This window comes from Sceloporus occidentalis, unplaced genomic scaffold (assembly GCF_023333645.1).
Source record: "Sceloporus occidentalis isolate IW3139 unplaced genomic scaffold, rSceOcc1.0.p SCAF_82, whole genome shotgun sequence".
Taxonomy (NCBI): Eukaryota; Metazoa; Chordata; class Lepidosauria; order Squamata; family Phrynosomatidae; genus Sceloporus; species Sceloporus occidentalis.
Window position 1 is genome coordinate 2,522,518 of NW_028317062.1, and position 72,089 is coordinate 2,594,606.

At 37.6% G+C, this 72,089-nt stretch overlaps 1 protein-coding gene across 17 annotated transcripts; it reads right to left on the reverse strand.

The window, feature by feature from the left end:
• Nucleotides 1–13,301: 13,301 nt before the first annotated feature.
• Nucleotides 13,302–58,854, reverse strand: LOC149285256 (sodium channel protein type 8 subunit alpha-like). 17 transcript variants are annotated; one of them, XM_089495567.1, is made up of 26 exons: nt 58,579–58,854; nt 52,404–52,522; nt 51,736–51,825; nt 50,815–50,943; nt 47,044–47,135; nt 42,277–42,465; nt 40,481–40,568; nt 39,902–40,043; nt 38,554–38,760; nt 37,916–38,185; nt 37,340–37,693; nt 34,930–35,065; nt 32,590–32,828; nt 31,730–31,903; nt 30,262–30,618; nt 29,218–29,682; nt 28,186–28,303; nt 27,770–27,924; nt 27,245–27,418; nt 25,119–25,241; nt 20,231–20,515; nt 18,824–18,877; nt 18,092–18,229; nt 16,718–16,822; nt 14,528–14,798; nt 13,302–14,449 (listed from the first exon to the last, which is right to left on the reverse strand). In XM_089495567.1, the coding sequence occupies exons 1-26, from the start codon at nt 58,852–58,854 to the stop codon at nt 13,302–13,304; spliced, it is 5,898 nt and encodes a 1,965-aa protein (XP_089351693.1). The 17 variants fall into 17 exon arrangements, with proteins under 17 accessions (XP_089351693.1, XP_089351690.1, XP_089351697.1 ...); XM_089495564.1 differs by having other exon boundaries at nt 37,916–38,179; nt 40,481–40,544; nt 42,244–42,465; XM_089495571.1 differs by having other exon boundaries at nt 34,930–35,055; nt 37,480–37,693; nt 40,481–40,544; nt 42,244–42,465.
• Between the last annotated feature and the right edge of the window lie 13,235 nt (nt 58,855–72,089).

Consider the following 72,089-nt stretch of genomic DNA (forward strand, 5'->3'; position numbering starts at 1 on the left):
CGGTACGTGTTAACCCCGTATTAACCCCTTAACCGGAAAAAACGAAGAAAAAACAAATATTCGCCCGAAGAGAAGACAGGAACGGGCGAATATTCGCGGAATACGAAGATTTTTTTTTTGACGAAGACGAGCATGAAGACGAACACGAAGAGCCCCCTGGTGCCCAAGTCTACTGACAACAATGGCGGCCTCCAGATCTGCAGATGAAGGAAGTTCAAGCTAAACCTACATCACTTTATACAGTGAAACATATTCTCCATGTAACTTTACTTATTCTGTTTGCTGATTGTTGTTGATTGATTTAGTCAGCCTTTGTAGGGATGCTTGAGGAAAAGGGAGGTAAATTCAGGTCCTACTGAAAGCTGTGACAATTTCCCGTAGGTTAGTGAAAACAAAAGGAAGCCAGACAATGACAAGAACCAAGAAGCTAAAGAGAGCCACCCAGGGGATTCACTGAGATGTGCAGGTCTGGTCATCAGAATCCAGAGCAAATCCACCATATGGGCTTCTTGAAACCAAAGCAAAGAGTACAATTTGTTTGCAATGTAAAATAAATATTAGTTTTAAGTTATCAGGAGATTTAAAAAAACAAACCAAAAAAACTCCTGCAATCATGACTCTGATCAAAGTAGGATCAAGAGCAGAGCCTTCTCCAACCCAGCTAGAGAAGAGGTCTCCCCCACTGCTCTTTCAATATTTTCTTGTTACCTATCCACTTCTTACACCCCTATGCACTATTTATTAAAGGAGTCATAGATTGCCATGTTAAACAAAGTAAACCTTGACACGTTCACAATAGCATTTCACTGCTTAATGTTATAATGTCTTAATAAAAAAAATAATTGTATCATGTATTTACATGGTAGGATTGTAGGGATTGTATTTAGATCTAATTGCTCATCATTAATCCACGGTGTTGCTTGGATGGTAACATCTGCTCTGCAATGCATTAGGCTGTGTATCATGTTCCTTCTACACTTGTTATAGGTCTCCAGATGCTTTCAAAACATGTCTGCTACAAACCTTGTCTTTCCCGGAATCGCTGTTGTCTACAGCCCAATCCACTGTCACCTTAAGGAAATGCTAACAACTAGAGGACACTTGATTCCCATCTTAATTGATTAGGAGGACAGATGGTATACAATGTATAATCAATCAAAACATATTAAGACTAGACCGGTAATGTGATAGTTCTTTTTAGCCTTTTGTATGTGGCCTCTTTCTTCAAGTCACAGTTTCATACATGTTGAGAAAGCATCTATAGTAGTAGTTAAAATGTATAGGTTTAATTGTTTACTTTTCAATGCTGTGTAAGGTCATAACACAAGTTTAGTACGCTTAATTGTAGTGCTTAATTCCGACTTCCCTAACTCCATGAAGACAAGTCAAAGAGGATTTCTTCCCCCTGAGCTTCAGCCTTTGTACAACCCATTGAACCACATAGCGAGCAGGTAATTTGCCATCCATCTGTTCATATGTTCATATACTGGCCTTCCTCTGGAGCAGAAAAGGTCTGGAAATTGATAACATGGAAGAAGGCCTTGCCAATGGGTCCCATAATACTTTCCAGTTCTGCCCAAAGCCCATTGAATCCCATTAAGAACACAAAAAGGATCAAGTCAAGATAGACATACTCCCTAAATCTATGTTACTCTGGAAACAACAAAAAAGCCTTGGGTAGTGCCACGAAAATATTTCAAATAAGATCATATATTCTATATAGATAATGTGTAAATATGCACCTTTAAACATACCCCCAAAATTTGAGAGACATTTTTCATTTTAGTTGAAAGCATACCAAGGGCAGGGCATTACCTGGACTTATTAATAGGACACAAAGCCACTTAACATTTATTCATGTAATAAAGATGTTTACAGTTAGAATAATTATTTATTATTGTTTAACATATAAGCAATAAGCCCTTTTTATACACGTTATGGGGACTTTTCTGGCTGTAGAATACATCAAGCATTCTGATCAGGAAAGAGGGACATCACAAGAGGAAAGAAGGGCAAAGGTGTTGGGAGGTATGACTATATATCCTTTGTGAACCAGGGAACTACTACATTTTCTAATATGAAGATATTTCTGCAACACCATGATAATGTTACTAGGACTCCATGTGCAGCTTATTAACCTGTCCTCCCCTGCCAACCAGTTTCCAATAGAGTGTCCCCATGCTCTGGAATAAGCGGACCAGTACTATATCCTGTGCAATCCTTTTCCAGCAATGCCGCAAAATATTGCAGGCTGTATGCCAATATTTTTTTGATTTTTGCTTTACTTTTTACATATATTAATGCATGTGAATTTAGATTTGGTAAAATTTGATATAATTAACTGTCTGTCACTCGATTTTTAGCTCTAACATGAAAGATCTAAATAAAATCTGTTACAAAAGTCTATTTCTGGAGAGTTGAAAACTCATAAGTGTAACATTGCCACCTGCTGTTAAGGAGTAGTATTGCATGTAAATTATAATAATAATAATAAGGAATACTGTATATAACCTTATTGGATCAAAGTCACACCTGATACCTTCTATCGGGCCGGGCCAACATAGAAAAAGTGTAAGGTCATATACGCTTTCTGGACCTCAGCAGTCTCTGATTCCACCTAAAGAAGATCTCTAGGGTCAGTCTGTATAGCTTTTTACAGAGATTGATTCCACATAGAATATATTATAATTAGGAGGTGTCTAGGTAAAGGCGGGTTCTCCAGGGCATGCGGTCTAGATTGTAAGCTCTTTGAGCAGGGCCCTCCTCACCTTTTTGTTCTATAATTCAAATTGTTATGTTATACACTAATTGGTATGTCATGTCTACCCACATTGTATAGTGCTGCAGAATATGATGAATATAATTGCATTATATAAAACAAAAAATAATAATAAAACAAGCTGAGGTTGTATATAAATGGAGTAGGGAAAGTGCTGTGTACCAAATGAACAACTAAAAACAGACATCTCGACGCCCCCCAAATAACCTCAGATAGCATATGGATTAAAAACAGGCTACAGCATTTTAGGTGGTTTTCGTCATGTCACCCTCAAACAAAACCACCAAACATAGAAATGGCCAATGAGCCACACCTGGAGGGTGGACCGGACCTGAAAAGAACTAAAACCAATAAAACATAGGACAAAAAACATCCACCGATATGGCACACTACTGCATCTGAAAACCCCAATCTAGCCACTCCGATCCGAAATGAATGACCCCCATACTGAAACATAAAACAGGTAAAGCCAGCACATGGCCCGAAGAACACGAAGTTGGATAAGCAGACCATAGCAAGGGCCAAAAACAAGCTCACTAGCATAGAGGCCGACACCAGTCTCCTCCAGTCACAAGAGCAAGTACCCCTTCTAAAACCCTTTAAACCCAAACCAGAAACTCCTTGGTACAGTCTGGAAGACCAGAAAGCTTAAACAAAAAGCTGAGACCCGACAGCCCGGCTGAAACAGTTGAGACAACCCAGAAGCCTCCCATCTTCAGATCAGCGTCAGCACCCCATGGGTTTAGACCCACATGACTCCTAGAATGCCCACTTACCATAACGGCCACAGATCACCTTGGATAACAAGACCTGATTCTACGTCTTCCAGTTCAAGCGCCCATAGCTCCACCAAACATAGCATCCTCTCCTGATCCACATGCAGAAACACTTTCCACTGAAGCCAGGGAGAGCATCAGCCATCACATTATAGGCGCCCTGGAAATGATCTGCCCTGCATGACACATTTAGGCAAAGGCAATGAAGGACCAGGCACTTAAGCAGCTGAACAACAGGGGGAGATGAGGCAGATATCCCCTAGGTTGTCACAATGAAAAACAACCGCCCAGTCGGGAATGCAAGCCCCGCAAAGAACTACCGCCACCACTAAAACCACCAGGTTCCTCGTCAGGCTGGCCTTATGCCACAAGTCTGGTCAGCTATCCAATGCGCACCCAATATGGCACTGAAGCTAGCAGACCCGGCAGCATCTGTATATAGGTGTAGCTGAGGGTTAGATACCTCTGGGGGCCTGCCAATATAAGTCCAAAAAAGTGCCCAATACCGCTAACTCTGCTCCAAGGGGAGGGCTCAGCTGTATGAAATGCCCAGGTCGTGTCACCTCTGATTTGGCTGCTGTCATGCACCTGCTAAAAACCTTTCCCATCATCATTCCTAGACATGCAAAGTTCAACTTGCCGAGCAACTTACCCTCAAACCTTGACGGGTACCACAGGGACCCATAGCAAATGCAACTGGCCATCTAAATCCATGTGTTGCCCCAGCTGTGACTCACTCTACTATCTACCCTTTAATCCAGACAAGAAGTCCCCCATGGAGGAACCCAATTACTGACCTAATCCGCCACTCACATCTGAGGGGCCTAGAGGAAAGGATGCATACCCACTGTGAAGCAGACTGAAACACTGATTATGTTGTAGAATGTAAATAACAGGATGTTATTTCAGTCTCTTTTATGGAAATTCTGTCTGGCCAGGCATAGATAACTCTGAAGTTGCAAATAGGCATACCAAGTAGAGGTAGGAGGCAGGTTTGGGTTTTTTTCTTGCATTTCTGTAATGTTAGGAGTGTGGTGGCTTGCCTGTCTACAAACCCCACCACTGCATCAAGCCCCCAACTCTTCATGTAATAATTGGCACCCTGCCTGAAACTCTGGGTTATCTAGCATTGGCAAACATAGTGTGTGCTTCCATTGGAGCTTATGCCTGAGCCAACCAACCAATCCTTTATTCTAGAATATAATATGAGGTTATCCCTCACAGGTAGGCATATGGGGTATTGAGTAAGTAGGGCAAGGACATTGTCAGGGACATTTGCAAATTTGGCATTATTGCCAATCAAGAAAGGAGTCGGGCAACTACAGGCCAGTAAGTCTTACATCTGTAGTGGGGAAATTAATGGAAACTATGTTAAAGGACAGGATTGTTGAACATCTGAAGTCACATGGGTTTCAAGATCAAAAATATTATGGTTTTACCTCAGGAAGGTCATACCAAATGAATCTTATGGAGTTTTTTGATTGGGTGACTAATTAATCAAGGTGGTGCAGTAGACATTTTGCCTATCTGGATTTCAGTAAGGCCTTTGACACTGTCCCACCTAGAAGATTTATCAATGAACTGCAATCTCTGGGTTTAGATCCCAATGGTGTTGAATGGATTAAGCAGCGGTTGTAGTCAATGGAGTATTTTCGGAGCAAGGTCTTGTTACCAGTGGGGTACCTGAGGGATCTGTACTTTGACCCATTTGCTTTAATATTTTTATTAGCGATATTGCAGAAGGTCTTGACAGAAAGGTATGTCTTTTTGCTGACAACACAAAAATTTAGAACAGGGTTGATGTTCCTGGAGGGATATGCCAAATGGCAAATTATTTAGGTAAACTGGAAAAATGGTCGGTGAAAACATTTAAGCAAGCATGGGATAGGCATAAGGCTAAGCTAGATATAGGATAAGGCCAGATACTAAGGAAAGTACTCAGAGGTTGGGCAGACTGGATGGGCCTAATGGTTCTTATCTGCCCTCACTTTCTATGCAAGGCCATCGCATAATGCAATCAAGGCTGCAAGATTGTTTTCCAATGGTTCAGGCACATTGACCCCAATTGGTGTTTGGGCTGCTGCAGTTGGTACAATATGGGCCTTTTTCCATTTCTGAAGGGCACAGAATATGTTGGCCTCAAAACAAAGGGCAAGGTTTGTAGATTGGGGGAAGCAAATCATATTAATTAGGTGTGCCCTGCCAGTGAAGGTCAGATGTAGAGCATCCCATGTCTTACACCATTAACATTTCTTGCAATTTTGGTGTGATATTTAATTCGTAGCGAACCTGATGTTTTGGGGTAATTTGATACCCAGGTAATTAATATATATTGGGGCCTACCACAGCCCAAAAGAGGTGCTCGCATCTGTTAAAAACCATTATGAGGTTTGCCACAGTTCTGTTAAACTTGGGCTAGCAAATTAAGCAGGAGGGACCTGGGTTGCGCTATTAGGCGAGCAATTTGTTTTACTTGCAATTCCACATCGCATGGTATTAGGCAGTAGTTATATGATGACTGGATTCTTTTGTAGTAAATGTATTTTGGACATACCTAGAATATGCACATTCACCATGGTGTCTGACAATGCATCTTGAGCATTTAATTTATCTATGGAAAAAATAAGTTTCAACTTATTCTTACAGTCCAATATTTCTTACCTGTAAATGTATCGAAAAATTTAATTTCTAACTCTGATTACTTTGAATAGAAGGATATATAGTACAGCAGATCTGCATTTAGTTGCCTTGGAAGAAAGAAATATTAAAATACAATACAATGAAGTGTTATTCATCGTTACACTATAAACCCATTAAATACTGCACAAGGGGGTTAGTGGCTGCGCTCTCACGGATGTGTATGAGATATATAAAAGAAAAAAAAACAAAAAAAAAACAACACAATAGTGCAATATGTCTCAAAGCTTATTTTTGTTTGAAATAAAGGCCAAAAAGGGCTACTCACATTTGGTAGGGGCTTCTTCAGTTAGCCCCAAAGTATACGCTTGGGCGATATAATCCTCGCCTTAAAGATTTCTTTGGCAGCACTAGGTAATATGGGCTTCTTCAGTTAGCCCCAAGATGTGCATTTAGGTGATATAATCCTTGCCTTGGAATTTCTTTAGCCTCAGCCTTTGAAGCAGTCTGGAGTGTCCACAGTTCCTTTTTGGTGAGCAATGATAGAGTTGCTCACTCCTCAGCGCATAGGTGGTAAAATCCCCACCAAGGATATAGTTGTGGATTTGGTAGGGGCTTCTTCAGTTAGCCCCAAAGTATACGCTTGGGCGATATAATCCTCGCCTTAAAGATTTCTTTGGCAGCACTATGTAATATGGGCTTCTTCAGTTAGCCCCAAGATGTGCATTTAGGTGGTATAATCCTTGCCTTGGAATTTCTTTAGCCTCAGCCTTTGAAGCAGTCTGGAGTGTCCACAGTTCCTTTTTGGTGAGCAATGATAGAGTTGCTCACTCCTCAGCGCATAGGTGGTAAAATCCCCACCAAGGATATAGTTGTGGCTGACAAGATATTTTGTTTTATAAATTAAAAAAGGTCCAGGAGCAAGATAAAAAAGTTTTTAAAAAAACTTATTTATTTTAAACTTTTGGTAATAAAAAACAATAAGAACCAACAAAGGGTTAATATAAAATAATACACAAACTCGTTTCGCCTAGCACAGGCTTCCTCAGAGTGTATAGAAAAGCTCCTGATACATTGAATGTTTTTATGCAGTTTGAAATGTCTAAAATGGCGCCAAATGACGTCATCAACAGGGGGTGTGGCTTATCACAATTTTTTTTTTTTTTTTAATAAAACAAGCATAATTGGAACATTACAGAAAGAGGTGCATATCAAAATCTATATTTAACCCTTCAGGGGTTAGGGTTTTTAAACAATATATCCAATACAATTCAGTCTTTCCTAAAATCTTCACAATATCCCCTCCTCTCCAGGGTACCCTCTCCAGGGTATGGATATTTTTTTTATAGCAGCAAAGAAAACAAATAATGTTTAAATCAAATATCACAAATAAAGAATATAAAATACAAGAATGCATTACCTGTAATTCTAAAAATGTAATCTATCTACTAGAATGCCCTTGTGGCTTACAGTATGTAGGTATGACGACAAGATGTTTAAAAGTTAGAATATCAGAACATTGTCGCAATATTAGAAATGGAATTGTCACCCATAGCGTCTCTAAACATTTTTTAAATCATAATAAAGATCCAAAGTTACTAAAATTTACTGCTATAAAAAAAATATCCATACCCTGGAGAGGAGGGGATATTGTGAAGATTTTAGGAAAGACTGAATTGTATTGGATATATTGTTTAAAAACCCTAACCCCTGAAGGGTTAAATATAGATTTTGATATGCACCTCTTTCTGTAATGTTCCAATTATGCTTGTTTTATTAAAAAAAAAAAAAAAAAAAAAATTGTGATAAGCCACACGTTGATGACGTCATTTGGCGCCATTTTAGACATTTCAAACTGCATAAAAACATTCAATGTATCAGGAGCTTTTCTATACACTCTGAGGAAGCCTGTGCTAGGCGAAACGAGTTTGTGTATTATTTTATATTAACCCTTTGTTGGTTCTTATTGTTTTTTATTACCAAAAGTTTAAAATAAATAAGTTTTTTTAAAAACTTTTTTATCTTGCTCCTGGACCTTTTTTAATTTATAAGACAAAATATCTTGTCAGCCACAACTATATCCTTGGTGGGGATTTTACCACCTATGCGCTGAGGAGTGAGCAACTCTATCATTGCTCACCAAAAAGGAACTGTGGACACTCCAGACTGCTTCAAAGGCTGAGGCTAAAGAAATTCCAAGGCAAGGATTATATCACCTAAATGCACATCTTGGGGCTAACTGAAGAAGCCCATATTACCTAGTGCTGCCAAAGAAATCTTTAAGGCGAGGATTATATCGCCCAAGCGTATACTTTGGGGCTAACTGAAGAAGCCCCTACCAAATGTGAGTAGCCCTTTTTGGCCTTTATTTCAAACAAAAATAAGCTTTGAGACATATTGCACTATTGTGTTGTTTTTTTTTTGTTGTTGTTGTTGTTGTTGCTTTTAGCGCTTTTATCCTACCCCTTTTAAGTTTACCATTAAATACTGCACCTTTGAATACTGTTTAGTATAATTATTGCTTAGTTTACCTGTTCCATGTACATATAACTTTACATGTGTTTTAAGTGAAACTATTGTTTTGGGGGCGAGTCAGATATAATGGTCTTTTATCTATGTAGACGTAAAGCATATAACTAGAGAGCTCACTATTAAAAAAAGGTTACAGTACAAGTAAACAACAGCAGACAACCATTTATTTTACAATAAAAAAGGCTTACGTTTATTTAATTTTGATTTTGCCTTGTTGTACTAAGGTCATGAATTTTTTTTTAGTTTAGTTTTGGAATGGCCAGCATCAGCCACCATGCATCTTGCTAATACACAATCTTCACTAGATTTACTAGTCTTCTGTAACCCAGACTAAACACTTCATATGAAAGGAGTGTGAATTTAAGGAAAGAAGCAAGAGCAGCCAAAAAAAAAAAAGTGAACAGAAAAAAAGTAGAGATAAACCAAAAAATATATAAATGCCTTAACAGAAAAAATGCTTGGCTGAGTTGATAAAGATAAAAAACTAATGCTATTTTCAACATGTTTGAAAACCATTTATTATTTCAGTTTGGTATGATATGCATAAATCAAAAGAAACAAACAGAAACTAAACAAAACATTTTACTAAGTTCCTATTCAAAGTTATTTGATTCCTTTCAATAGACCAATGCCTATATAGTAAGATGTAGTAGACCAAAGGCTCATAAATACCTGCTTCAACTGAAATTGGAAGGAGTTATCATTATATCTGAAGATAGGATTTCTAAACTCCTAAATGTTTATGAGACTAAGCATTGTGCTGTTTAACATCTTCATTACCCTATTGACAGCTTGGACTCCACCGTCAGCAGAAACAAGCATCGCTCGCTTCCTTCCGACCAATCGTGTGTAACGGCACTCAGCACCGTTACATAACGAATTGCCTATCGGGCCTTCCTCTCCTGTAGGCACCCACTGGATGAAAAGAGAATCTCAGCAAGTCTGTCTAGACCCTGCAGGGATCCCCCTGCTGGCTGATTGCAAGTAATGCAATCAGCAGTGCAAGTCTATGCAGCCCTGCTTGCAGTGCGATCAGTGCAGGGGAGATCGAAGAGAAAAAAAAACAAAAAAAAAACCGCAATGTTTCTCCCTCTTCCCACAAAGGTGAAAAATAAAGAAAGAAAGAAAGAAAAAAGCATATTTTTTAATGACGTATTAGTAAAAATTTAAAATAAAATAGTGAGCTCATTGTGATATCATTGGCATACATAAGATGTACACAAGCTCCCTAAACACGATTTACAGATAACAGTGTAAAAAGTAAATAATAAAAAAGCCCTTATATTCCATTGCCATAGCACTTCATGTAAAAATTATAACACCCCCCCCATGCCATGTTCTCTGAATCCCTTAAGCGACAAGTATTAAAAATACTACCCTATGATGTACTGTGTGATGGTGTGGCCCTATAAACATGTACATGGGGTATGTCTAATCAGATGAACAACATAAATTGGGTCATTTTTAATCAATGGCACAATTATTACTTTTGCATGTTTCTATGGTTTCAAATGAAAGCCCTATTTTTCTGGGGAAAAAAACATTGTTTAATTTGTGTGGGTACATCAAACATGACAAGGGGAATCTTGATTAAACCCACATATGGTGAGGGGAAAAAAAAACATACGGAACAACTGGTACCAAAAAGCCTTGGTGAGGAAAGGGTTAACCACTAGTGCACCAGAAGGAAATGCAGATGTCTTAAGTTCACGTTTTTGGGGGAACAATATGTCATAATCATGCTGGTAATATAAGAGGTAGAGAGATTTTTTTTCATTATTTTTTAACTTGCTCCCTCCATGATAAACCTTTTCCAGGTTGCAGTAAGCACTTTTATGCTTGCACAGTACATTTGAGAGAAGCACTGAAGTGCATTGGAGCTTGTTTTTATTAAGCAAAGCTTATTTTTTCATCAACCCTTCCCTTAAACCAAATAAAGAAGTACAAAAATGTAAGTTATTCATTTCTGAGAACTGGTTTACTTCAGTTATCCTGCTGATGATGTCACTATTTTTTTAAAAGTAAGAATTATTGGGATAAACCACGCATGGACTGATTATGGAAGGATTAAAAGAAATATCAGATTCATATACTTGGAATTGCCATAACAAGTAGTTTGCAATATCACCAGCCTCATCAAATAGGCATTCATCATGTGGATCAACGTCTTAGTTTCAGAAAACACAATTAATATGCATATAATAGTTAGGCAAATGTTGCATAGAAGTGGTTAGAATTTATTGCACACTGGAGCAAGAATTTGTTTCGGGGCTGAACATTTGCTCCAAACCATGTTGCCTTTTAAAAAGTAAAAAAAAAATAAAACATAAAAAGATGAAAATGGCATACGCCAGAAGCCATTCTATTTAATTTGTAATTTTTTTGTATTTACAAAAAAAGTCAATAAAATAAAATATATTACAGCATTTATAATATCCTTTTAAAAAGTTGAACCACACTTTTCAGCTTTTGTGCTGTTTACAACAGAGCCTGTACATACGCATGGAATTTAATATAATACAACCTACCTTAGCATTAAATGAAAAGAAAAAAAACAAAACCTAAATTGTTAGAAACTGCTCCTCAGGCATGAATGTTTCAGCATCGCTGATGTCACTGCAATTGTCTTATAATAGTCTACGTTGTTCCACTTGGCACAGAGGTATGATTTTTAAGTGATGTACAGTCAAACCCAACATCCATCGTGTAGGACCACCAATGATAATACTCCACATCAAGCCATTGTATGCATTCTTGGTGTTGATTAAATATCAGGCAATACTTTGGTCCACACAAAAAACATCTTTCTTCTTACACCACACGAACGCCAAATGATTCCTTAACAATTTAGCAGCATCAACTATTAAAACGGAGAATACGGCATGCTTTTTTTTTGCATGAAATTGTTTGCAGCACCAACAAGATGTTCTCATCAAACCTTTCAAATAAGTCTATATTTTTAATGTAAAGACAGATGCAAAACCTAAACTCTTTGTTCATACTTTTGAGATGTTGAGCTTCTAAAGATTCATGTTAAATAACCAAAAAAAAAAAGGCTCAACGCTTACAATGAGATTAAGAAGCAGTTGTCGATTGGTTAAAGAATATGCAATCATTATTATTTTAATTAACCTGTGGTACAATTCCTTATGCATTGTGATGATCGCTAAAGGCTGTGAGAATAAACCAAAAGAAGTAAAAAATGAAGGCTACGGCTTGGAAAAAAGAACATGGAGGTAAAAGAAGAAAAAAAAATAAAAAATGTGTGTATTAAAGTGCCAAGTTGCTAATTTCCACGGGGGGGGGGGGGTTGGGGGGTGCTTCTCAGAATGCCCCTTCAGGATCCAAAAACTGCCTACACAAAGTGACTCCCATGCCCGCAGACAACCAAATGCAGCGCCAATGAAAAACTTTTTTTCCTTTTTTAGATTAGTTCAGCTTTTTAAGTTTTCAGCTAAATATATTCACTCTGTCAAATGCAGACTAAAAATATTGCAAAATACAAAAGCAGAATTTAATAAGCCCTAAGATTTGGTTTACAGTGACATAGTATCAGAAGCGATTTCATTAATATTTTTTGTATTCCATAAAAGGAAACTCAGCAGCGATTAGTCTTTTTTTTTTTTTTTTTACCATTTGTTATATGTGCAACAGTGACTGTATTTAAATGACTTTATTAAATGTACACACATCTTTCTGCCTGCATTAATCCCTAAACATGATGTGTAAAAGTTTGAAGATTTGGTAAATACTGTGAAGGGTATATATTAAAATTTCTCCAAATACAGTGTTCAGTATTCAGTGGGTTGCCTCAGACTTACGGCTTTCCCACCACAGTAGACAGAGCACTGGTGTTATGCATTTTATGAGTCTTCATGCATGATTCCTGATCAGAGCATGCTATCATGCAAGTCATTTCTATGCATTGAACAAGCACAATTTATTTAGATTTTTTTTTTCTTTTTTTTTTTTTGGAGCCGGCCTGAGAATTTGCCTCTCAGTCGAATTATAACCTGGCCTCCCATCTCCCAAACCACATGATGCCCATATAGTAAAAATATGCAGATATATCAAAGTAAGTGTGACAAATATATGACATGGGCTAAATGTTTGCCTTTTGTTTGCTTGATTGTTGATTTGTTTTTGTTTTTTTAATTTTTTGCCACATTTTTTCTATTTATTCTTGTGTAACTGCTTAAATAATGTAACATTGCAAAGAGTGTTTTTCATGGACAAACCAACCCCTAAATGGTGCTCTTTTGATTTTAGTTATTTGAGAAAAATAAACTCCATTTGGCTGCTCTCAAATAGTACTAATCGTGGCAGCTCTGGTTATGTATCCTATGTTGCACTGACTGATGTGAAACATGCAGTATCCACCTGTTACAATATAAAATCCTTGTAGAAGGGTCTCATTATAGTCCACTAGGTGGTAGATTACTGCCTTGGACGTCACAACGTCATTGTAAGCAGACTGTTTGGTACTTGACTTCAGGTACGTGTTTCCATAGCTGATCTGCATTTATACTAAATTTGTAAACAATCTTTTGCTTGCAAATATGAAATGTGTACTTTTTTCAACACTTAGATTCCCTGACAGATTTTTGTTTTTTCACCCGCTCTCTAATTGCTTCCTGCATTCTTTCCTGTTTTTCCTTCTCGGGTTTAGTTACACTGTCATACGATGGAAGAGATGCAGTAGATGGTGTGCCTTCTTTCTTGTCCATATTTGTTCCTCCGTTTTCCATTTTCACTGAAGAAGGCTTTCTACAAACAAATCCACGTTTTAGTAAGTGGCGTCTGTACGCTTGCTGGATTACAACAGCTGATACACCCTCTTGCTTGTGCCTGAGCGTGGTAGTAATTGGCTCATAAGACACTTTAGAAGGGTTAGAGGCCACAAATCTTTCTTCCATTTGCTGTCGCAACATATCGAGCTCTCCACTTTCTCCAAGTACACGCTTGGTAAAAGCGAAGAGTATATCGAGACAGTGAATTCTGTCACCACTCACCATAGGCAAATCCATGGCAATTAGTTCAATAGTGTTGGGCTTGGAAACACGCAAAGGATGCTCCAAGGCATCTGCAAAATCTGGCAGTTTGCTAAACTGGATAAACTGAGTGGCATCGGGATCAAATTTCTCCCATATTTCATAAAATGTTTCGAAATCATCCTCACTTAAAGGATCAGCGCTCTCTTCGGTTGCAACACTAAAGTTTTCCAGAATGATAGCAATGTACATATTCACAACAATCAGGAAAGAAATGATGATGTAGCTAACAAAGAAAAAAATCCCAACCGAAGGGTTTCCACAGTCCCCTTTCACCTGACTACCCGGATTTTCTTTATGAGGGTCACAATCCGGTGGTCTGTTTAAAATTGGTAACAAGAGTCCATCCCAACCTGCAGAAGTAGTGACCTGAAATAGGCAGATCATACTATTGCCAAAGGTTTCAAAGTTGAACATGTCATCAATACCTCCTTCCTTCTTGACATAAGCAAAATTAGACATCCCAAATATAGAGAAAATAAACATAACCAGAAACAGTAGAAGGCCGATATTAAACAAGGCAGGCAATGACATCATTAAGGCAAAAAGCAGGGTTCTTATTCCTTTGGCTCCTTTAATTAATCGGAGTATACGGCCAATACGGGCCAAACGAATTACTCTGAAGAGAGTGGGTGACACAAAGTACTTTGTAATCAAATCTGCCAAGAACATACCTGAGAAAAAATAATAAAAAGTGTAAGTACTCTTCAAATAGGTAATACATGACTAGCTAAAATTCTAATTGCACTTACCCACAATAGAAAGTATAACAACAACAAAGTCGAATATATTCCATCCGATGGTAAAGTAGTAATGTCTCAATGCACACAATTTCAAGATGCACTCCGTGGTAAAAGAGACAATAAAAACCAAATTAACCCAGTAGAGAACATTCTCAGCGTAATCACTCTGATCGTCTGTTTCTACCATCATGGTTACCATGTTGAGACAAATAAGAATCATAATGATTATATCGAATGCTTGTTGTGTGATGATATCAAAGATGGCTCCCTGGAATTTATTCTAAAAAACAAACAAAAAACACATTGTTAAGCTTTGTGGAGAGATGAGAAAGAGGGGAAGGGGTGACAGAAACATTTACCTACATATTATTTTAAAAGAGGCAAAATGTTAGAACATGACAGTCTAAAACTAGAAAGGAGGCCGAATTAAATTCTTTCTTTTGATCAAATAATGTAATCGCACATCAGCACACGATAGTTAATGTAATATACAGTGTAAGGGTCTAACCAGTAATGTTTTAGGTAGGCACTATAGGGTTAACCGGAACATCTCTTATACTATAGTTTAGAGACTGTTAGATGACTCTATTCCAAGACTGTTTACCCGCTGCTGGATTTTTAATGAAGTTTTGCTTTTGATGGTTACGACAGATTGTACATCCAGTTTTAAATATATGAAAAGTTTTATAATTATATTTATTTTTGCTTAGTTATCAAAAAGTAGAGAGCCAGATGCCCAAATAGAACTAAGTTTTAATTTGCTGAGATGGTGGTTTATACATGGAATAACCTACAAAGAGAAAAGGTAGCTGATAATACAGTAAGGGAATTTAAACGTATATTCGATAGGCATAAAGCCATCCTGAATCGAAGATGAAACCAATGACCAAGTTCTTTTACAGCTTGAACACACAGGCAGACTGGTTGGGCCGAGTCATTCTTATGTCCTGTATAATTCTATGCTTCTAGGCAAGAGTATGTTTTTAGTTCTTTATGTAAAATTTATGTTTTTCTCACATATTCTTTCATTTTCTAGATTAAACTATTTTTATTGTCACTACTTCATAAGATGCCAGCAGGCTCGGACAGGCCAAGGGCAAATGTCTGGTGGGTTGATGCCCAGCTCTGATACCCATTCATTTCCCTGCATGCATATCCAGGAGGCATCCAATTCATTTATCGGCCACTTGCATTAAAGAGCCAGGACCAATTTTGCCTTATTTATTGCCAGTGTTTCATAGTTCTCATTTGTAAATCAAGGTGATTCGCGCATACAGCTTTTCACTTTAGCTGGTTACTAGAAAAACAACAGGCAGGCCCTTTTTACTGCATCTATGTAAACATCAGAATGATGGTGCATAAAACAATTAGGGGAATAAGTTAATTTAACTTAAAATGTTCTGCAAACAACCAGCATGAGCATTTTTACAGCGGAGGTTGGCCTAATATATCACATCATCTCATACAATGATGAATTACAGATATGTTTAACGCAACAATAACAAAGAACACAATGTATTTCTTCAATGTTACATTACCATATAGAAATACAATGTAATGTTTTACGGGACCCATCAAGGGACTTCTGTTCTAGCAGAGGCCGATTACACACTAATCTACAGACCACCCAGGAATCCTAAAATTGTAGTGTTACCGCCTCTGTAAGGGATTCTGGGTAGGCATATGCAAATAAGGTTAACAGCAATTTTCCTCTACATACACTTTATATATGCACTCTTTGAAGAAAACGTTCGCTGTACTAGACCGCCTTTAAACAAATCCCAGGACAGAGGTGTGGAAGCCAGATCACCGTTTCGTTCCGTGTGTTTAATAATGCCTCTGCTACCCTATTCATTTTAAGTAGAGGGGTTTTCCGTCACCTTTACCCTCACAACTTATACCGCGCGTGGTGTTAGTAGATGAACACACTGATGTGCGAGGTTTCAGATATAGGATCTACACTAGGCCAAATGAGTCTGCAAACTAAAGTCAGTGAGGCAGCACAATAATTTGCACTTGTTCGGCACTAATTAAAGTTCCTGGATTTAAACCTCAAAGATGTGTTTTCTCCTTATTTTAATTAGCATCCATAGGCAAATTCTCTATAGACAGCAAGGCAGACCCATCTAAGCTACAGTATATTTTGAAAGAATAAGAAGATTTAGTTCAAAGAGATAGCATTTTTAACACATTACTTACCAAAGGCCTGGGGATAGGTTTTTGTGGTTTCTTTGATCCTAATTTCTTCATGGCATTATAGTATTTTTTTTGTTCCTCTGTCATGAAGATGTCTTGTCCTCCAAAGTATAGGGGGGGAAAAAAAAAATTAATATTACAATCAGTCCCCAAAAGACACATTTTATATTAATATATTATTCCACAGTGCTCCCCTTCCTGTGCCTTATTTTGGGAAGGCGGGTGAGTCTTGACAGGGGCAGGTCGGACCCCCAACCAGTCTCAAGAAGCAGGGAGTGGGTGGCATCAAACACCAAACCCAGAACTCACAGGATGTTCTAGAAGCTCTTATTCCCAAGGCCTAGAGCAGTTCTCCTCAACCCTCTCCTCAAAGCACAGTCCAGGATTAAGGTATTACTCAGGTGTGTCGAAGGTGTTGCATAATTAACAAACAAAAACAACTTAAACACACCTGAGTAATACCTAAATCTTGGACTGTTGGGTGTGCCTTAAAGAGAGGGTTGAGGATCACTGGGCTAGAGGACAAGCCCTGTGATTAACTGAGGCAGGTTATCAATGAGGCAAATGGGAAGTTTGGCGAAGGGCCCTTGGTGGCAAAGGTCTCATACTCAGATGGGGTGTATGGGGTCCCTCTGATGAGCAGGTTATTTGCAGAGACACAGACTCCATTCCTGGAGTATAATCTGTGATGCCAGTGGTAACTTCTAATTTTCTATCATGTGACAAGATCAGTCAGAAAGAAGCTCCTTTATAGTCGCTAAAGTGGAGTGGAAGCTCCATGGCTCTCTGTTTGTAAGGGAAATTCAAGGCTCAGAGTTACTGTGACAGGATCTCCCATTCAGAAACCAGCACTCAAATGAGCAGAGATGATCTGTGCTGGCAGGTGTAGAAATCAATATATGCGTGTGTGCGTTAGTGTATGATGTCTCTGAATACATGTTTGCGTCTGTCACTCTCATGTGGCTGCACTTCTGTAAATGTCTGTCCATTAATAAATGACCACGACATTGTCTAAAGCAGTCCTCCTCCAACCCTCTCCTCAAGGCACACCTAACAGTCCAGGATTTAGGTATTACTCAGGTGTGCCTAAGGTGTTTTTGTTTGTTAATTATGCACCTTTTTCTATTGATGGCGTATATCAAAAACTGCTCAGTGTGGTTTGCAGAATTTAACACACACCTACATGTCTCATTAATTAAAACTGTTCACTTTTGTTTCCCCAACAATATTTAGCAACTTAATTCTCCATACATTATGTACCAACATCGCACCTAACCACCTCTTCTAGGTTGGCTACACATATCTCTATCAATGTAAGTTAATAAAAGATATGCACTGAAAGACACATACAGTGTATACATATACACATATACTTATCTTTTTCTTTTGTTGATTGAAATTATCAATGATGACGCCAATAAACAGGTTGAGAGTGAAGAAAGAGCCAAATATGATGAAAATTACAAAATAAATGTACATATAGATGTTGTCTTCATATTTTGGCTGCTTGTCGACCTGTAGTTTTGAAATTCAAGGTTAATAATATATATCTTAAGAATTACTAAATCATATGCAAAGTGCAGCCTGACAAATATTGTTTGTATATTAGGATATGCATTATGTGTTGCAGTAGTATGCCACACAAATGGACTATAAAAACTAAATGCGTCTGGGGTAGCCGTTAAGCCCTTTGGATTTATTCTTCAAAACCCAAGCCATGCAATGCTACCATGTACATAAATTGTGTATCCTTGACAAAGCTATGTTATGAACTAGAAGAGGCTTTTGCCAAGAGGACATGCAGACTGAATAAAATGGTACAACAGTACCCCATGTTTATCGTTGGAATCAATACCTATGTACAGTATGTTTCTGTACCATACTATAAAACATTCAATGGAGATATAGCATTGGAAAAAGCTGCAAGATTCAATTTTCAGCAAAATGCAGTTGGACACCATATACAGTGTTGACACTGATAAATCAAGCAATATGATGAACTTTATATGTTATCCATCTCTAAATTTCACACAATTGATGTTCTAGGGTGCCTGTATACCTAGGCCTATACAAGCTGCTGTTGTGTATGGTATACAACTTTTACTTCACCTTTCTGGAATCCACTGCTGCATACATGATATCCATCCAGCCCTTAAATGTAGCCTAAAATATACCACAGCAGATATAAAACAAAAATGTTAAAAACAAAATAAAACATCTCCTAGAGGGAGAAAACGGTGAATGATTTGCAGGATAAAAATTACCACGAAAGAGAATTCAGTATGTATTTCTTGAAGAAAAGAAGAGAAAGAGGAGATGTGATAAAACATTTAAATATGTGAAGGAGGGAAGAGAAATGTATAGTGCCATTATGTTCCACAGTGCTGTACAATCGGTAAACAGGACATGACAAGTAAAGCATTACATAATGATTTGAACTTCCAAAAACTAAAAGTGGTGAGGGTCCTGCTCAAACAAGCTTAGATCTACTTTCTGGAATTTTTGCATTACTTCCTTCCTCTCCTATATCACTTGCGTCTGCGGGTGTCAGGATGAACTCTAGTCCATTTTGGTTCATGTGCTAGCTTCATTACCTTTGGCTCTCAGCCTGGTTGAGCCTTTCCTGCACTATTAGAGTTCAGGCTTCTTTGCTGGACTAAAAAAGCTGGCAGCCATAATCCTGTGAGTCATCTTGTGATCCCTCTTTCGTAATTTATGTGCCCCTTAGGTATCCATGTCCTTCCTGGTATGCTAAGCTTCTGTGTGCCTGAGTTTCTGCACCAACTATCCAGTTTCTGACTTTGGCCTTCTGGCTAAATTTGAATCCTGGATGGTTCCCAATACTTGGGAGTCCTGGGTCCTGGTTAGTCTGACTCCATGTTCTCCCTACCCAACTAGTATTCTGATCCTTGGCTGTGAAGCAGGCACCAGCTGTCTCCAAAGTCCTAAAAATCCCACACTAGTAATTTGCCTGGTGTCTTCATGATCCCAATTTATGACAGAGGGTCGTGTATAAAAAGTGACTGTGGTACAAACTTTTGAAAGTTGCCCAATCACCATCTAAGATGTCCTTCTGTTTCCTCGCAGTTGCTGCTATTTTTACTATCGCACGCGGCTTCAGGGCTGACTGCCAGCATGCTTTACAAAGAAACAGAGGTCTGTAGGAACCGACCTCGCACTTCCTTTATTTTTGGACAGATTTAAAAAATAAAAAAGGTCAGTCAGCAAACTGGCCGTGTGTCACAACAGAGGCCTTGGTATTTCATACAACTACATAATGGAAGTATATTTAAAAAAAAAGGAGAACTGTTTGGACTATAGGTCATAGTCTAAAACTAGAATGTAAATATGCATGGGAAAGGCATAGGACAAGAGACAAATAAGGTTTGAGGTTTTTACAGCATGATATAATGTGCTAAATGGTTCTTGTCATCAAACTCTGTTTCTACCACTTAAAGAGGGACACATTATAAAAACGCAAACATACTAATAAGGGTATATATATAAATATCTTACAATTTGAAGCAGTGCAAGATATCCAGCTCCAACATTGTCAAAGTTGATTTTCACATTTTTCCATCTGACCTCGGTGAAGTTTTGGTTAATCAGTTTGAAGCACATGGTCATATTGTCCACGTCCTCTGTTAGAAATCTCTCTTCAGCCGTTTCATTAAAGCAATAGTAGTATTTGCCAGCAAACAGATTGACACCCATGATGCTGAAAATCAGCCAAAATATAAGGCAGACCAGCAACACATTCATAATGGATGGGATTGCACCAACCAGAGCATTGACTACAACCTGCATGAAGGAGAAAACACACAGTAAACTCGTAAATCTAGACAGCACAGAGGGAATGATTAAAGCTAAAGGCCACTAACAGGTATGCAATGGTCAATAAAAAATAATACGTGAACTGCAGAATACCATAGAGATCTCTCAGTACTTAATCCATAAGGATTTAATACTAAATTAATGTAAAAATATTTTTCTTTTCCCAATTTTATTTTTCTGGTGAGGAATTTATTAAATGTGTTGGATTACATTCTTGCCAAAATGGTTTTAGATGTATTATGTATAAACACCACCATGAAGAAGGCTTCCACTAAAGAAAAGAACACTTAATATACACTGTTTCATGAGAAATATTACTCCCACGTGACTGGAAATGTACTCTTACTAAAAACTGCTAAGAGGGATAATACATGGTTACTTATTTTAAAAATGTATGAATCACATGATTAATAATACTAATAAAACAAAGCAGGCAAACATTCTCATCTTCTCCTACACAGGTTGGGTTGTAGAAGGAACATAAATGATCCTTACCCTTCATCAGGAAGAGGCAACAACGTTTAATAAACACGTGGCAGTGGATATGCCCCTAATCTAAAGTTAATGCATTTAGGTGGGGCATAAATGGTAATAACGACCATAGGGTAGGTCATATTAAGAAAGAATGTAATCAAACTCATGTTCCTAGTAGGCACCTAAAACAAGAATTTTGTGGTGATTCTTGTGACTAGCAAAATCTTAGTGTCGCAAAGAAACATGCTTAGTTCCAGATTACTAGGCTTTTGAAACAATCTTATGTTTGACAGCGCGTTGGAGACATGGGCAGAACCTGCAAGGGTGAGAAGATACATGGCAGGTAGGTAAGTAACGCATTGGTACTGGCACCTTAACAAGTTACAGCATTGCTCATTGAAACAGAATACTTTCTGACCAGTGTGTCAGATCCATATCAGCGAGTGGCCTTTAGTTACTGGCTAAACAGTCGTAAGGATTTTACGTGAGTTAGTGTCAATAAACTATGCGATACATTTATGTCCCAGGCAAAAAGATGAGCATGCAGAAATGCTCAGATTCAGAGAAACTAAATAAAAAGCCATATTCCCTCACCTAGCGCTCAAAGCGAAGCAGTGTAAAAGCCGATGGGTTTTAATCCGTGCTTTAACAAACTGAATCGTTGCAGCGGCCTTTTAGACAGGTGATGCAACATACATGCCTCCGACTCTGAATTGTTAAATCCCATGAAAATACTTATTGTTTTAATCCTTGTTACTCACCTCAAAAACACTTAAAAGCGGAGTGGAATAAGCGCAATCTAATCGTTTAATGTTAAAGTTTTTATGTCGAATTAGGTGGGGCAGATCAATATCAGGTGGGCCAAAATAATGAAATGTATAAAGTACACATACATTCATATTCACACGCACTACAATGCATGCAAATTAGCAGACACTTCTCTGCTATAATTGCATTTCCTTTCCTTTTTTGGGGGGACTGGAAAGTCACCCCGTCAGTTTCGTCCCCTGAATTTACATTTAAATGTGTTGTTCTGCCTACTCTGCTGATTTTATTACTTTTGCAGATAATGCAGCCTTAGAAAAGTTGCAAACTTTAGTCACTTTTATATTTTTTTGGAGGAAGCCCAATAAACATGTCACAGAGAGGTACACACAAAAACGCTTCTTAAAAACCTTTAATGCAAAGAAATTATGGACTGATCTTCTAAGGTTTATTTGTGTAACATACGAAAGCTTTGGTTATAACAGCTAATATGTTCAAGTATCCATCCAATAAGATCATATTAGAAGACTTCTTTACATATGTCATGGAAGCAGACATTATTGTGCTGCTACACTACTATTCATAGATACGCAAAGGTATAATATACTGTATATGGAGCCATACATACAGCTATACAGCCATTTAACCCATTCATAACGTTAGGATATACTATTATGTTCTATGTCAAAAGCTGGCAGTGTGAATACTCTGCAGAAGCACTTATCATTGGAAATAATACCCTACTGGGGTCATCGCCACTTTTTTATTATTAAAAAAGCATTATTAAAAATAGACACATCCCAGTGATCCCACCATGACATCACTGATGATACCATATGGTTACAAAAGAGAATCCTTGGGTTTATAAACAGCTCAAATGGATCTCTAGTCAAAAAAAGTGTAAAAAAAAAAAAAGGAACACATATAAAAATGATTAAAGTACAGAAAAAACAGATGCAAGTGTACTGCACCAATAAAAATGACAAACATGGTTAAAATTGCAAAACACCCTTCTCATTCAAACAGAGACATCCCCCCATAATGGACTTCCATACACACCAGGCTCCAACCTGCAGAGTATCTCTGCTCCTGTCGCTGTAGGTCGTGTAACTCGGAGCACTGCTTTCTTCTTGCAGCTTCCACGCTTACTGATTGGGACAACAAAAACAAGCTTCTTCACGGCAGGACAGACGCCGTCTCACTCTCTACCATCACTCATCACACTATAGAAATGGACTTTGTCTGGGTCTCTTTAAATATCCATGATAGGACCAAAGTGCTGGCCCTTTAGCAAAGATATGCATCATTTTCTAAAAAAATTACTTCATGAAAATGAATGCTTGATATTTCACCACAGTGTTAGCTAACATGCATCTCTGAACAACCATTCACAATATTCTCAGCCAACCTTTCAGAATCTGGTGTGATTATATATATAAATAAATATAAATATATATATATATATATCTCAATACCAACTTGGAGGCTACCTCTTAGCTCTCTCTTTTCAATTTACGTGAAAGTCAGTGTGCAATATAAAGCCAGGAAGTCAATATTTTAACATGATGAGCTTAATTACTGATATTTATATTGCAAGCAAAAATTGGCAAAATTATTCCACTCTGCATTTAAACTGATTGAACTGTCTACACGTTGGTGCTTTGTTCATTAAACAAACTATTTTCACACTTACCGGATAAAAATTACTGCCAATTACCATAAAGGACAATAATAATGTCCTCTATTTCTGAGTTCATCAAACAGGAATAAAAAATGTCCTCCAAACCATGGGACATTTTCCTCAAAGTTAACACTGTGTCGTCGTTTCCCCCCGCCAAAAGAAAGGGAACATGGCTTTTATGTATGTGCATTGGCAGTTAATATAGTGCATGCATGCCTCATTCCATTACAATCTGTACCGGGAATACTTAATCATAGTTCTAATCAAATGTCATCAGGTGGCCCTTGGCTTTAAAGAGCCAGGGCCGCCTCGTGATCATAAGTCGCTCCCTGGATAATAGGGTTTTACTCTACTCTGTCCTTTTTGTCATAGCTAAAAAATTATGTTAGGGACAAGAAAAACATATACATATATAAAGGATGGCTACTGATTAGAAATGTAATGTGTATTCACATTGAAATCGGTATAATTATAACCTCGACAGCTGTGTTTTTGCACAAAAAAACTGAATGTGGCAAAAGAGAATGGCCAGAAAATCAGGAAGCATTTCTCAAGCTGGTATACTTTTTCTAAAGGCGTTTCTTCAACTCTGATGCATGCATGTTAATTCAAACCTACACGTAACAGTAATGCTTTAGCACAGGTGAGATCTCTGTGGTTATTAGTTGGGTACCGCTGATTAACACAAAGTTTTTCAAATTAAAAAACTCTGTAGATCTTTAAACAGAAAAGTTGCTGCTATCATGTTAACTCAAGGAAGATGTTGGGAAACGGGTTTCCTACCCAAACATAATATACCTAACATGGAACAGTTATATTTTGATATAAGAGTGTAATTAAGTAATTCACATGAAATGCTACCAGGATCACATGATAATTCTCATAGAAACATATTTCATTTGGCCAACACAAAAGTGTATTTATGTTAATTATTTGGCACACGATAGTGTGGGCTAAATTCCAAATCCTTCGATGGTTGTAGAACCAAGTGTAACTTGCTACCTGGCAAACTAAGTAGAACGTGAGGAAGCATTAGAAGACGTTTTCCTACAGCCGCAGTGACAGGACAGGGGACCATAAAGCGTAGTGGGAGAAAGTGAAAGCTTCGCTGTCAGACAAGCCTTCCAGTCTCTAGAAGACTGGACTGAGAACAACAAGGTGCAAGAAGATGAATTAAACCAAATATGAGAGGCCGCTTTCATTGATGATTAGAGAATAACAGTTTGCCTTTGACACAACACCACCAATAGCTTAAAGAGAATATCTGGTTGGTATAACTCCCAGTTAACCCATACTAAACACAGCAATTATGAAATTCAAACTTGCATGGGGTTCGAATTCCTCTTTTTTGCACCTGGTGATTCTCCCTATGGAAGTATAGCAGGGGAGACCCTCTGGGTGCTGGAGGCAAGCCAGGCCAAATGAGAGCAGCCAATGTTACGATGTACTACAAATGATATGTAGATTAGGGCCAGTATTAATGTGATGAAGCAGCTGAATGCATCTCCCATGTTTTCAGGAGAGGGTGCAGGGAAAAGGAAGTCAGCAGCTGCATCATGAATTTTATTTTTGATCCAGTTTGATCAGTTCTAGCATGCTTTAAATCGCTCCAAGTGCATGCAGAAGGATCAGCTGCTTTCGGCATCTTACCCTCATCCCTTCAAATCGTGACAAGGCTCTTAGGGGTCTCAAAGCTCTTAAGGTCCTAAGGGACTTAATGGCACCTAGTTCCGAGTAGCCCAGGGCATTAGCTACAAGGCTTACTAAAGAGACCTACACAGAAACAGAAAAGCAAAGAGAGGTTCCAGACTGTTAGAATCAAAGCCTAACACTGGTTGCACATATTACATCGAAAGAAGGAACCCCAGCTGCCTAAGTCACTTGACAGCATCGACCTGGAAGGAAACGTGGTTGAGAAAGGCATTAGAACAAGAGGGAAAATTTTATGACTGCAAAACTGAAACCACACAAGACAGATAGCGAGGTCTGTTCAAGACGGAGCTGACAAAGTTCTTACCCTGGCCCTTCACTGTCTGTTGATTAAAGATGCTCCGGTTAAATAAAGCCAGACAAAATACCTGTGAGAAAGAATACAGATAAACATATACAGGACATGCTTCTTTCAATTAATTCCTTTGGAATTTAAATACAACAAAAACATATAAAAAAGACAAATTGCTGGTTTTATAGGAGTGTATCGAGTCTAACAATGTACACCCCAAAAGTGCAAAGTGAGAATTGTACATGAATCAAGAAGATGCATAAAACATTAACAAAAAAAAACACCAAGCAAAGAAACAGAGCTGCTAGATTTGCCATAATTGCCTCCTCTTTTGAGCTATGTTCATAATCACAATGATCTATAAAGAAAATACTTTATAACACATCAGGAATTATTTCAGAGCTAGCATTGCACTTTGGTGTGTATTATTTTATATATATATATATATATATATATATATATATACTGATTTGAGTAATTTCACCTTTAACTGTATTGACCTTTACACCATTGGTACAATCGCCAGAGACCAACACCTGCTTGGAAGCAATAGAGTAAGCATGTAGTCCTCTGAAACACAACACTCAATTATCTTCTCCTGTATGACATATATAGGGTCTTTTTGGAAGGGAATTGAATTAAATTTTATAGCCCTCTTAGGTAAAAATAATTATGACATTATTGCATTTTAGCTAAATATATAAGGTATTTTAAGTGGTAGTATAAATAGCTTAATGTCAGTGTTAGCCCTAATTGTAAAATGTATATGGATAGTATATGGTTGTATTCCTGATCTCATTGTTCGGATTGTCCCAAAAAAGGGACATGATTGTGAATTGTTATATGTAATGCAAATATGATATGAACCACAACGTAGCAACAACAATTCTGTTCGTAGTCAGCTGGTATTACCTTGCTTCAAATTGGAAAATAGCTATTTCCGACTGTTACCATGATTTCTATTCTATCCGACATTTTGGCGCAGCAAATTTCAGGTTCGTCATGAGATGTGGCAAGCTGAATTTAGGGGGGTGTTTGTGATCCCCACTACTAGAACATTCCTTCCTTATATGGAGCCAAATATAAGTCAGAATCAGTGTAAGCACATTATATAGTGATAGAAACAAATAGCAGCGAGATCAAGGGAAGGAGGTCTTTAGAATATATAAAAAAACACCTATATTATATGGAAGTACGAAGAAGCATCCGGGGTTCCTTCTCCATTTCAAAATCAGCCATTAAGGAGAAAAACTAAACAAATGACTTATCAAGACGTGCAAACGTTTAAATGTCACCCAAACCATTTCACAAATTAATATTTGCCAAGTGTTTTTATCTGCTTCAGGGACCTGAAATCCAAATGTGAACAAAACAGTTATGTATTACTACTGGCATATAATCTGAGAATATGTTTATATAGGGTGGTTTGGGGTCAGAATAATGCTGCAATTTAGTGATGCCCAATCTACTCTTGAGCTTTGTTTAGGAAACTGAAAAGTATTTAATTCATGATATGCTTTTGAAGACTGTTACTTTTGTAATTGATATTCCACCCATCGTGATTTCAGTGACATCATATAACATATTATCCATTTTACTTTTGAGTACCCAGATATAAATAAGACCCCAATATAAATTAGACCCCATTCATGTTTTCTCAGGAACTGTTTAACTATAGCTTTTTTGTCACGTGACATAATTATTAGGCACCAAAAGTATTCTAATTTTAGATGGCTACACAAATCAAAATTGAAAACAAAGAAATAATACATACATCAACAATGAGGAAATCAAGCCAGCACCAGGCATTAGTGAAGAATTTCACAAATCCATAAGCCAGCCACTTCAGCAACATTTCCAAGATGAAGATGTAAGTGAAAACTTTATCTGCATACTCAAGTACGGTTCTTATGACTTTCCTTTGTTCGATGTAAACATCTTCAAAAGCCTGCCAAAGTGTATTAAAAGACCGTGAGATAACCTAAAATCACGTGCTATGTGCTAAAATAAAAATAGTAAATGCAAATAATACTTCCCAAATAAGACCGCAGCTGCCCAAAAAAGACACTCTTCCTCAGGGTGTAGAAATTCAAACCAACCAATCAAAGTGTATTAAAGCAACATGCATTAAAATACAACTAATGAGTTTGGTAAAAAAAAAAAAAAAGGAAAGCAAAAGGAAAACAAACAATATATAGGTCCATACTAAACAGTGGAATTGGTAATATGGTAATGAGTTAATCTTTACATAATTTTTATGTTATCGCTCTATAAATTCCCGTTTTCAAATAGAACTTACCAGTGCGCCACTGCTTAACAAGATCATGAAGATGATAAATGTTTCAAACCAGTTGTGTTCCACTATGAGAAAACATGTTTTACGCAAGGTCCACCAAGTCTTTCCCAAACCATCTTCTATGCTGACGTCACAAATCTTGAAACGTGCCACACACCCTTTAACAAAACACATGTTCTTAAAGAGCGGTAGTGTTAGGTTTTCTGAATGGTCAAAGCATGTTACACTTGTAAAGTAAGCTATAAATGATATAGTGTATATTAAATAGGTGCTTCAGGCATTCTGAATATTGTTTATAGTACACGGAAGATTGATGCATCGCAACAAAATGAAACACTTTATATGACAACCCGATTCTAAAATAAAATAAACGGGTCTACTACTGCAATAAGATCTTTGAGTTTTATACGAGTATTCACCCTCTGTAAAACAATTATCGGGATCTAGGTACTCCTCTGGCTGTTCAACAGGCACCTCCTCTTCTTCTGGCTTAATGTCAATTGTACTCCCTTCTGAAGAACTGGTATCATCAAGTTTCTGAAACAAACATCATCATTAGAAAATGCATATGCAATACAGTAGACATATATTGGACATCTAGCCCCCCAAGATAATTATCCTAAAACCATACCCCAGAAAACCCTCAGAGAAGTTCACAAAGTCAAAATTTCACCAGGGCATCTGTTTTGAAGACATATCTGCTGTGGTAACTTTCAACAGTGGAAGGGCTTTTACGATGAAGAATTCCCTTTATATTATAACATCAGCCTGATTCCTGCTAAGATGACAGCTGTTCCATGAAGGGGGATGAAACATAAAGTATCCCTAGATGTATAGATGTAGATCTATCCTTTACAAATGCTTGACCTGTATTAAATCTGTGGTCTTCTTACAACTTGGAAGAGGCCATGTGTCAAACAACAGAAATTGAATTACACAGATTATTCTGTATCTGGAAGTGAATAGAGATAAGGGACCAGAAACTCAATAGCATCATACAGGAGATACCAGAGATGGTTGGCCCTGAGAGGTACATAGAGGTACATCCAACATACAGCTCCTTACTGATTCATAATCAAAATTATCTAAGCGCACTCTTCTTTAGATGGCCTGCATAGTGTGCAAGATCAACACTGCACCCCAACAGCCCATAGACATGTCATAGTTAAATTACATGACGTGACAGATATGACATATCTAATACTACAAGCAAGGCAGAGTAGGCATTGTTTTAAAAACTGCACCAAATATCAGCCTTTTCAATCCTTTAATGCTGAACGGAACCCAAACGTGTCAATGTTTAATCTTGATCAGATACCACTTGGGGCCTTACAGTTTGTCAAAAGGGACATCATTGAAATTTGCAGGCTTCCAGTAAGACAACAGACCCAGCTTTAACAGAAACACAAAGGTGCATAGTCATTTAGTAGTTGTAGAAGCCAAGAACTTACATCTTTACTGCCATCATCATCGCTGCTAAAATCTTCTGTGTTGAGATTTTCAAAGTCTGACTCTCCCACTGCAATGGGCACTTTGACTGTAAGGTTTGGGTTATTTATAAAAGACATGTGGTCTTCATCTATTATATATTTTTCCACACTACTTCCAATACCGCTGGTGGTGCCATTCCCATTTTTCTGGTAATCCATGTCTCTGTTGATGTCTGCACCAGTGTGATTTACTAAGCAGTTTATTTTCTTTTCATATGCATCATCCAGTGGCTTGACCTCATCTGAATCCCTATTTTTGAAATGCTTCTGCACAAAGTCATGTACTTTGAGTTTAATCCAAGCTATTCCTTTTTTGATGCGGATGACCGATATTTGGAGGTTGTTCATTTCCCCATCATCATCAGAGGCAGCCAAATTGTCAGCACTGAAGGAGCTCAGTAGCAAAGCAAGGAACAAATTCAGTACCTGATTAAGGGAGGTAGTAAATAAGAATCAGTATAAGTGACATTTTTCCCACTGCTCGATGGGCTGGTTACAATGAAGATCTCTGATCTCTCCAAAGGGTCAATTTACACTATGCAGGACTGTGGTCAACACAGCCTCCATAGAAGGTAGTAAAAGGTGCTGTGAGCATTTAAATATGGGTCAGGTCTAGGGCAACATTCAAGGTGAACACTGCACCGAGTGTAACTTCAGGAAGTACTTTGTAAAAAGTTGTACTCCTCTATTTTTGTAATACTTGAATACCATCATAGAGTATTATGACTGTAATTTATTAACTTTATTATTTGATGGTAGAACTTCCCATGAAACATTTTATAGAAGTGGTTATTTTAGGGGGGTTTAAACATGAGCAAAACAGGCATTAGGCTTTCCTGAATATAACACAAGGAACTGCCAGACTAGTAGGCGGAATCTCAAATTCTATGTTTCTGTATGTTCCAAGTTCTAAAAGGATGAAAGACAATCCAACTAGCAGTCACAACATTACACATTTTCTGAAAGACTTATATAAACACATTATATAACTATATATATACTGACCACCAAGTTACCAATGACCATCACCATCATAAAGACAATGAGACACATTGCTTGTCCTGCAACCTCCATGCAATCCCACATGGTTTCAATCCACTCTCCACACAACACCCGGAAAACGATAAGAAAAGAATGGAAAAAATCATTCATGTGCCACCGAGGTAAGACACAATCTGGGTTTATCTTGCAGACACAGTCCTTGTAATTTTTTCCAAACAACTGCATCCCAACTACAGCAAAAATGAACACAATGATGGCCAACACCAAGGTCAGGTTACCCAAGGCACCAACAGAATTTCCAATGATTTTTATTAGCATGTTCAATGTCGGCCACGACTTGGCTAATTTGAAGACTCTCAACTGAAAAGAAAAAAAAAAAAGTAAAACATCTAGTTATGACACCTGAATTGATTTAAAAATAAAGCTCAAAAGCATGTGTTTCAAAGTTTACAACCAATATATACATAACTATAATACACACACAAATATACATGTACTTATATTTTACGTGTGTCTGTGCACGTTCAGGTTCAATGTACAATGTTTACATTTGCAAACCTATTTTGACTGGATAGCTGTTTTTTTAATGTGTGGCTATGGCTTATTCTACCAATTACTACTCAAAATATTTGAATTTGAAATCCTGACATTCATTTTCAAATATTATCATTATTATGGGATTATTTCTGCTTCCCTCATACATTCCCTCTGAGAAATTATTTCAGAATAGACAAATAATTTAAATATTGCTGATATCAACAATCACTATTGGCTATTGCTGATAGATTTAAACATTAACTATTTTATGTAATATGAAAACTGCATCAGCAAATATTAACTTAATTAAGGTAAAAGATCCCCAAATTCTAGTTACTCTAAGAAAGCTAGTCTATACATTACTCTGGAAAACAGAATTTCCATATTTAAGAATGTCTCGGCCTGGAATGCAAACCAAATGATTGACACTCAATGGGTTAAAGAGTATTATTAATTGAAAGAAATATTCATTTAAAATGTAAAAATAGACGTAAGACCAAACAAAACCAAAATTACCACTTTCTTCATTATAGACCAAATTAGAGAATTTATGAATCAAATGAGGTGACTAGAAAACCCTTACATTCTCAAAGATTTTTATTTTGGTGTGGGATGGTGATCTTCTTAAATTCACGTAATAAAATTTAAACTTGCAAGCTTCGACACGGACAGACTATGTGGAAATTAGTGGATATTAAAGATTTATGGTGCAAAGATGCTAATCCAATTGGAAAAAATGCAATTTTGCACCCCCTACTTCAATATAAATAATAATAGAACAAATAGGTGGATGTTGATATGATTGATAAATAAATCCCAAGATTGTCTTGTCACTTTGGGAAAGTATTGAGACACATATTTTTAAATAGTTTTTGTTTAAGTTTCTTTCACAATTTCAAATAGGTGCTAATGTAAAAAGTCAAATAGGATATACCAATCGAAAGGAACGCAGGACGGAAAGCCCTTCCACGCCTTGAAGGCCTAACTCCATTAAACTGAGGCTCACAATAAAGCTGTCAAATATGTTCCAGCCCTCCTGAAAATAATAATATGGATCCATCGCTACTAGCTTTAGGACCATTTCAGCAGTAAAAATGCCGGTAAAAACCTACAAGAGAAATAAAATGTAAGGCATTCTTTTTTTAAATTTAGGAATGAAAAACTGAGAACATCATGCATTTAACACAAAGTGAGGCACAGTTAAATTTTTCTTCTAAAAAAATTAACAGAATTGCAGTTCTAAATAAATAACATGATTTTACAGACCTGTCTTCCTATGCTACATTGTGTAAAATGTAGTTCTGCAAATGTTCTGAAAAGGGATTCTCAACTGTTTCATTCATAAAAGAAACCATAATCTGATGGCAGCATAGCAGGAATAGGGACTGACCAAGATGCACTGGCACTTTACAACTGTCTGGCGCATGGTACATTTTTATACTCACAGAGCAGGCTGCCCTACAAATCAAGCTGGAGGACGCACACTGTAGGAACCAACCTGCCTCTCCAATAGGCAAGTATGGGGTGCCATTGGCCAGCAGCCCACCATGATTTTGGCCAGTCCGGGGCTGAAAGGCAGTGTAACTAACAAGAGTTCATTTCTATACAGACTAGTAGAACAGCACAGAGGAAAGGGGGTTTGCACATTTCCCCATGCATAGCTCAAGGTAGTGTACCTTAATACAAACATGTAATACAGAAATGTTCTAGGACTTAACATTGCTGCATATGAAGTGTTTACTAGCATGTGATGACATGATATGAAGCACAAACTGTATGAATGAAATGTCTTACCAGATTCCCCACATATAAGACGTGTTCAAATTGTTTGGTCATTGGATAGTGTTCCATAGCCATGAATAATGTGTTGAGAACAATACAAATGGTGATGGCCAGGTCAACAAAGGGATCCATTACAATCATATTCACAATAGTTTTAATTCGGATCCACAAAGGGCTACATGTCCATATTAGAAAAGTGTCTGCAAATTTGTACCACCAAGGTGGACACTTCTTCTGTGACTCTTCCAATTCTATAAAGAGAGGGAAAAAAACACGTTCTAAAACGGGGAAAGGATAAGATTATCTGTATTTCCTACACTATAGTATTTTTACTATACTATGGGATTAGCCGCAAATTCGAACTACAAAAACACATACAGGTGCACTCCTAGACATCATATGAGGTACTTATTTAGGGCTGTCAACGATTTTCATTATCGATTAGTCAAATCGATTATCGATTATAAAAAGAGGTTTTTGTCAGCAAATGCTCTAAAAAACTCATCTCCTTCTATAATCCGACCTCAAACAGAGATCGGATTATAACACTAGAATCCAGATCCCCTGCAACGCTGCAGGGGACCTGGATTCCCTTCACTGTCTTCCGCCTCTCCCCTCCACTTCCTCTGGCGCTCCTACAATGCAGCACCAGCATCACATGACCTTCATCGTAGGTCCATCGTTGAAGCCCCAGCGGAAGTGAAGGGGAGTAACGGAGGCTGTCTGTGCGCATCGTGCAGACCCCCACCGGCTGACAGAGAATCCAGGTCTCCTGCAGAGGATCATCCTCTCTGTCAGCTGGTGGGGTGTCTGCGCGATGCGCATAGACAGCATCCGTTACTCCCCTTCACTTCCGCTGGGGCTTCTATGAAGCTCTAGTGAAAGTGCCTGTCAGCAACGGAGGTTCACAAGACACCAGGGAGTCGGGGAGAGAGAGAGTGGTGTATGGGAGGGGGGAGGAGTCAGAGGGGTGTATGCGAGCCACCCTCCCCGACACACCACTCTGCCTCCTCCTCCTCCCATACACCACTCTGCCTTTTTCCCCGACTCCTTGGTGTCTTGTGAACCTCCGTTGCTGACAGGAGGCAGAGTGGTGATAATGAATTTCAGGGTGGTGTGGGCATTTATAGGGGGCGGAGTGGCATATAGGGAGGTATAAGGCATAAATGGGGGTGAGTGGCATATTGGAAGGTATAAGGCATATTGGAAGTTATAAGGCATATCAGGGGGCACAGTGGCATATAGGGGGTATAAGGCATATCAGGGGGGCATAAGACATATCTGGGGGTATAAGGTATATCAGGGGGTCAGTTGCATATCACTGGCATATAAAGAGTATAAGGCATATCTGGGGGCACAGTGGAATCTCTGGCATATAGGAGGTATAAGGCATATCTGGGGGCAGAGTGGCAAGCTGGGGGTCAGATGTGCATAACCGGGGACAGTTTGGCAAATAAAAGAAAATATAAACAAGGCTTTTTTCTCATAGTTTTTATTAAATATGAAAAATAGTTAACATATGAATTAATATTTACTAATAACTTTGTATTAAAACCTAGTTTGAGAAACACTGTTTTGGGGTTCTTGTAGCTTTTATTATTATGTCAGTAAAATAAGAAGGTGAATAGAGAAATGCCATTGTGATAAAGAGATGAAAGTGAAAATTTTAAGTTTTTTATTCTGCTGGGTTTTTTTTGTTTTAACACCCAGTTTGTTCATTGCATTATTTTAAATGAAAGAAAAATTTACATTTTTTTTCATCCGAATAATCGATTAATGGAAAAAATAATCGGCCAACTAATCAATTATTAAAATTATCGTTAGTTGCAGCCCTATACTTATTCTCGCCATAGTAAATACAAAAGTAAATTTATATGGGGTATAGTAACTCTCACTTTATGATTCTTTCTTATTCAAAGTGGTATGAAACAGTATTTGCCGATATTTGCTGATAAGGACAATTAAGATCATCCAGTGTGTCCTGTTTTTTTTTCCTGCTGTAAAAACCTTAATCCTTACATAGTTCTTGGTCTTGCCATACTCAGGATATGCTTATTTATTCTTGGCAGGTCCCAGCAGCAACAGCAATTAAAATCGAGGCTGTGATACTGTTGTATCAAATCGGCAAGAATGGCCACCTTCCTAGGTGGCTGCTATTTGCTTTAAAAATAATCCCTGTACAGAGTTAAGGATCTCTCTTCTTTTGGCAGAGCCAGCTATTCAACAGAGATTAAAGCCACCTGACCTTGCATTAACCATTAACCGAATGAGAAATGCCGCATTACACATATATTTAGTGAATGCTATCCATTATTAATCACATGATATATAAAAGATAAATATATATTTTACCTTCTACAAGTGTTTGTGTTAGAACACTGAGAACACTGTTTGCTCGATTCCTTCTTCCAAATGAGGCATTCAGTTGATCCATTGACACTCTGAGAGACGCAGAAGGCTTCCTTTTTACCTCTACCTCTGACATAGGCTGCACAGAATACATTTACAAAATGAGAAAAATCATTCAATTGAACTTTTGTTGATTTCGTATACCCATGAACTCATACATAGAGCAGGTCTGCCATTTCCCATGGCTAATCTACCCCACTAATGTGCTGAACTGATAAAAATAAAGTAAGGGGTGTGAGGGGCAAATGAGCAGAAATCAAGGGAGCAAAACGAACTTTAAAGGGCTTAAACAAGCAATAATAACAGAAGTCGAAGAGTGGGACATAAAAATCACCAAGAGAGTGGGTGAATATTAAACGCATTGATAAAATTATACGCATTAAATATGCCCTAATGTCCCTTTTCATTCCTATGGCAACACGAGAGTTGCCTTGTGTCAAAAGTCATTTAAGTGTTCCCAGCAAAAATACAAATGACGCAACTATTGTATTCCAAAGAATTTCTGGCAAGGGTTCGGTCATTTAACGAAACTAAAAATTATGTTTCCAAGTATGTTAGATTCAGCAGAGCAGGTAGAACTGCAGTGTTAAGTTCAAAATACCACCAACTGATGAAAACCTTACATTTTAAGGTTAGGAGCCCGTTCACACTACGAGACTGTGGCTTAACATTTGGTGAACACAACACTAAGCTCGCCTTTCCTATGCATAATATTAACTACCAAGCTATCCCTTCTTCAGCGTACTGCAACAAAAACACGCTTCATCACATATACCTACAATACAGATTAAGGGATCAGCCAACCTAAATGCTTTCTTGGTGCATACTGGATATTGTAACTCATGTTAACCTATTACGTTTGATAAAGAGTCTTCAATGCATTGCAGACAACTCGCTCTTAGCCACGACTGGCATTAAAATTACTGCAACTAACCATTTTAAGTTATATACAAAAGTTTTGCAAGCCTACCAGTGTGCAGTCACCTATAACCTGGGTGATAATCTATAGTTTGGGTGAGAAGGTTAAGTAGAAACATAGATGAGGTATTTTTATACCTATGTATCTTATTTGTCAAAAGAATTATCAAAAGAAACAGATTTACTTCCTTAACATGCATCATGCTAATCTAGGAGTACCCCATGCTAGGTTAGATAGAACACACCGAGTAACATATTAAACTAACATGCTAACTAGAGAGGGTCAAAGTGTAAACACAAGAAAAAGAGAAATTCCATTTTTTTTTTTCAGCAGAACGAGGCAAAAGCAGACTGGAAATTAGATAAGGGTTTCTGTACCAGATTCTGCTACATTTAATTTCCATTTAAGTATTAAAAATGAGATCTCAGAGTATCTGAGACAAGATGTTTCAACCTATATTGACAAAATGCTTTTTTTAGCCCTTTGTTGTGAAAAAGATCATTTCCACAATCAATGCAAAGGTTTTTGAGATTGTAACACTCGTGTGCCTAGTCAGCCTTGCGTGAGATGGACTACATTTCCTATAAAGGCTGATATGTTTATTGGCAGCAACATTCAAAGGCAGCTTATATGTGTATATGTATATATGCTCACACCTGGCTCTCTGATTAAAACTCATCTCAATCTGCCGTGAGTTGAGTTTTTAATAAGCAGGATTCATATCTTTGGTTTGAGCCTGTGATGTTTGTGCACAAGAGTTTCATGGAGAGTTATGGTTTCACCTTCCCCACTTAACTATGTTTTACGAAGGGACAGCACTGGCAAGTTTCTTTAGGAAACTGCAGGAAAAGGAGCTGGTCCTGTTAATGTATAATTCAAAGAGTGAGGAGACATTGCAGAAATCTCAGTGATTTTACTCTGCATTACACAGTTGCCAAGCTTCTCCAGCAGCATAATATTATTGGGGATGGACCAACCTTTTCAATGTACAGTCAAGGAGTTCAAAACCCACAGGTCTCATTCCTCATATCCCCTCTTTGAGAAGACTCACTCTCGGTATTAGTAGTTCCTTTCAAATGATTAAGCTTGTCAGTGTATTTGTTTCTTCCTCTATTACATTAGCAAATGGTTTGGAGAACGTATCAAGCGTTTAAGGCTATGCTACGTCGAGGAAAATTTCCAGTCTGTTTTCGCCTTCATGTTAGATGCATTAGAGTTGGTTAATTTAAAGGAAAATGCAGAATTTGAGTATAGGTTTCAAGAAAGGATTGCATTAGAGGTTAGGAAAAAAAACAATACTCATTCCATCAGGAAAGGATCCGTTGGTGTTTTTGAGGGCGGCATACAGGAAAGCAGGATTGACCGCCATGCCTAGACTAAACTACTAATAGACTTTCTTACGCTGTCATCGGTAGCTGCCTTATCTATTTTCACCTCAGGCAGAAGACGTCCACCAGGCATTTTGGAACCGGGACCACCAATTAACGACACCACTCCATTACAATCCACCGTGCTATTTCTTTTCCCATTTCTCCTGAGATTTGTGAAGATGCGTGAAGAGCGGCTCCCCTGGCTGTACCCGCTGTTATAACTGTTCCTCCTATCGTAGGCTCGGACTGGAATGAAAAGTGAATCTCGCCTGCCTTCACTCTCTTCCACTGTACTGTGTTCATCATCGGCAAACTCATTTTCAGAGACTGGTTCCCTGAATCGTCCACGAAAGCTGAATATGCTGCTCTTGCTGTTGTGTCTTGAGAGATATGGGGACCCTGGGATGCTGAGTAGAGACTAAAACAAATAATAAGAAACATTAACCCTATTCCCCCGCATCTCATACAAGTTGTTACACAATTATACTACAAAATAGCATGAGGCGATTTAACAAGGCATTCCAAAATAGTACATTCATGTGAGTAAATTACGAAAACAATTATTTAAAAAAAGAAAAAAGCACATTATGATGTGTACAGTACTCTGATCTATTACATGGTGCATTTGTTAATTAATTACCTGGTTCATGATTGAAAATTTTCTGCCCAGCCTGTTGTCAGGGTACCAGAACCCTTTCCTCCTCATACCATCTTCAGATTCATACATCTTTTCATTATCACCCTTCTCCTCTCCTTCTGATAGCTCTCTCTGTTTCCGTTTTCTTCTACGGTTTCTTCTTTCCTTTGCACTTTTTGAGCTCAGTTTGGAGAACTCTGAAGAGGTGTGAGACATCCTTGCATCATCTTCTACTGCATCCTCCGTTACTGTGCCAACAGATGTAGCCTGAGCCTGGGTGAGCACCGAGACAATACGTTATTGGCAAGACTGTATAACACCAGCAACGTTAAGCATAATTTAAGCATAATCTTGAGTGCTGTAGTATTTGTTTCTTATTGGTCACTAGTGATATGGAGACACTCATGGTCTGTAGTCTTGCTGATGATCGTGACCCGACTTTGTATGAGCACACTACTATCTGTATCCTGACCTGGCTTTCTATGAGCACACTACTAGTAGCCAAAACTCTTGATGTGGTTCACAGTACCTCCTCTCACTCAATTCAATCCTCCAAAACTGCCTCTGGACAAACATGAATGGAGAGAAGAACCCCTTTAATTGTGATTATTTTTTTGTTTGTTTACAAAATCAAATCATACCTGTGCTTCTTCCTGCATTTTTTTCAGTTGCTCCAGCATTGCCTTGAATTCATTCTCCTTCCGCTCTGCTTCCTCCAAAGTTGCTTGATTTTGTTCCTCATAAGCCATGGCTACCACAGCCAGAATTAAATTCACCAAATAGAACGACCCCACAAAGATAACCAAGACAAAGAAGATCATATATGTTTTTCCAGACGCACGCAAGGTCTACAAAATACAATCAATGCAAGAGAGACCCTGGATGACTGGCAACAGTAAATAGTATCTACATTTATATATAAGAATAAAGTGTAAATAATAGTTTATTGTCACAAACATGCAACAACATGAAAATGGATATTGTCACACTAGTAATGGGGAAGAGAGAGAAAATTTTGTGGTATGTTATATTACGAAAACAAGATGCAGAGTCACTTGAGCTTTTAAGACATGAGAAGGCACTTCTTCAGATGTTATACCTAAGGAGGGGACGTTTAAGTTCTTAAAAGACTACACAACACAAACATGACTGTCAGACTCCAGGCCTAAAAGGTTACAATCGGACCTAGAATTTCTGCATATTCTACTTGCAAATGATTTATTCAAGTGATTCTTATTGTGCAAAGTAACAACTGATACAAAGTTTAGCTAAAAAATATAAGAAAGTGCCACACACATTTAAGACCATCGCTTTCAGGAATAGGAACCCATATATATATACATACCAACAAACATCTCATATAATATCTAAAAAAAGGAAAGGCTATGTCATCAAATGCTCATGTTCATATAGACATGCCTTTCCTTTTTTTTTTTTTTATATTTTATGAATAAGAATCACTGATATTTGACACAATATACATTGTTTCTTTATATATTATAAAATGATTGTTTTTCATACTGATGCAATTGTATCACTTTGCTACTTTGTTATAAATGAATATCTTTCCATGTGTATGGAATCCCCTGCCTTAATCTGATGTTTTTTGCATTGGCACTTTAAATTGCACACATGGTTAATGATTGTTGTAATTAACCTGTTTGTTGCCATATAAACTCACTGCATTCACGTTTGCCATGGCTCGACAAAGACCGTAAGGTCGAAACATTGCCCTTGTTGGTGAATTAAACACACCTCACTTAACTACTGGAGTGCTGAGCGACTTTATTTGTGAGCACACTTATAATGAAATAATTGAAGGACCTGCAACAGCTTTTCAGTTTACTTGGCCAGAAAAATTACTCATATGATCCCTAGGTCTAGCCATTGAAACTGATAGGACTAAAACTGTCCACACTTGTGTAAAACAAGTTGAATATTTGTCCTGAAACTAAACTTCAAATCAAAAAATTCAATAATAATACTTACTAATTGATACAAGTTTTCCCAATAATCCTGAGTCATAAGGCGAAACAAGGCCAAAAAGGCCCAGCCGAATGAATCAAAGCTTGTATAATCATAGTTTGGATTCCTGCCTGCTTTCATACATGTGTAGCCCTCTGGACATTGTCTAAAAAAAACAGAAAGAATCATTTGTTTTATGGGTCCATCATGAAATCAGCACAGCTTTAAACACGTGATGACTAACACCAACAGACATAAGCAAATAATATGCTTCTGATAGATTGATTGAAACAAAGATGTTAATTTGGTATACGATTATTATACTTTCCCTTCTATAGGCATAGTTGTGACATTTACAGCCTGTGGACCACAATATTTTCTACATTATACAAACATCACAAGACTCTCCTGTAGTTCTTGGTTGAGTTATCAAGAAAAAAGTTATCTACTTATTTCTTAACTATTGCTCCCTTTCTTATAGTTATGAAAGAGTAATCTTGCATGTTGTGATCACTTATGTTCCCAAAACTCACAGCAGCCAAAACAGATGCATGACTATATAGGCATTGATTTTAACAAGATATGTAGGAAAAGAAAGCTTACCCAGCATCGGAGCTATTGCCACAAAGTATCGGATCAAGTGCTCCATGGACTTTGTAAAAGTTGGCTGTAAAGTTTATAGCAAAAACATTTGTCATTTAAATATGAATTGACATTAATTTACAAGAATGACTAAACCCTCTGTATTTACATTCTATATAAACTGGATGCCTTATCGAATAATCATTGTCATTCTCAAACTTTTCTGCCTGCAGTTTTACACCTTTCATCCATATTTATAGCTTAATACACTTCTTATAGCAACATCACCTCTTCACACACATTGTCTTCTAAAGACAGACATCTTCTTTGTTCCCATTTTTTATACCTATCAACCAGATTGAGTCCATTAATGGTCTGGAGCACCACCAACGTTTGAATATTATTGCTATTGGAACTAAAATATTAGATAATATAAGACCACTAGAGGTCTAAATGAAACAAAGAACCTGTTTTAGCCCCTTGATGACAATTGACGTGCCAGGCACGTCACAACTTTAAACAGTTGAAGAAAGCGATCTACGATCTTCTTCACCCCAACAGTGTTGCTGTAATGCCTAAGCAACACAGAGATTGGCAGCAGGGGCCCCTTGTGGCCCCTCCCCCAGGTGTCAACATCCGCCATATATTGTATGGCGGCGGACACCTGGTTTAAAAGAGTTTAGGAGGCAATCGTTGATAGAGAGGCATTCAGCCACAACAAACACCCACCAAGAGTATAATTCCTCATTGATGTCACCATCAGGGGAACCTTCCAGTTCCAACAAATACATATATATAAAGTTCATTTTTATGAGCAAGTCCTAAAATTAGCGCTATATCTTCACAAACAATTCTTGCATTGAAAGAGTTGAAATACTGGCATGTTAAATGCCAATGGGGTGTCTAGTTTTAAAAAATGTATGATTGGATGGAGTAAATTGAATTGGCACAGTTGAAAGTTGTCCCAGATGTCAAAATTCCAAAAAATGCACACCTCTCAAAGGTGGTCTTTTACCTCACAAACAACCCAAGAAACCTATGCATGGAGGGTATCACTGTAACCAGGATATGTTGCAGAACATATATTGGGGTATTTGACAGTGGCATATACCAGAAGTTGTAAATTCATACCTGAAGTACAATGTGTGTGGGGAAAAAATACTAATGCAAACTTTGATGAAGGCTGGTGGTTAAATGTGCGCATGGAAAGAGTTAAAATACCAGCATTTGAAATACCGTGTGGTGTCTATTTTTCAAAATATACGTTTGATGGGGTAAAATGAAAAGATGTCCCAAATAGGACATGTGGGCAGACTGTAAAACATGTCAAAATTCCAATTTTGAAAAATGCACACTTCCCAAATGTGACCTTTTTAGTCCCCAAACAACTTGACAAACTCATGCATGGGTTGGTATCACTGTACCCTGGAGATGTTGCTCAACACATATTGGGGTGTTGTTTGACAGCGACATATACCATGAGCTGTAAATTCATACCTAAAGTACAATGTGTGTGGGAAAAATACACACCATCAAATCCAGTCAATTTTATGTTTAAAAGGAAAAAAAGCCTAATTTAGCCAGTATCACTTACCACAGACTATAATCACACAACAATCTCAGAACAATAATTCAAATATATAGATATATATATGAATTATTTATATACATATATACACACATATATTATATATATTATATATATACACGCACACACACACCTATATATATATATAAACATTTGTATGTATGCAATATAATATAAATATTGTCCCATCACATACTTTCGTTGTTTATGTATTCATTAAAGTCAAAACCCTTGCTGCCATTGGCCAAGTATGTTTCATCCATGTTGATTGGCCAAAAAACACACTTGCGCCTTAGATGACCCATGAAAAGCTGAAGACCGATTAAAGCAAAGACGCTGAGGCAAAACACTGTCAAAATCATTACATCTGACAGCTTCTTCACAGACTGAATAAGGGCACCCACAATTGTCTTCAGACCTGCAGAAAGAAACAAACTAATAATTTAAAAATGCAAGATGACAATTTAATTGTGCAAAGCTACATCCTGAGAATGACGGCCCTTGCTCTTGCCTTAGATTCAGAATATCTTTATGTCTATCCCATGCATGCTTAAACTCTCTTACTGCATCATCTATAAAGTGGTGGTGCATAGGCAGGTTCCAGGAGCAGGGGACTGTCTCTTAATCATGTATAGACCTTCCTAGTTCCTGTGATCGGCATGTAGTAAAAACAAATACCCATGCTTGCATATACTATGTATAAAAATACATTTGCAACATCTGTATTGGTTATAATATGGAGTACTGCATGTAAGCTGTATATTTAATCTTTATAGATTTGAATAATTCCCCAATAAATTGCATTTTTTTTTAGCTCCTCTGTATACCACTTCACAGTGGCAGCACAAAGTAGTGATCTAATATTAAATAAAAATGTCTGATTATAATGGTGACAGCAACTTTTGATCAGGTATCACTGTATCCTCCTTCTTATATTTGCCCTATAACCAGGCAATATTTCTTCAGGAGCATTGTTTGGGTTACCCGGTGCTCTCCCTCATCTGGGGGAGTGGCTTTATAGGATGGGTCTAGCTCCGGATAGCATTGAGTCCTATGGGAGTGGGAGGGGAACTGGGGTGGCTACATGATGCTGCAGCGCCCAGGAGAAAGAGCAGCGAGACCTGGGACAGAAGTGCTTCACACATAGGCTCTGGGTCAAACCCTAAGAGTTCCCAGGTATGCTAAAGATTGACTGGGGCTGGACCCAACATCTACTACACACCGCAAGATGGACACCTTTATATCCTATAGAAGATATACTTCATCAGACTTTGAATAACTGCAATGCTGGTAAAAAGAAATTAACCTCAAAGATTACAGACCCATTTAAAATAAAAGGTTCTGGCTTATTACAACTCTTAACTGCTGTCTCCCAAAACTAAAATCCACAACCACGTTCTGAAATTGTAAAACCAGCCGTGTGTGATAAGGTACAACTAGACTGAAAGATATACAGTACAAAATGGCGAACATTAAATAAAAAGATATAACTGTGAAAATTGCTTTACGCGATTGTACCAAAATGCATAATAACAGACAATAGAGAGGCATAACAAATTATTCCATGCAACTTTTTCAATCTGTGCACAATAAGCAAATTCATGAGCGGGACACAAGCAGGGGGTTGAAATATGTCCATGCAAATCATTTAAACTCCAAGGCTGAACAGATATTTCCATTCTCAAAATGGCTATAATCTGGGAATTGTGAATGTGTATTCCATAATACAAAAAAAAATATATCAATCAAGCCAACCCAAAAAGTGATTTATCTTTTCATAGAAATAAGCTTTAAGTGTTGATTGTGCCATGCATGTAAACACTTGGAAATTGCAAGATCTTGAATTTGCGCATATTGTGAAATGTCAAAAAAGCTACTCTAATGTTCCAGCACACGTCACTAATCAGAATGAATGTGTGGTTTAATAAATGCATTTTAAACTGTTTGGGGATCAAGTTCATGTGAATGATAATTGAAGCAAGCATGCTGAACGCTCCTGAATTATAACTAATAGATTGTAAATTCATAAGCAGGGCACTCCTCTTTCTGAGCTATGTTGCCAATCTTATTTATCAATTAATGTAATTCTAAAATACTTTCCTTGCCCTACGGAATCTCATGGTCCTATATAAATAAATCTATTGGAATATATGGAATGCTATACTGTTATTATCTAAAACATCAATCAAGTTGGTTCAACTATTGATTCATGCATTTTCTAGTTTAAAATCACAACACCTGGCCATTTTCAACCTTTGAGGAAGAGCCCTGAGAAGAAGGAGAGAAGTTTCCTGCATAGCTTCCATACATATACCGTATATTCCGGCGTATAAGACGACTTTTTACCCCGAGAAAATCTTCTCAAAAGTCGGGGGTCGTCTTATACGCTGGGTACTAACCGAGACGGAGATTCCCACGAAGCCACGAATCTCTAGGGGAGGGGCGAGTTGAGAAGTTGCCTCCTCTGGGCCGGTCTTCAGGGCCGCGCCGAGGTAGGTGCAAGATCGTGACCTCCCCAACTAGCCCTGATCAGTAGGGCTGGTTGGGGAGATCACGACCTCCCTCTAACTAGCCCAACATTAGGGAGCTCGAGGTCTGGCACTTCAGACCTCGGCTTCCGTGCTCCCTAATCACTACGCGCCGGCTATTGATGCCGAGCACGGGGATGACGTCATGTACCGGCGCTCGGCATCAATTGCCAGTGCGTAGTGATGAGGGAGCAGTAAAGCAGAGGTCTGAAATGACAAACCTCACGCTCCCACGACTGGATGGAAGAAAGAAGATAGAAGATGAGAAAGGTAAGAGATGGGGAGAAAGGGGTGTGAGTGCAGTGTATGTGTATATAGGTTGGTGTGAGATGGTCAGTGTATGTGTATGGTCAGGTGTGTGTAAGAGCAGTGTAGGTATTTGTGTGTTTGTAAGCTGGTGTGTGTGTGTATATATATATATATATGTGTGTGTGTATATATATGTGTATATATATATATATATATATGTGTATATATATATATATATATATATACATACACACACACATGTATATATGTATATATATATATGTGTGTGTAAAGGCAGGGGTGTGTGGTGAGGGCAGTGTATAAATGTGTATGTATGGACAGGTGTATGTTAGTATGTGTAGATATATATATATATATATATATATATATATATAGTGTATGTTAGTATGTGTAGATATATATATATATATATATATATATATATGTGTGTGTAAGGGCAGTGTATGTATGTATATATATGTCTGTATAACAACCAGCCAATCACCGGTAAGGTACATCGCTTGCCGTGATTGGCTGGTTGTTGTATACTGGGTAGAGGGGTAGTCTTATGCGGCGAGTATAGCCCAAATTCTATATTTTAACTGGAAAAGTTGGGGGTCGTCTTATACGCCCAGTCGTCTTATACGCCAGAATATACGGTAAGTCTTGTGTCTTATGCAGTGTACCAATCATGGAAACATGGGGGGGGGTAATGTTCTACAACACTCTTTACTCATTGGTTCGTAATCTTTAAACACATTTTATGCCAGTAATAAAGCCATACAAACCCTACTGGAAGAAAAAAATCATGTGGCCATTAAGTCACATTCCAAAGAACAAAGTGTATTTCCAAAATAGTTAAACTAACATGGCTGTCGCTCTTGAGTGCATAAGTAATATTATATATATGGGGAACACAGTTGTGGTGATTAAGTATTTTATACAAAGCGTTATGCCATTTATGTGGCTGCAATCTACAAATGCATTCTCCTAAACTAAGAACGTATGAGCGTATCTCTTCCTGTAAATACGCTTTTACTATGTTGGTTCAATGCCAAATCAGCTGGGTTGAAGCTACCATTTCCTATATGGATTATTTTAAATATAAATTTTGGCTTTCACCCTTCAATTATGTTTGTGACCGGAGGCTAAAAGTCATAACTGATTCCAAATCACTTACCTGCAAAGCATTATGATATTTCCAAATTTGGTGCCTATCAAATCTATTAGCTGCAAGCTTCTTACTTTAGAAAAGCTACGTCTTTATTAGTAATCTAATTTAGATATATAGGATTTTATACGATGCAGGAAACGTGTCAAAAGCACTATAAGCAATTCAATAGTATATGTGATTTACATGTTACATGTTTCATAAACTTTATCAATGACTCTACACTGTACAGTGCTATCACAACGGGAACCTGTCAGTTGTACATGCTGGGGTGATAACTTGTAAACAATAGGCTTCCAAGTAACGGGATGATCTCTATGTATCCTGAAATGCTCTGTACATGGTGTATATAGTCAACGAAACACACCCTTTTGGGATTGTTAATTTCTTTGAATAGTTCTGTATGGGCATTCTGTAATCTAAGGCACTTATTTCTTGAGCATCATGCAAAAAAATGTGTGTCAATTTTAGGCTTGGCAGTCTTCATTTATAAGTCAAGGCTCATGTAATGGTTTCATAATGCCAATATAAGTTAAACATGGAAACATTTGGCTAAACAATAATAGATCAAAAGGTGCTGTCCCATCTAGACATTTAAAAGCTGTACTAGTACTATGAACCTATTTCATGTTACTATGATGACACCTGTTTCCATCTGACAATGACTTATCAGTGTCATATGACTACACAATGAAAAGTTCCCAGAGAAAATGGAGTTAATGGAGTGAATTATTGACGGGCACACATTTGAGATTCTGTGCTGCACATAATTATATTCTTAATGATACAATAAATGCAATATTCAGAAGAGTAGATAGAAGAGCACCTTTAACACATTAGCAATAAGTTTTAAGCGTTGCTTTGGGTGTCAAACCATGCATTGTTTAATAATTATTCATATATGGCGTCTTTGCCTTTTACGTTTTTCTTCCCAAAGAAAGGCAGACTGCGAAGCCTGTCAAAAATGTATTTCTACCATTTTTGAAACAAATTAAACAAAAGTATGTTGAGGTAAAGGATCAGCCTTAGTGTTTAAATAGTTTCTCACCTGGAATGACAGAGATAGTTTTCAAAGCTCGGAGAACTCTGAATGTTCTCAGCGCTGAGACATTCCCAAGGTCCACAAACTCTGTCACATATCTGCAATAAGGGAGGTCACACACAAACACAATGACAAAACACAAAACGGCTACAACAAGAAGTACGTCACAGGGCCTACCCAACACCTAACATCAACTGCAGGCCACCTTACCTGGAATTACAGAAATAGTTTTCAAAGCTCTCAGTACTCTGAAAGTGCGCAGAGCTGAAACATTGCCTAGGTTTACAAACTCTGTTATATACCTGCAGAATCAAATCAGAGTTACTTATAATGATGTGGACGACTTAAGAGGTGAAAGCAGCCCAACATTTACCACTGTGCAACTGGGAGACCCTGAAAAAAGGCAATGATGCAGCCCGTGAAAAACTAATAAAACATTAAAAAAAAATTCTAATAATTTCCCATTAGAACTAAGTGTGCCAGTATAATCAAGAAAGTTAAATAAAATACGTTTTTAATATATGAATATCTATATGATAGGTAATACCTTATATTTTAATCTTGAGTATAATTCAACACCTTCTTACTAAGGGGGCCGTCATATATGGCCACACATGGAATCCCTTGAGCTAATTCACAAAGTGCCCTCTTCCATATGATTATCTGTGTAAGTAACCAACCCATGAACATGACCACTTTTTACAACTTATAGATGGTAGATAAAATATATTAAAGTGCCAGCAATTTTCCATAAGTGTGAAACATTGTGACTGTAGCCATAACTAATCCACTGAACACATACAAAGACAGTGACATTCAGTTACAGAATTTAGAATATTATAGGTTATGTTATTTTAAAACTTATGGATACTGTATCTGTGCATTAGAACTTGTATAGCTCTCATAGCGTTCCTGCACCCAGCCTGAGATGGGTCACCTGCTTTTTATACATATGCCAATAGTAGAGTACTAAACTATGTTGGAAAAAGTAAACACTTTGAGGTGCGGCCCGCGTAAGCACGGCCGGGCTGGCCCTTGGGAAACCTGGAGATTTCCCGGTGTGCCGGCACACAAAGATGCTATTTTGTCTGCCTCCGCCGGCCGCTTAATGATTTTAAACAGTCGGTTTGCAGGCACCATGCCGCCCAGTGCCTTAATGAGGCTCTTCATCCTGCCCCTTTGAAGATGCGATGTAACGCTCAATGGGGCAGAATCACACAGAAGAGTTCCTCCTGACGGGTAGAAGAGCATGTCGGAGGAGAGCAGTCTGCAGGGGAAGAAGCCAGCAAAAAAAGTATTTAAAAAAAATACTTGGGGTGATAGATGGAAGCTGACCCATATTTAAAAGGGGGCTGTCTTGGGGCAACAATTATAGGGTCATAAGCACACAACAGGGTGGTTGGGGCATCACATATAAATCAATACAAAAAGGGAAAACACACAAACAAAAAAGCAGTGTGGAAAGCATTTTTTATACTTTGTGTAGCTTAACCCATCCTGATGCGGGTGTCGGTGTGGCAGAGCCTGTCCTGGTGTGTGTGTTTGGGTGTCGGTGTGGCAGAGCCTGTCCTGGTGTGTGTGTTTGGGTGTCGGTGTGGCAGAGCCTGTCCTAGTGTGTGTGTGTGTGTGTGTGTGTGTGTGTGTGTGTGTGTGTGTGTGTCTGGGTGTCGATGTGGCAGAGCCTGTCCTGGTATGTTGGATGTCAGTGTGACAGAGTCTGTCCTGGTGTGTCCTCAGAAATCAGTGAAAGGAAAAGTAAAGGTTTTGTGTTAGTCACTCTGTTTCAATCTGCATATTTTATTAAAAAGGATTAGAGGCAAATTCTGTCTATTTAATTTATTTCCATAAAATGGCCACCAAAATCCTCAGCACCTTACTCGTGATGCTCTTAATCCGGCTCTGCCTCCAGTGTGCATCAACCATCTTAAATCCAGCTTCTACCCACAGTGTGCTCCAGCCTTGTGCAGTTTTATTTGGCTAAAATTGTTTTAAATGGTTTGTGGACTGACTTTGTTTTACTGTTTAAGTAATTTAGTATTGATAGAATGACATAAAAGTTGATCACAAAACTGTCCACTGCTTTTTTCAATATCACCAAATTAACCCTGTATTAATATGCATTATAAAGCTAAAAGGCTATATTTTCTCTCAGTAAAAAATGAGTGCGGCCCACGCACACATACATTTCTGATGAAGTGGCCCACTGCAGAAAAAACCTGGACACCCTTGCATTATGGGATTACACTCAGTACATAACGATAGTGTATAAGCATGACACTTTAGGCATTACAAACTGTTATCATCACTAGCATTTTCTACTGCACACTTTTACCGTTATTAAAATGATATTATACATAGTATAATATGCTATGGTGTCAGTATGCTAAATTTTTATACCACCATAAATATTTTGGCCTGGAGATGATGCCTCCTGACTAGTCTATATATCATGCCAAACTAATATGGCTCAACGATGTATTATGCAAAATTATACATACATTCCAGTTTTGAGGACCTATAAAAAAACAGCTTTCAAATAAATACTTGCCTCTTCCATGAGGGAAGTGGCAGAGTTACCAGGCCTACACACAATGTGCTTAAAATGAAGCTTATTTGAAATTACTTTACTTAAGGTATCCAGGGCTTAAATACCTGTTGCTCAGATTTTTTGAGTTGATGACATCACTTTTTATATGAATGAAAAGCTTGAACCTGTCCTCCCCAAAAATTTTTAAGAAGTAAATTGTAAGTTGATTATAGAAATTTGTTTCAATATAAAAGGAACCAGTACATGCTGGAATTTGTGTGTGCTGTTAATTATATATATATATATATATATATATATATATATATATATATATATATATATATATATATATATATATATTATTGTTATTTAATTTTTTGTACAATTTTGGTGTGTTAAATTTCAAAAAAAGTATTTTATTTTTAAAGATGGGGGGGGTCATTTTCTGTTTCGGTTTTGATCCAGAATTTTCATTTTGGTGCATCCCTAGAATAAATAGAACTATTTAATTTTTACATATCTAGAGATAAAACGCCCTCCTGAATTTGTAGTTGCGTCAGAGGACAAAACTTTCTAGGCCCAGAAATCAGTGAGAGGCATTGTAAAGGAATTTGTGTCATTTACTTTATTTCGATCTGCATGTCCTATTAAAGGCCATTTTTTCTCTCAGTGAAAAATGAGTGCGGCCCCCGAACATATACATTTCTGATGAAGTGGCCCACTGCAGGAAAAACTTGGACACCCCTGCCATAACACTATCAACAAAATAAATTATCGTAATGGAACTCTGACATTACTACTCTGCTATTTATTAGGATGCTCTGACATTACTACGGATACTCGTGTTAGTGGTTAAGCTTGTATTACACACTTACAATGTGATTCTCACCGCTAGTCTTAAGAAGAAAATGTATGTTCATTTTAGAAATGTATTATAGCGATGAATCTTTTCATGTTTTGGCTTTAGGCTGTTCTAATGGTCAGGGGACTTACTATTATCTGTTTGGCAAAATAGGAGGTTTAATGCTACTTTAATTTGTAGTCCCCTGTGCAAGAAACAACACTGCCTCCAGACACATATTTCAAGGCATTAAATGTGCAGCATTGTATTTTTCTAGCATTAGCTAAACAGTAATGTTTTCATCAAAACATATTTGATCGTAATAATATTAATAAGGAATTGTATGCATCCCCTTTTAAACATAGGAAATGTGAATAATCACATTTAAATATCAGTGCAGAAAACTTACGCCATCATAATAACGCTGAAGTCCAGCCAGTTCCATGGGTCCCGCAAAAACGTAAAGTCGTCTATACAAAATCCTCTTGCAATGATTTTCACAAGTGACTCAAATGTATAAATACCAGTGAAGGTGTACCTATGGTAATCAAATGGTAAATAGCCATACATACCGGTTAATTATACTTTACAGGAAATTAATATCAATAGGAATGCATCTTAAGTGTGGGTAGAAAACAACACAACAAGTGTACATGTTCTAATCCCCCTTCTAACTCAATAACTACCAAGTAAGATATTCAGGCATTATATACACATAGTTTGTTAGAGGAACCCTCTGTGGTATATCCTATGAGGGGTGGGGGCAGAGTCTGTAAGATCATCCTACTGTTTTAACTCAATGCAGGGGAAATTACTTGTGGTTGGTCCTTCAGAAGCGTACCTGGACATTTGTCGGGTTCGACTGAGACTCCACGTGAAGTGCTGCTTTTCCCACGGCTCTGGGAAAGTATTTCCAAACTCCGAGCAGGGGAGCAGCGTTTGGGCATATCCCCTCTTTTCCTACTTCTGCCTGTTCTCAGCTTATTTCTGCCTATTTTCCACCCAGTTCCTGTCCCTTTAAAGTCTAAATGGGGCAAGTAGCATCCCCTGATTGGGGGAGACGTGGAGCCCTCGCAGAAGTTTGCCGGTACGTTTATAATGCAATTTGGATTATCGTTCCAATTTAGGTATGTATTAAGCAGAGCCAGCGCAGCCCTTGCAGAAGAAAATTACCAGGGCTGGCATTTCACAACACATTGCTCACAGGTTAGTGAATATCCCCCACTATGGAATACTTCCTTTCTAACATATTGTTTTTCAGGATTTGCATGTGTGGTTTTTTTTCACAAAATAGAATTTCCAGAAATAAAAAATATTAAAATATACTTACTCCACTTGTTTAGACCAATCTGGAGGGTTACTAAAAGTCATGAAGACGCAGTTGGTCAAAATAGTGCACATGATTATCATGCTAAATACTGTACAATGTAGTCAAGGAGATAAGCTGAATATTTGGAGACAAAGCTTCAATTTGGCTACTACATAATTACAATGGTTATTAGTTTCCACTAAATACAATTGATTTAGAATTGTACCCGTCTTCATCAACATATCTTAAATTTTCAGTTCATCAATTAGAGTATATATATATATATATATATATTTGTACATTTCACGCATTAAAGGAATGAAATGAGTATACAATGACTGCATGTATAGTACTATGCTTAGGAATATTTTAGCTTCAAATGTATACAATTTGCTGAAATTTCATACCAGATTTATGCCAGGTAATGTCACTTGCACCAGATTAACAAACAGAAAACCTCTACTTCTTGTCGGTTAATTATTACAAAATAAGTTGCCTAAACAGTAGATCAGCATGTTTGACTTTACAACCCTAAAACCTTTGACCGATGATATTCCTAGAATACCCAATGCGAAGAAGAGAATAAATTAGTATTTTATGCACCACATGTCTGCATATTGTTCGAAAGATAAAAACCTCAGGCACTGTAAATATATAGTTCAGAACTTTAAAAAAAAAAAAAAGGATATGAATGTATCAAAATTTTAATAGCTATTCTCCTTAATAGGTTAAAAGGACTTAATATATACATAGAAGGAGCGGCACTAAATCTGAAGATTGTTTTTCCTTTGTTTAGTACTATAAAGGTCTGCGGAGAGGAAAGAGAAAGAAGATACATTCGATCAGAAAATTGCTAACACATAATAGTAAAAATATATCAGTGTTTAAAGCTAAAAACATCAAATTATAATATACAGCAGAATAAAGTGATTTTCGATATAAAGGGACTACATAGTGTAGACAATTAACCTTTACATGTCATTATGAAATTAACTTATTTTACTTGAATCCAATAAACAAGAGGACTATCTTTGTAATCCCTTCAGTATTGCCCACATAAAATATTTATATACAATAGGTATTTGCTTGTTATATCAACCAAACACATTTCAATAACAGCACATTGTTAATATATATGATCCTATTTATTAATAAAAAAATATGATTTAAAAATAGCAGGGATGAAGCTTTGGGGGTGATTATACAAAGCACCAAAATGATATACTGAATAAAAGCCAAATATTATATCTACACCTATTTTCATTCATAAAAAAAAGTCTAACTCAACGCTGCATGGATAAGCAAGCAAGTAAAGAAACAATTTGCCCAGATCCACAAACCATAACACCCGCTCCCATATCATTTTCTCCCACTTACTGATCATGGTTCTCATTGATCTTGTGATACTTAGGGCACATGTTTTGTTAACCTGTATTTTAAGAGTCCCTTACGCGTATGTTCTGCACTACGTATACCTGAGGTTTCAATGTGTTACAAATACACATGCGGAACAGCTAATTACGACTACTATGAGAATGAATTCTCCTACTCAAAAGACTTACACCACCCCGCTAAAAGTATGTTTCTAATGGATAAATAAAATGGATAATTAAACCTCTATTTTTGCATCTGATGTGTGGATTAAGACAAACAAGTGTATTTCCTGAATGATTCCTGAATTTTTTGTTATGTCTCCGTGTTTCGCCCTTTTTCTTGTTAGTTTATGAAATGCATCTCAATTAATGTTATCGAGATGTTAAAATTTGATAGGAACTGTGCTGACCAAGACTAAGATGAGCTTAAAGTTAAACTTTGTAAGATTGTAGAGCCCATTTCATGAGCATGGAGATGAGCTTTGTTGATCTCCCGTTCTCACATCCACATCTCAGTGCCCTCCAATTTAAGGATTGCTATGGTTTTATTTTTAAGTATTATCTTCCATTCATCCCCTTACTTCTTGACAGGTTTATGGAAAAATCCAAGTTTACTTATTATATATACCCATCTGTAATGGATACGGACAACAGCACAATAAAGCTTGTACTGAGGATGATAGTTACCGATGATGGAGTTACTTACATTGTAATAGTGGTTGACTGTACAAAAGCCTACCTCGTGGTCAGTAGGGGGCATTTCCCTAGCACCTCCTATATGACCGGTTGTTATCTGATTGGTATACTCTAGGAGTCTATGAAGAAGGTAGAACTAGGACTAGAAACACTTTAGTCATTGATCATTCAACTAAAATGAGACCGTGTGACAAAAAAGATCCAGAACTCTTGCTGATACTCAGGGCCAAGATGGCCACAGACTCTCCTGGGACCAGAAGGTGGATTTCTGGTAACTGTATCTTTGTTAAGGTCATGAGTAGCTTTTATTTCTAACGTAACTAAATGTATGCCTTTGTATTCATTTTGTCTGTTGTAAACTGTAACTTGTAATTACCCTTTTAGATATATTGCTTTGACGTTTCGATGTTTAGGTAAAGTATATAACTCTATGTTACAACTGTCTGTATTTTATTATCCATATCCATTACTCATATCAACCAATATACCTTTTAAAATAATAATATTTTAGTGGCACGATTAGTTCTGCTGCAATTAAAACAAAATGGAGTAGTTGGAAGGAATAGTTGTCTGCCATCCTATACTCTGCTCGTATTTAAGAGTTTTTGGCCGCTACTTTTTCTGTGTTATATTTGCAATTTCACATATAGCCACCAGGGTCAGGGTGACTAGTATGGTGGGATGTTTAGGCATCTTTAATCCCTTGCTATATCTCTGCTCCTTTTTTATGATGAATTACTGCTCTACTACTTGTTTGCATGGCTGATTTATGCAGGGCATCACTGTACAATATCATCTATACAATCATCTATATCATCTATACAATCCATTGGGCCACCCAAGCAAGGCACCAATAGCTTTACTCTCCCTGTTCTAAATAGAACCATAAACACATCTGACCATATGGCAGGAAGTGAGATAATAGGTATATTTACCACCTAGTCTTTTACTTGGCTGGTCATTGTCAGATTAAAAGTCTTTCCTCGAATGTAGCTTAAATATTTGCCTCTTTTCTTAAATAACCAGTTGTGTAATAACCTATATAAAAGTTGTAGCAAAACTAATCCTCTATTCTGAAGACACTATGCATCATCAAATATAATTATCTTAAAATAATGGACCAAAAGAAATTTCCATCTCTTAAATTTCGCAAATTCACCATTCCTGACCCCCTTAAATAAGATCTTCCTTTGAACCTATGTTAAAAGACTGCATAGTCATCAAAATGCCATGTCATCCGTAATTACGCGTGGGAACTGGGAAGGGCTTTGTTCTAATCTCAAAAAGTGAGGCACAAACCTCTAAAAACTAAAACAAATGGCAAGCTCTCTCCTCTACATTCCCTAAAATCAGAATCGACAAGCTACATCTTGCATCTTGTACCTGGGGAGAGTGCCCCGATTACAAGCAGACCCGTTCCTGCTGCAAAAACGCAGTACAGCCTTTGAACTCTGAATGTGTTTTGCCGTGAAAAATATTTCCAAAATGCAAGCTGTGCACCTCTGTTTCCGGTAATACTTAAAGAAAAACCTCAGCAACAGCAGAAAGGGGAAAAAAAATCAATAATCATCCTTTTGCTGATGTGATAATACATTCTAAGGGAAGAGATTTCCGCGTGTCCCTAATGCATGCATCTGAAAGTAGCTTGACTTTAACACTCCAGCAGACGCTGAGGTTTCCTGCTAGACGCAATTCCAGTACTTTTAAACAAGTGCACTGAGTAATCTAATTAAATCCCATTAAACCTCTAATTGAGCATGAATGTATCGCCCCCCCCTCTTTGCCACCACATAATGTACTCCAATTTATCTTCGTGAAAAATATGCAATCCTCTTAATTCCAAACCCTCCCATCAGAGTCTTCCTGATAATGCAAAATGTTTATATCTTATGAATTGCATGTTTCATACATTTTTTAAAATGTTATCATGATATTCATCAAATCTTATCAATCAGATTAAAATGTAACACTTATGGGGGTGGTATTATATTATAGAAACATTCAGAACAATTAATTTATTTCCTTTGAATGCGAATTTCACATTTTACCCGTATTAAAATCAATAAGGAGGATGTGGTAATTCAATATTCAGCACTCAGATTAAGCCAATATAACCACAGCTGCCATATTGGCTATTTTGTCAATTTTCTGTAGTATGTAGGATGTATGAACCCACAGAAAAAAAACCTACTACTTCATTTTTATGTTACATTCCCCCATAATGCACGGAAGGACTTTTTGGATGGGTGGTTAGGAAAATGTTAAAAATGACATATCTGCACTCAAACAGATGGTCAGTATGGCTACCCCAACTATAACATATCAATGAATGATAAGCCCTGGTAGCCACGATCAAGGATTTTTTCCAGCATGGTGCCAGTGTATGTAACAACAGATCATCTGACGGCATGCTGGCCCTTTTAACCCCTTAAGTTTGGTACCTTAAGTCCCGGAGCAAGTGTCGGTTCAGCGATTATTCTCCTTTCCTGCATATAGCGTACCCATGTAAACTATATATATTTTTTTCTACGACAAAGACGGCTTTCTTTTTAGATACCATAGTTAAATAATCAGTTGAAAAATTAGGATGAGAAATTTAGTAAAAACTAGCGAAAAATTAGGAAACCCTGATTTTTTTTTAATATATTTTCCCTTCTGAATCCACACAAAATTAGGTAAAGTGACAGAAAATCCCCACCAAGTTTATCAAGTCAGGTGTCCTGATTTCAGAAATACCTAATTTATATAGAATTTCCATACTTTCCCAGCACTTATAGGGAACATACTATAAGGTATACGTTATTCTTTACAAAGCCGTAGAATTTTAAAAAATGTTTACACCAATCACTGTCAAAGTTGGCCGCAAAAAATTTTCCTGCTCTATTTTCAGCTTTAGTGGCCCTATGGCTCATATGGGCCTGTTTAGCACCCCCCTAATTCTAAAAACCCCATAAAGTATATATTTCTGTAAAGCAACCCAGAGTATCTCAGGGGCATTTGGACATTTTTCATGCAGCCATTTGGCTCCCAATAACTGCCAAAGTTTCCCGTAGAAATAATTTCCTGCTCTTTTTTCAGCAACACTTCTGTGTTGTTTAGATTTTTTTGCACAGGGTATGTGTTATGGCAGAGAAACCCGGCCAAAATTGTTTAGCTGCATCTCCAGAATACATAAATAACCCACATCCTTTCTTTCTTTCTAGCGGGCCATATCCATCCGTTACATATAGTACCCTATAGGGTAGTATTGTTCATACTTATTTTGGGGTTGTGGACGGGGGCTGTTGTGCAATGGAATGTAAGGACTTTTTTATTATTATTATTTTCTTTATAATTTATTTTTTTATTTAATTTTTTGTATTTGTTTTGTTGTTTCTTTAATTTTGTGCACTGTTATCAGTACATTATGATTAGAGGTCCTCTTAGGGACCTCTTGAACATGTTATTTATGCCAGTGATGTCAAAGTTTATTGTTTGGTTTTTTGTTTATTCACTGGGAAGAGTGAAAACATGGTTTCTCACTCTCCTCCCTTCAATCCCCCTGCACCAAACACACTGTGATCTCCGTGCAAGTGTCCATAAACTTGCATTGGGAAATACAGTGTCCGTCATCGGTGTGTAGGGAGCAGCAATTGGATATCCCAGCAGGGTCGAGACAGACCCTGCAGGGGATATCCTGTCCTCCAATGACTTTTTGGGTGACGCCAGCAGTGACGCGACAGCCATTACAAGAGATCAAACGAAAGCCTGTGCAAGAAAGTCAATGGACGTAACTGTGCATTTTCAACGTTTGTTACTGATGATTTTATAAACTGCAGCATTCTCTTCTGTTCAGAGGAAGTCTTCACGCAAGACTTCTGCCTGGAACAGGTCAAATCTATATTGGTTGGCTCACGTGTGGTCCTGTTTTTTATACCACTGATTTGCTGCTAATCAGTAGCACGAGGAAAGCCCTTCCCTTTAAATCAATTTTTTTACATAAGCCCCAATAAGATCCCCTCCAGAACTCTTGTTGAGCCACAGCTAGAGCTGACTAGAGGTGAAAGACTTAAATGCATTTGGGGGTTCTCCAGAATCAATGTAAGGAGGACCATACAAAAATGTAAAAGGGGCACTTATCATATGCATGCAATAGCTAGAGTGTCCCTTTAATGGATGAACTGTATAGTCACCTTTCAATTCCCTGCCCTAAATAAAAAAAAATAAAAAAAATCTCTAATTATTATTGTCTTTGCTCTATGGCATTAAAAATGTTAATGTAACATATAGACAACTGTGTTATATTCTATAAATTATAAGTTTGTTGAAGTGACAGATCAAGATATATACTTCATCATTCTTTAGATGAATAAAAATCATGGGTATTATCTGTATATATGTTTTACATTCACCTCTAAAAAATAAATACCAAGCATGAGGGGCTGGACACATGTTATATGTCTACAAGATTTTTAAGGCCCAAGGAAATAAGCACATTATCTAAGACCAATGAATGAAACCTCAGAAAACCTATTAACCTGGTAACCTCAGCATCTTGCAGGGCAATCCTGGCCACATATACATCCTTGGGTTTAAAACAATAATGCTTTTTCCTATTGCACTTCAGTAATACTTTATAGTGCACTTAATGCTTAGATCCACTTAATGATGTTGCAATAAAATAACTCCAGTGTGGAGTGAAGAAAAAAGAAACCTTTGCTTTATTCAATAAAGCCTAAATTGAATTCCACCGAGTTTTCCAGTAGCTGAAAACCTGTAATTCCCATGAATATTTTTTTCTGAGATGTAGACTCACTTTCTTGTTTAAATAAAAAGGGTCTAAGTCTTCGATTGGATCAGCAATCAGTTTAGAAGGGACATCTCCGTATATAAACGGCACATTTTTGCCTGCTTCCAGGTCACCGTTTGGTTTTGGTTTATTTTCATCATCATCGTCTCTGTGGCTGCTGTCCTGCTTTGGTGGCTTTTTGTTTTTCTCCTCTGCTATGCGTTTTTCAATAGCAGCCAATGATTCACGAGTAAATGCTTTGAAGCTGTCAGGGCCGGGTGGTGCAATAAGCGGAGCTGCCATCTTTTCATCCTGCAGCGACTTATTTAGTTATACAGCAACCCGGACAGGTCCAATCTGCAAGAAGAAAAAAAAGCAGAAGTTAAAAGCTGGGCATAATGCAAGCAATTATCGACTGTTGCTTAGCTACACATGGCCATATATTGTGTTTAATGTCCAAATATATCTCATAACCTCTCTTCATCTGCTGATAACTCTATGGATGTACTACCAATACATTGGGGGAAAAAGGCTGTCTCTTAATAGCATAGACTAAACCCTGTAGCCTACCCCCAATGTAATACGTGTCCAAACTGAGACACCTTTTTAGAGGGACAGGGATGCAAATAGGACCAGTGGCACGGGTAGGGGCTGGGGACATGACCACCCATCCACTTTACCCTTCCAACCACACTGCTGCGCTCAGCTTCAATGCCTTGCGAGGCAGATATGCAGAACGACCTCCATTTATTTTACAGATCCCGTGGCTCATATCCATACTGTATACAAAAGTGGGACAGTGGGGCTGCTCTGCCGGGAGGTGGCTGAAGTATAAATCCACCTAATATACCCACACTCCACCATCATTTTACTAACACCTCTCTGTCATTGTCTTCACTGACTGCCTGTGCACTTCAGGATTCATTTGAAAATCACTCTTACTTTCAGAGCTCTTTAGACTGTAAGCTCAGTTGAGCAGGGCCCTCCTTAGCCCTTTTTTCTGTAAGTAAAATTGCTATGTTATATACTACTTGCTACGTCCCATTGAACTTTTGTACAGCCTTCTGAAAAATGATGAATGATATAGCGCATATATGATAAAGCCGGCAATCCAAACCTGTTTTTAACATTGGCATTATTATGCAACTTAGCTCTCCCCTATTGTCAAGTTGCTTATTCTTGTTGATCGCTTTAGTCAGCCTTTGTAAAGGGTTGGTAAGGAGAAGGAAGGTAGCTTCAGGACAGGGAATTGATCAGATAAAACTGGCTCTGCCTGATCCTGTAAGAGATCTCAGTCTCCATGAGGTCATTCTTTAAGTTAAATATCTCCAAAGCAATTAGGCTAATCGACAAACAAAAAAGCACACTCTCTAGGTGGTTTAATAAATGAGTTTCGTTATGCTAAAAGCAGTGATGTCCAGCAACGGTTATCCTGACAAGATGAGAAACACGGAGCATCTGTAATACAATGAAATATGAGATGTAAAGTTACAGGGCTCATTTATTAGGGTTTTTCACTGAACTTGAGTGGGAAAACTGCATAATTGATTACATTTATTTAAGTCCATTGAGGAGTTAGTGCCTTCCTTAAAGAAGGGGGCAGGTGAAAGGGAGGTATATTGAACACAAGCAGCACAATCTGTAGATTAGGGTGACCAAGTGTCCCTGATTGCACAGGACAGTCCCGCAATGGGACTTAAGTCCTGAGCCCCAGGCAGCCTCAATGCATTGTGTGTATATGTGAATCAGTGTGTATGTGAGATATATATATATATATATATATATATATATATATATATACATACCTGGGAGCTTCTCGGCTCTGGCTACCTGAAGCCTTTCCTCGCGGGATGCAGCCAGGACTGCACACTGATGTCGGTGGGCGGTCCCGCCGACCCGGCAATCTCCGGGTCAAACCCGGAGAGTTCCCAGGTATGGGACCCGGAGCCTTCCCTTGCAGGATGCAGCCAGGACTGCACACTGACATATCTATATATATATATATATGTATATATATATATATATATATATATATATATATATATATATATATATTATACACCTGTGTGTGTAATCTCATCCACTTCATAGTGTGTCCCTGAATGCCAGAAATAAAATATGGTCACCTTACTGTAGATACTCTTCTTTTGGGTCCTCCAAATAAATCATGTTCAAACGGCTTCCTAACCTTTCTAAAAGGCTTTGACAACAATGGCAATGACGGGTGCCACTAGGTTTACTATTGAACCAAACATTTGAAGGAAGTATTTTACACTTTTTGATTCATTAAAGCACAGTTATACATAGCATTAATCTAAAGAACAACATAGTTCAAATTAAATTAATTAATTACAAAAATTATTATTAAACTGAGCAGGAGAGAAGAACGAGCTTGGTCGGAAGATTCCCACCTAAACCTCTGAACCTCATATCGATGTTTTTTATCCTGTCTGGGACCTCCAGCCTTTCTCACATACCTTAGCAGGCAAATACCCTTAAAGGATTTGGAATGGCTTCCCCTTTAAATTAGCACCTGTGCCCTGAAGGAACCAATTATGATCAAAACTTGTATTTAGGTGATAAATGCCCCCCAAAAAACATCTCAGCAGATGAGTTTCCACATTTGGCAGCTGAATATTGGTAGTTTATTGGTATATATGTATCAATATAGCTCAAAACTGGGTTTACATTTGTATGCTGATTTATATGATTAGAAGTAAATTTTGGAAAGTAATATGGTCCCTCAGTGGTCAGAGATAAGATTACGATCATTATACCATTGTAAAATGGAACTGGGCATAACAAAATCAGTTGGATATAGTATAAGTAAGGTTAAAATCTGGGAGAAATGCATTCAGCTCCTGGAAATTGTGTAGTAGAAGACATATTGCTTCCCTAAAATATCGTTGCATCCCGAATTAGAGGTTTATTTGTCACTGTTTGTCGATTGTACGTATTATTGGTTATTGTAAAAATTGTTTCTTTTTTCTATGTATGGAAAATTAATAAAAAAAATTAAAAAAAAAAGAAGTAAATTTTATTTCAACTGCAGATCTAGTAATAATTTAGACATCGATCATAAAAAAATATATATACATGAAATTATAGCCTTTGAGATTCAGCTGTGAAATGGCTGATGGATCTACAGAGCTGGACATCTATCGAACTCAAATCAGTTAAAATGCAAATTCCTTAAATAAAATATTAAAACAGGACCTAAAAGTTGTCATAAATGCAAGGATCTTGTAAGTATGGCATCCTATAAAGGCAATCCTTGCATGCTGCACATAGTAATGACATCATTTCCAGACCTGGGTATTGATGGGAGAGCGATCCACAGCATCTCAGCACTCTCCCATCAATAATGGGGATGCGGGAAATAGGACTTCATTTCTAAAACCATTATACGGACAGACTGTTTGGTATTGCCAAGACGTCTTCTAATAATGAGCTCATCAAAGCTGAGCTATGTGCCTTATTCATCTGACATTTAAAGAACCACAAGAAGCCGGCTTTCTGTTTTTTTTCCCACTCTGTGAAACAAGCAAGTAAAATAGAACCTTTAAACATTGACATGTCATTCTGGAAGTGGCACAGAAGTCACTGAGCCATCTGCTGTTCTTGTAAAAACACAGATGTTTAGGAGTACAGGAGTAGGTTTTTTTAAGTTTCTTGATTATTTTCAAAATACTAATAAGGAAAAGTTTATACAATCATGGAATCTGATGGTCGTTTGACCCTGCCAGGTACTATTTTCATTTTTTTTGCAAAGCCAAAAGTATTAATAGATTAAAATAGTTATAACCAAGCAACTCAAAATGTGATACAGGCACTCCATGAGATCACCTATGCTTTCAGAAACCGTACGACTAAATAAATTACACTAAGATCTAGACCAGGGTAATATTTTGATATAGCTTAGTCATACTGCTCAAGGTAGAGTAGAGATTTATTGTGACCTTCAAAGATACTGCCATATGGGGAAGTGTTCATGGGGCTAATGACAGTTAAACAATGGGAGCAAATGTATAAAGTAAAGACTAAAGAATCTCAATACGTATAGTTTGGTGGAAAGAAAAGAGTGTACCTACATATAATTGAATCAAGTACAGGAAGGGAAGTTTATTTCAAAGGAGGAGAAATGTTACAAGAGGTCATAACTTAAAACTAAAGAGTCAGAAGATAACACAATGATGTTTTACTGTTCTAAGAGTGTGGTAGATAACTGGAAGAAAAATTGCATTAGATAACCAATTTAAACATGCATAGGATAAGCATATGCTTAGTCTGTATCTAAAACGAGACCAAGGACTGATTAATGTAGAAAATACGTGTCCAATGGTTCTTGTTTTCCATCAAATTCTATGTTTCTGTGTGTCCAGCTGGTCCTGTAAGCTTTATTCATCTTATCCCTTCCAACTTATTGTTGCAACTTTTACTGGGTAGTGGAAAAACACAGCCCCAGGGACAGGTGATTAAGGTGTTTCATGCATTATTGGTGTCTTGTGTAATTTAGGGTCCCTGGAGTTGAGTATCTAGAAGAGCAGAGTGGGACGGTTTTCCATTCCACTTTCAGGTAACACACAATAAAGAGTTCACCTGTTTTCTGTTTACATGCTATATAGTTGAAGAGTGGGTTCTGGCTCTATTATAAACCTTAGCAGCTTGGGGAGAAGCTGACAAACTGAGCTATTTGTAACTCTTTCAACAGTGTAGCTAAGAGGACAAGCTGCTTCACTGTACCTAGTGAGCTATGTATAGTAGGTGTTTGGAGAAACAAGGATTTTCCATGGCAACTCACCTGTCTTCTGTTTGGTCTATCCTCAGCCCCATGGTGCTTCACCAAGTTACTGAAACCACTAGTAAGGTGTTTATGCAGGAAGAGAGTACGCCTACTCATTTATTTAGATGACTTGTTAATTTTGTTGCGGGAAACCGCACCTGCACTGGACATCGCTCCTTCAAGAGCTGGGGTTTCTTATAAATTGGGTCAGTACTCCTGCCTTCAAAGTCTATAGAGTTTTTGGGATGCACCATCAACTCAGTGCAGGGATCCCTACATCTACCCATGTCCAAAGTAAAGATAATAAAAAAAAGAAGATCAGGAAGGTTTTAAACCGACCTCATATTATGATTTGTCCTCTCCTTCGTGTGATGCATTTCATTTCGTGAATTTTATTTTCGATAAAATATTAATTTCTCTGCTATAGTTATGGCTCAACTTTGAACTTGCACGGAGGCGAGTATTATTCCCTACTGTCAGGGCACTGGATCAGGTAGGAGTCTCAATGCAGGGGCAGGTTCAGAACATAGCTGTAGGCAGCCTGATGTGTCCAGTTCAGGGCTGTGTTCTATCTTAGCTTTAGATTTTCTCTTGGGCGCCATCTATAGGTGTTCAGAGAATGAGCAGGATAAAAACAGACAGGAAATTTGAAGCCCACTGGCAGGGCGGACGGCTTGGGAGCCCACTGGCAGGGCGGACGGCTTGGGAGCCCACTGGCAGGGCGGACGGCTTGGGAGCCCACTGGCAGGGCGGACGGCTTGGGAGCCCACTGGCAGGGCGGACGGCTTGGGAGCCCACTGGCAGGGCGGACGGCTTGGGAGCCCACTGGCAAGGCGGACGGCTTGGGAGCAGCTGGACATGTAGGTACGTCTGCAACACGCCGGGGTCTGGTACACAAAACTGGATTGTTGACATAGCCGAGAGTCATACACGGGCGACAGATCAGATGCAGCAAAGCAGTAGCTCAGTATACAGGGCCAGGAACACGATGCTCTAGCAATGAGGCTAGGCTGATGCCTGGTTTATATTGAGTGAGTTCAAAGTTGAGCCATAACTATAGCAGAGAAATTAATATTTTATTGAAAATAAAACCAAACGAGGGGCAGGTGTTTCAAGAGCATTAGGGAACAGCATGGTGTAAGGAGAGGCAGAAGGAAACTGCAATTCAAGATCCACCCGTTGGGGTAGTGGATAGGTGATTCACCTAGATTCCACAAAGTTGCAGGTTCAAACTGTATGAGCAAGTATGTGTGATTAAGGGAATGAATGAGCATATGAGTGTGTATGTAGTGGGGGGGGGGGGGTGGCATGGCATAGGGAGCCTGTAATCACACTCCTATCATGCCCAGGTTCTAGCATGTGCTGGCTGCCTAAGCATGATAGGAGTGTGATTGCTGTTAGACTATAATATATATATAATATTGTTATTGATTTTATTTTGGTGTGTTACTTTTAATAAAAATGGTTAACACTAAAATTGGGCAAAAACATGCAACAACAATATATACATTGTTATTGAAATCACACTCCTATCATGCCCAGGTTCTAGTATTTACTGGTTGCCTGGGCATGATAGCAGTGTGATTGCTGTTAACAATCATATTATTGCATCATATATGCAATTTTTGTTCCATTTTGGTGTGTTACTTACTTTTAATAAAAGTGTGTAGTTTTTTTTTGTTTGTTTTTTTAACGAGGGGGGTTGTTTTCAGTTTCGGTTTGGTTTCAGCCAAGGGAATCCTGAATTTTCGGTTTCGGTCCAGAATTTATTTCGGTGCATAGTTGATTTGCACTTTTTTTACGCCAAAGAAAGAGTTAGAGTTTATTGTTACAGTCAGTGTTATTGACAATGGGAGGAGTGTTTACCTAGAGGTTTATTATGATTGGTTAAAATGTTTTCTTTCTTTGCTGCTGAGGGAATTAAAGAAAGATTTGCATAATATGAGCCTCTGTGTCTTTATGAATCATGACTTTACGTCATGTTATTAGCGAAATCTAACAATTTGCCGATATGACCATATACAATAAGATCCGAATTTGTGAGATTCAGCACTTTTGCTTGTTTTGGAGGGACATACAGTTTCTGACCTATTAAACGTAAGCTATGGATAAATTCTTGAGTCGCTATACGAAAGACTTTAGGAGGTCAGACATTTGTAGATGAGGAATATACTGATGGAGTCTGTATCGACTTAAGTGTTACAACTTTAAACGTTAGTCTATTTAGTCTCATAATACACTGGCTTCGTATAATAGCATACAGATTTTCTTCCATTCTTTTTAACACCTCAAGGACCAGTAACAGAGGATACGGCACAAAAAATGATAAATAACCAACTCCTAAGCTTAAATGGTGTCGCTGAAATACCTTGATAGCGAGGCATTTAGCAACACCGAAAACCCAACCCAGGACATTCTGTTGCCGTTCCGGAGAGCCAAGGCGAGAGATTTTGCCTTTTGTAAGATGGCAGCGCTCATTGAAAAATAAACAAAGTTTCCAAGTGGGTCTCTCCAGACCCTCCTGAGAACTCTGGGCAGGTTACAAAAAGTACTGCATTCAACTATACAAGTCAATGGAGTAAAAAAAATTTGAAAAAAATTGAATATAAATGTGGTAATATTTAAAAATAATTATGCAGTGATGTCACCACCAGGGAACCATCCAGTTCCAACTAGATGTAAAAAAGAAGTCCAACAATATAAAAAAATTAAGTTTACTTTTATGAGCAAGTGCTAAAATTATCACTGTACCTTCTAAAAAATCCTGGCATGGAATGAATTAAAATACTAGCATTTGAAGATACCCATGGGACGTCTAGTTTTAAAAAATGTATGGTTTGACAGGGTATATTGAATTGACTGGGTCCAAAGATGTCCCAAATATGGCATGGGCGCAAACTGACCAAACGTCAAAATCAAAAGAAAAAACATGTGCACCTCTGAAATGTGACCTTTAAGCCCCCAAACAACCAGTGGGTGGTATCACTGTTCTCAGGAGATGTTGCTGAGCACATATTTGGGTTTTTGGCAGTGACATACCAAGAACTGTACTTCATACCTGACGTACAATGTGTGTGTGAAAAAAACACAAAACATTGACAATGGCTTGTAGCAGAATGAGGGCTTGGAGGGAGTTAAAATACCAGCATTTTAAATATACCCTGGGGTGTCTAGTTTTCAAAAATATATGGTTTGATGGGGTAAATTGAACTAGCCGTCTTCAAAGACGGCCCGCTTACTACATAGGGGCAGCAGGACCAGATGTCAAAGTACCAAGTTGAAAAATGCTCATATCCCAAATGTGGAATTTTACCTTCCAAACAACCCAACAAACCCATGCATGAGTAGAATCACTGTAATGGGGAGAAGTTGCGGAAAACATACTGGGGGGGTGTTTGGAAGTAACATATTCCAGGGGCTCTAAATTTGTAGCTGAAGTACAATTTATGTTAAAAAAAAGTTTCTGTTTCTGCCATGGGTTGGCAATTCAAGAAGGGAATGCACATAACATATTTAAAAGCTGGGGATTAGACATTACTCAACACAATTGACAAGATTGTTTCCAAAACTTAACACACATGCTTAGTGTGTGTGTTTATTTCCCGGCCTTTCCATACATGTTTTCCGCTTCTGCCAAGCTAAAAGCTTTGTCTCTAGGGTGGTGGGATACTTCACGGACAGAGACCGGTCCAATCATTTGGACGTGATTATCATACAATCCTCTACTGTATCATACTCTACTACGTTGTTATACGCCTTGCTTAATTCCTAGACTGAAGTGCATTTATTGCCTAAAGGCCTACATACCTGCTTGGCTCTTATCCTAACCATTGAACTGACTGATATTGTAAAGTATACTGCTAAAATACACAAGTTATTACCATCAGCTACCTATAGTGAGATGAATCCTAAATTGGGGCACTATGCTTATGTCTCTCTGCAGCACCGTATCGGTGTGCCGATTTGTATTACTGCCTTTCGTCCTGTTCGGTCATCATAACATTGTGGGGAGAGAGGAGGGGGTACTCTTTGGGCCTTGGATGCCCAGTGAAGACAATTACTCCAAAAATGGTGATTCTGGTTGTCACCCAGAAACCTTTCCCTACATGCAGTAAACTTACAAATATCATTTATGCAGCAGCAAGAAAAACTATACTCCATCAGAAGATACGTGACACTCCTCCGACATGTGGCATTTTTAAGACTAAACTTTATCACTTGTTTATCCTGTTGTGTTAAAGATTGGAAAGCCAAAAATGGAGAAGGTGATTACACATTGTTCCACATTGTCACGTCTTTTTTAAACTGCTCTCGATCTGTTGTATCTGTGATAAAGCATGGCATTTTGCTTGTGTTACTTGGGAATGTTTCCCACGTATTTAATGTGTCTTCTGAATATACAGTTAAAAAAAGAAAATACTACCACAACAAGAGCCTTAAGATAGAGGGCAAAGGTTTAAAAGTAATATTGGGGGAAAACTACTTTACTAAGAGGGTAGTGGATATATAGAATAGCCTTCCAACAAAAGTGGTAGAGGCTAATACAGTGAAGGAGTTTAAAAAAGCATTGGATAGGCATTAGGCTAAGTCGCATATAAGATATGGCCAGACACTAAGGAATTATTCAGAGGTTAGGAAAACTAAATGGGCCAAAGGGTTCTTATTTGCCATCACTTTCTATATTTATCATCTGTTGTGACAACAGGAAAGGAGCCATAATTTTCAAAAAGTACTTTGATAAGTAAGCTTGATGGTCTTTAGACTTTGTTACAGTGACACCAATGGCAAAGCTATTAAAATAATCAAGAAGATATGAATACACTTGTATGGAGAACACATCAAATGCTACTGGAGTAAAGAAGCATGGAGGTTTTAACCTTTCCAATGAATGTAAAGTTTTTCAAATTAGTATGTTAAGAGTACTGGCCAATGGCCATTTGTTTCATTTAAGGGAAGCTAGTTCATTTAGATTTTATTACTGGATTTTTGTGGTTATACTCATTACATACTAATAAAGTCTGCTGAAGGTTTTTAATCCAAATGTATAATCGCATTCTCTACCCTGCTGGCAGGCTCACAAGGCACTTCATTTCCATTCCATGTTGCTATACCAATTGTAAAAAGAGAAATAGACTTATAGGAAATTAAGCATGTTTCCATCCATATTTGCTTCTATTTTGCAGCATTAGTTATTCCTGCTCAGTGTGTGGTTCCATAGAAGGCTAAGGTGCTATTGGTATAGATGGTGGGGAAGGGACCAGCCCAGTATAGTCAGCATCTACCTTCATTTAATCTTCCATACAGAACTGGTGCTTTTTGTGCCATGTAGAACATACCGAGTTGTAGCCATAAGTACTATTTCAGCTATTTGTAGTTATACCAAATACATGTTCCTTTACTACGTAGGTTTAGTGAATTTATAAAAAGAGGGTTGCAAAATAGATTTCCCATTCACTGTTGCAAAGTGGATGTAGTTATGTTCACTTTACCAGTGCCTAAAATGAAAACTTAAACGGGTGTTTTAAAAGTATATGAAGTGTACGTCAAATAAAATGCATCCATGCAGGTTTTGGTGACTTTATTATAAAATATATAAATGGAAGTTTATAGATAGGAAAACCGGAATCTGAAAAATAAATCTTAGGTCTGAGCTTACAATGGGGAGATTCAGAGATTCAGTTCTGCATTTAAACAGACAAGCATTCACACAATATACAGAATTTTACATATTACATAAAGTATTTCAATAAATAGAATAACGGACATGTGAATGACACACAGCACCAAAATGCCTGATCACACATCTTTTAATGCAAAGATTAATACATGATCAAACATGCTAATTAGAGAAGCAACTATTTTTGTTACACTTCATGATCCCTTTGTTTTCCAAGGAGAATTTCTATAAGAAAATATTTTTGGCTTACAAGGAAACAGCCTCCTTAGAACACACAGTCAGTGAATATGCCTATTCTGGAGCACCAAATAACTCTGCATGTTCCCTAATGCACTTGATGATTTGTGAGGGTTCAGGACAAAACCCAATTTATCCTAATGATGTAATCTATATATGTATGTATGTATGTAATTCTAGTATATATGTGTAAGGGTGTGTGGTTTGTTTTGTCTGTGCATTTCCTAAGGTAACTCTGAGCGTTCTCCAACATACAGTACCTCATAATTTTCAACTCACGCATTTCACTATGTATTATGAACAGCTAGTCCCAGTTAGGCCAGCGGCCCTGTATAATGTATAGTTAAATCAGTGACGTGATCTTCACTCACTGATTTAACTATGTATTATTCTGAGTCAATTCAGTCCTTCGTTTTACAAAGTTAAGTCATTGAGTTTTAACTTCTCTTCTGTAAAATCCCACTTTAGTGAATAAGCCACAGCCGTTTTGCAAAAAGAAAGCATGTATTATTTCCTAGAATTCGCTTTAATTAACCCCTAAATCCTTTATTAATTTATTATTTTAGTATACAGAGCCAGTGCAATATGCTACTATCAATCATTTGAGAAATACTGCATGATGTAAGCAGTTATTTCCCTTTAACTATTCACTTTTACATAAACTCTGCTAATCTTGGAAACTAATCTACTGCACGATGGTACAGACATGGTGCTAATGCAAGGAATGTCAGGCAGTAGATTATGACATTCAGATTTAAAACACTGGCATCCACCAGTTTGCATGGACTGTAGAAAAAGACGATATGGAATCCAGAAACATGGACAGAATAGATGCTCTAAATTGGTCTCATCTGCTGTCAAATTATAAGCTTCTAGAATAATGCACCACTATACGCACAATATTATCTCAGAATAATACACAACTATATGTTTAAGTAATAAATACATAGAATTTTTTTAAAGTCAGGTAACCCAAACAAGAACAAAGAAACATGTTTTAAAAATGAAAAGAATAAAAAACAGATTGTGCTTAGAACCGAGTAAATAGAATGCTCAGTGACAATTTGTACAAGACTTAGAGAGCTTTTGTAGAAAAAAGAACATTGAAAAATGATTTTGTTGGGGTAGTATTATACAAATATACACCTGTTTTCTTGTAAGGCAAAAAGTTACATACATTCTGTTTGTAGATTTCCAAGCAAGTTGGATAAGGGGACTTATGGCACACAGCTGGAATACTGTCAGGAAAAAACTACCATAAGACTTATGACTTCTTATTTGCCAGTCCCAGACTAAATATATTTAGTAAGAACTCAATACACATTCTGACAACTCTAAAGAAAAAAATTGAATTGTGTATTTTGTGATCCAGACTTTCTACCACTAACTATTCTCTTTAATGAAATACATGCAATTCAATATTATTTATAGAGGATATCCCCAATCTTATTTTTTTCTCAGTCTGTGCCATTTCATTAGCGTAACCCACCAACATATAGTCATCCAAACAGAGACAAACATGCAGACTGTTCTAAGAGCTACTGACTCTGACTCAAACTCAACTCAGCTAAAACACATACCACATACTCATTTGAATTAATGAAAACATTCTCAAACCATACACATGGCACTTCACAACTGCAAACCACAGCCAAACCTACCATTCTCAGCCATACACTCAGCAATATACATGCACATATGCATACACATATTCATACACATAATGCCTTGTGCCTTCAGCACCTGTATGTCTGGTGTGACCCAGTTAATGATAAGAGAATGACACAGGTGGATTGTCCTCCCTTCACTGATCTAGGCTGCAAATGCAGCCAGACCTGGCATAATTCTTGTAATTTCAGGCCTTGAGTATTTTTTTCAATGAATGCATGCACAAAGAAATAATTATTTAAGAAACATAGTCTTTTCGAATTTCTTTTGGTGCAGTCTTTGGGTCACTGTGTCCTTTACTAATGACAGAGACCTACATTTGGTGATAGATATTCTACCAAGGAATCTCAACCTGTTAGCTCCCAAATGACGGTGTGTATGACCCAAATGTAGAACTTCTATGTCAGCAACCTACAGATTTCCCTGCATTGTCCTTCATACCATCTTCATTAAACAAGTGAACAATGGATGTCAAGCAAGGGGTGGCATAGCGGACATCCATGTGATGTTCATACCTCCATTTTCTCCCTCAGTAAATGATTAAATTATTATGTTGATATAGATATAAATACTTCTAATGGTAGCATGCTGTATTTCTGTGGCAGAAGACTTGTAAAGCTCACTGATGACATCACTAAGTTATCAAATTAAAGACTGGGGGTTTTTTTTTCAATGTTTTTATGTTATTTGCCAAATTCTCATTTTATCAAGCACTGCAACCTCTTGTTTTGTACCTCGATATAAATTGCACAAACTAAGCTCCAAAATGTTACATACATTCTCACTGTAACTGTTAATATGCAGCATGTGACATAATATACAAATGGATATCATGCCATGGAATTATACTGTGTATTAGTGGCCCATTTGCACTATAGGTACATAAAAGCTGTTATACTGAGAGCACTGTAAAATATACTTATAAAGCATGTTACACGTATAATCGGCTTCATTGAGCAGGATGCTTGCATTACAGTTTTCATAGAAGGAATAAAACAGAGGCTATCTAATTAGGGTTAATCTACGTTAAAAAGATGAATACTGGTGTTTCTGTACAATGTATTGTGCATCTATTAACAATAGTTACCATTTGAAATAAGAGTTTGCTAAAACCGTAGTATTGCATCATCTTCAGGAAACCCACCAGCAGAATGCATTGAATATACCCCATGT

Excerpts from the sequence above, each read along its gene's own strand:
- LOC149285256 (XM_089495556.1), bottom strand. The coding sequence starts at position 58,854 with ATGGCAGCTCCGCTTATTGCACCACCCGGCCCTGACAGCTTCAAAGCA. Across the intron at positions 47,136-50,814 it reads TTCAGCGTTATTATGATGGC|ATATGTGACAGAGTTTGTGG; the intron begins GTAAGTTTTCTG and ends CCCTTATTGCAG. Across the intron at positions 35,066-37,306 it reads AGGCAGCTACCGATGACAGC|CCTATGTCAGAGGTAGAGGT; the intron begins GTAAGAAAGTCT and ends TATTCTGTGCAG.